General features: G+C 39.3%; 1 protein-coding gene across 1 annotated transcript; it reads right to left on the bottom strand.

Annotated features, from left to right (window-relative positions):
• Nucleotides 1–28007: 28007 nt before the first annotated feature.
• Nucleotides 28008–52582, bottom strand: LOC149156174 (uncharacterized). The gene is made up of 4 exons (XM_089444664.1): nt 52383–52582; nt 35412–35751; nt 35276–35327; nt 28008–28183 (listed from the first exon to the last, which is right to left on the bottom strand). The coding sequence occupies exons 1-4, from the start codon at nt 52580–52582 to the stop codon at nt 28152–28154; spliced, it is 624 nt and encodes a 207-aa protein (XP_089300790.1). The 3' UTR covers nt 28008–28151.
• Nucleotides 52583–72089: the final 19507 nt, after the last annotated feature.

Below are 72089 nucleotides of genomic sequence, written 5' to 3'. Positions count from 1 at the left end.
AACCATCAAAAGACATTGCATGTTGCTTCCAGGAGTACATTTTAGTGATTTTCAAATTATAGTATTACGTGTGTTATTTGGATAGGGTTTCGTTTTTCAGCTACGGAATGTAGCCACTTTCCGCAACTAACTGGCCATTCCGCAACCATCTCCATACTTTTGTAGGTTACAGGTGTCGATAGAAGAAACGAGCCATATGGGTAGCTAGGCAAATGTCATCACATGGATGGATTGCTATCCATTTAATCAAATTAGAAGAGAAAGACCCCGGTCAAAGGGGAGTCGACGAAGAAGTCCTATAGCAGCTAGAACTCTATTTTGGCATGCAAATGAATCCGAGGCATGTTCCTGAAGTTGAGGATGTCGTTTTCCACCTTCTTGCCACCTACATAACCAAATCCAACATCCACTATTCATAGATTTACTGTTCAAGCCAACCAAAGACTAAATTCTTGGATGCACTACCTGTTCACGTGTCTGCTGTAGAAGACTTTTGTCTTTAAAACTGTTATGAATTTTTCCTATAAATTCCAACGTTTGGAACGCAGAACTAGTTAATGTTTTATGGTGATGAAGTAGTGTAATTTCCGTTTGTAAGCATGAGACATTCAGCACTTTGTTTTCAATATAAAAAACTATGTTTTTTCCACATGGATACCTGAGCGTGTGAAGTAATTTTGCATTGATATTCCTAGGCCGTTCAAAGGACCCCTGCGTGGTCGAGGTTATTTTTCATTTCTATACATTTCCATTTGTTATTTTCTTTCATTCAACTATACATTTATTGTGTTTTTCTTTATGTCTATAATCGTTTCTAACACTGCGTTCATTGCAGCTTTTGTCACTTGTTTATACTAACTCAAATAGGTGCATTCTAGTTTAGAAATAGTTCTTTAGTTTCTCTTATGCTTTAGCTTCTTAACTATAGTTTTAAATTGTGTCAAGTAGCATCATTTCTTCTATTGTTCCTTAGTTTTTAAGCTTTTGAATTTAAGTTGTTTCATGCCTTTGCTTACTAGATAGTCACTCATTACATAAATGAATGTTTCTGTAACCTTTCGTTGATGGTTTACCCTCAAACTAATTGGTGAAATATGGAGTTTATGAATGAGATTTTCTTGTTGTTCAGTACCTTTTCCTTCTTAGTGTAGTCACTCATGTTATAAGAAAATATTTCCAGAGCCTTTCGTTGATGATTGATCTTCAAACTAATTGGCGAAGTGTTATGTTTATAAATGAGATTACTTGGTGTTCATTAGTTTAGAGTTAGATAGTTTGATGTCATTTTCTCATGATATAAGCTAATATTTCTAGAGCCTTTCGTTGATGATTGATCTTCAAACTAATTGGCGAAGTGTTATGTTTATAAATGATATTACTTGTTGTTTATTAGTTTAGAGTTAGATAGTTTGATGTCACTTTCTCATGATATAAGCTAATATTTCCAGAGCCTTTCGTTGATAAAAGATCTTCAAACTAATTGGCGAAGCTTTATGTTTATAAAATGAGATTACTTGTTGTTCATTAATAGTATAGTTGCAGTTTCATTTTTGTTTGTTTCCTTTAGTTTAATTGCAGTAGTTCATTAGACTTTAATTTTGCAAGCAGAATAGATAGCAGAAGTAGATTTGCTTCCAGTATTTCATTCCTAGTTTGATATAGATAGCTGCACTTCCATTTTCTCATTCAAGTTTTGATTTTGTAGATAGCAGTTTTAAGAGTCTTTCGAGCTCATATTTTGGAAACCATTACAATAGCAAGAAGATAAGCTTTGTCTTCACTTTCTTGTTTTGAAAACTCCACTTCCAAAATTGGCCTAAAAAAGCACTTTCAAACTCTCACTTCAACAGTAGATTAAGATTTCAATTACATTGTAGAACTCTAGGAGTCAAAAAAACAAAACTCCAAAACAACATAAACTTGAAAATAGTGAGGTAAGAAAGGGTTATTTAGCACATATAGTGCGCTACACTTCATTAGTTTACGACACCCGGATTGATAATTTATGTAGCAATTTAGGACACTAAATTGACTAAACATTGTTATCACTCAAAAAATTTCCTTAGAAGTTTTCGAAGGGAAGGCTTCAAGGTAACCACAAACGAACTTGTACGCATAGACTCTAGCCAACCTATGGCTCAAAGAGGGCTCTCTCTATATAATTTAGCTATGTTTGCTTAGATATTATCCTAGTTCTAGAGTTCAGGGGGGTTTTTTATTTGTATGAAGATTTGGTGGTGGAATCCTTAAAACGGGCTAATAGGTTGATGCCTTTAGGCCATTGGGAAATGGAGTCAAAGAAGGGGCAGCAAAGCTGAAGTTAAATCACTAGAGGGAATGTTCAAGGGGAAAGATAGTAGAGTGAAGTACAAATCCTTGGACTAAATGTTGAAATGAGTCTTAATAGGGGTGAGAGGGCAATCAAGAATCCTCAGACCGAGGCAAAGATGGGAGAACAACAGTGAATCATGAGTAAAGGGCACTTAAGAATCCTTTACTATAGACTAGAGGAGAAACTGCGAAAGTTAAGGAGCAGTTAAGAATTCCGTAGCTAAGATAGTTTAATAGAAGACATTAAGAATGCATAACAGTAAGACAGAGTGCAGTTAAGCAGATTCTGAAATAATATTCAAGTTAAACATTCAGACTTCTGAAACATTTAAGATTATGAAACAACTTTAAGAGAGATAAAACAACACAAGAAAATTACTCATTTGTACTCCACTTTACACATGAATCCCTTGAAATATATGATCTTTATTCATCAATCTAGCACGCTGGCCCAGTCAGTGATACAAAAGCTTTTATAGTCTTTGAACAAAATTCTATTGAAAGTATAAGAATCCACCCCTCATACTTCGAAATATGAAGTATATATACAAAAATATTTACAAAATATCTCAAAACAACTTGAGACTTAATCTAAGGAATAAAAATAGCTTCTTGCATGAAGATAGAGACAGATGTTGAACTACTTCTTTTATTGTGGTGTTGTTGGCTGTTTTAGTTGAGTTAGAGCCCTTTAAGCTGGCTAATATTTGTAGCATTTCTACACTGGAATCTTCTTTACTTTCATCTTTCAACTGATACTCTTTGACCCTGCTACTCTTTGACCCTGCTGCTCTGCTTTTACCTGTTTTAACTAGTTGCCTTCATTTACTATGCAGTAACTTTCTGATGTAAATTTATTACAGTAAATCTATCATGTTTTCCCACCATTCCGCATCAGGTAGTTTTACATTCATCATCCTTCTATAGATTTCATCTACCTCTGTGTACTTTGAAAAATTTGGCTTAGTGAGGAACAAGTGTTTCACCTCATGCTCTAGGAAAAACAAGTTCTCCAATGTGTCATATAACACTTTTCCTGTTGGCAGGGATTTAATGGTTGAAGAACTTGCTTGTTCCTTAGCCAATTTTCTTAGTCTATCTCCATAGTCTAGTTGGGGCATGAGTTTGTCATTGATGACCATAGGATTGGGAAGACCCTTCTCCCTCAAAATCTAAAACTTAGCCATGAACCTATCAATGGCTACCTGCATGTTATGGCACTTCTCTTCTAAGTTAAGCATAAGGTTTCTTTTGGAAAGAACCTTCCTAATCTCCAGAATGGCCTCAGTCCTATCTTCTATGTTAAGCTCATGGAGCTCATATCTGTTCTTGTTGTTTAGGAAGTGGATGAGTCGATTGGCATCCTCTGGTTTATCTCCCAGTTCTTTCTTTAATTTTTGGATAACTTCAGTAGCTATCTTCACTAATTCTGTCTCCTCAAATATAACTTGAATTGATGGCCAGATATCATTGAAAAAGTCAATGATATTGGCCCAAAGCATCTCTTGGGTTTTTCCTAGTGGTTTATGTAGTGTTAAATCCTTCTCTAGGATTTTGATTCTCTCACCCATTGTTAGTGCCTTTTGTGTTTCTTATTTTCGCTGGAGTTGGGCAAGTTTACAATCAATTTACAGACTTGCTACCTTTTCCTTTAGTCTCTTCATCTCTGTAGCTTGGATAGACATCTCTTCCATGGCTTTGACTAATTCTGCTGCTTTCTCTCCCTGTGTACCTATTGTTGTTGTAGATTCTGCTGTTACTGGCAATGTTGTGGCAGGTGGAGCTGTGGGTGCCAACGATGCTACCAGTGTGGAAGGAACTGTTGTAGATACTGTGGGGATGACAGTTCTAGAAGTTGTGGCCAAGTCACTTTGCTTCGACTGAATTAAAGTGTCCAACTCCTTCTCTATCTCCTTGAGTTGATCGTTTAGCTTCAAGACCAAGTCCATGAGCTTTTCATGTCCTTGTTGTGCTTCTATGACTTCCTTTGTCCGTGGGTGATCCAACTAGGGTATCTTTAGCTACTCCTTGAGTGCAGCAATGTCATCATTTTTCTTTTTAATCAGCTGCTCTGTAGCTTTTACATCTTTGGGATCGTGTCCCAATTCAATCACTAAGTCCTCTAAGGACTTGATTCTATTATCCTTGGCTTGTGAGGAGGCCTTCTCCAACTGAAATTATGCTGATATATTGTCTAGGGAGTTCTGTAATTGGTGTGTATCAATGGCCTTCCCTGTTATTGTGGAGCATATCATCTCCCCTTTTTTCTTGTGTAGTTCAATCTGGTCAATGGGATGAATATCCCTTGCCAGCCCTTCAAAATCCACCTTTTTGAAATCTGATGCTACTCTTGGCTGCTAAGTGGTTGGCTTGATGAACGTCATATTCATTTTCCCCTCTTTGATATCAAAGGCTGACATTAGCCTTGTTTGATTAGTGGGGGTCATTTTCAGATATTGGGCATATATTTGGGCCTTAAGCCTCTCATTTATGGCTTTGATCTCTTTGTATCTTTCCTTAATATCTTGGTCCTTATTTGTAGGCATTCTGAAGGAAGAGACCTCAACACTTTTCTGCCTCATCAACATCTGAGTCTGTGATGTGGAAGGCTCCTGCACACTCCCAGATGGAGTGGTGGGCCTGCTTCTTTCAACCTCTGTGTTGGTGAGCACAATTGAGTCGTCAGTGAATTCTTGCTCAGAGGTTGGATTGGGCTTTTGCCTTTTGTTTGATTCTTACTATACATTAGAAGTAGGCATTCCTGAAGTGGAAGCCCCTTCTCTGTTCCTTTTTGGGACCTCCTCCTCATTCTGAGGAGTTTGCATGAATGGATGGGCACTTGAGGTAGTTGTTGGTTCTTCTTACGGTTCTGTGTTGCTTGATTGTTCTGGCCTATCTGACTATGCTGGAACCTGCAGGAAAGAATCCTCATCAATTTGTTTTTCGAGATCTATTAATATGCTTTCCACAACAACTTCAGTATTATCCATGTCTTTTAACGTGTTTTCCACCCATTGCAATTGGTTAGCATACTTTTCTATCTTAAGGATGCGGTGATGGATATAGGGAGCCATCTTATTTTTCTGCCTTCTTTTGCAGATTAAATCCAAGGGATCATATTTCCATATGAAGTTCTATTTTAATTTTAATCTCTGAAGGATCAAGTTTTCCTCCTTTCCAGCGTCTCTACTATTACAAATAAAAGGACCCAATTGGTCTTTGATCTTGAGCTAAGCTTTCTTTTTGGCTTTAACAAAGTTTACTTCATTTGAATTTATTATCTGCTTGTAGTACTCTAGGGCAAATAACCTCATTGGGAGGTATTTAGGTAGTTTGTATGGGGCCATCTCACAGCCATAAATCTTGATTTCAGTGTGGTTTTGGTACAAGTACCAATCTCCCACCTGATGATTGATGTTTAAATGAAGGACTCTCCTAATCTCAGGACTGATTCTTGGTGGAGGGGTTCCACTGAGCATGGTCATCATAGGGTGGACAAAGGAATCTATGAATTCATTCTATGAATAGGGGGAGGAATATTGATGAACAATGGGGCCCAGAAGACGACTGATCTTGGTTGGCCCTTGGTGTCCAACTTTTACAAGGTAAGTGGGAATTTATCTGCTTAGAAGTATAGGAAAATGTGATACAAGACGGAGGAGTATTTCAAGACTCTCTTATTACTCATTCTGGAGGAACTGTTCATGCATCTTGTCAACTATGAACTGAGCATAGTCATATATGACAGTAGGAGGCTACCCTGGAGTGTATATGGACATGAAAGCTAGGATGATTTCATCAATGTATTCACTTGTGGAGTAACCCAAAACACAAGATATCATGGATACAATATTTCTACCCCAATGAGAAAATATAGTTGCTACATATGGAGGGGGGTCTTTGGGGGTATACTTCTCTTCTACGATGAAGGTTTGGATTAATTGGGCAAATCTTGCAGGGCTGAGTTTGGGATATAAGTCCAACAAGTCTCCAATTGAGAAGGGAGTTAAGTTTTGGCCAAGCTGGAGTTGTAGCATCTCATTTATAGATTCAGCGGTGATAGTGAAAAGTATAGCCTGGTTAGGGGACATGACTGCTCTTTGACTGGGGACATAGTTGGCATGGAAATAATGTACAATTTCAGGAAAATGGTGGACTTGGGGGAAATGGTACTTGGGAAAATTTGACTCCCAAAGGTCAATTTCATCAGCATGGTTTAGGAAAATTGTCCCTACTTTGGCAGTGAATTTTGAGCAGGAGCTCCATGACAGAGGTATATTTTATCTGGAAATCTCTATCAGCTAAGGGAAGGTGATCCAAGTCTAAGTGGGGTGTAGAGATGGGTCTCACATCCATGGCAATTGGGGCAGCCATTCTCAGTTCTTGTGGATTTGAGTATGGGGGAGGTGATTTACAGTATTTTAGGGCAACGATGGTTCAACACAGAGTAGGCTTGCATTCTTGAGTTTCTTCAATTAATTTTAAACTTAACTAAGAATACTCAATCACTGGTTTCTTTGAAATTGATAGGGTGTTTGATGAATTGTGGCTTAAATACCTAGAACTGGGTTGAAATGGTTCTGAGCAGGGTGGCTGGCGACTGCAAATGGTTGAAGGGGTTCTGTATAGGCTGCAAGGTTGTCTGGGTGGTCTGCAGCATCTTTGGAGTGAAATTGGATGTGGGTTGATGGCTTCGACATTCGCAAGTGGCATTCATGCATATAGAGGTTTACAGTTAAAATTCCAGTGAAAACAAATGATTTGGGGATTTTTGGCTTTATGTGCAAAAAGTCAGTTTTGGCGGGTACAGGGTGAACAATGGTCATTTTGTCGTGTAGTGGGAGGGCGGTAAACGGTTTCTATCACACCGCTTTTGGGTGCTCGGTGGTATTTGGGAGGGGCCGCCCGATTCCATTCATTGGCTGACACGTAGCATCGGGGGTTGGTGGAAAAACCACTTTTTCGGGTAGGTAAGGGACAAACGTTGGGTTGGCTCGATATGGATGAGGGTCGTCAGATGAGGATGCAAATGATCACACAGTGATCGGGTGGGGAAGCTACATGGAGGCAAGTGGGGGGGCCCGGCAGGTGCTTAAATATGGTGGTATCAGGGTTAATGATGGCTTAAAGAGCGATTAGGCCATCAAGGTGATTAACAAAGGATTTAAATGGGGTTTTTCCTAACATAATCGCAGATCGATTAGTTAGTGGGTTCTTTGTCGGATTGACTATATATTATAGTTTATATTTAAACTAAGGTGTAGGGTTAATTAATATGTAGGATTTACATATATACGGGGAAATGGGTTTTATTATCGGGTTTTAGTATAATAAATTAGTAGTTAATAAAGAATGGGCGGAAAAGGTACACAACACACTAAGCAAATGCTTTTTCGTGATTTGAATGCTTTTCACATATTAACATTAATACTTAGGGTAATGTGTTTTGTTGGGTTTTTGATATGAAAATGATTTATGTGAGGGGGGGAATGCTTTTCCTATGTAAAAGTGTTTTAACCTTATGAATGGAACATTATTTAGGAAAATGAATGAATTGAATGGGGGGATGAATTTTTACGAGGAAAATTTAGTTCTTAATATCCATAAATCATTAAGCCGAGGGTCTGGTCCCTCCAAAAGTCAGAGAAATGCTCTGAGCCTATTTGACTTAAAGGATTTTGAGCACATTGGACTTTATTTATAGGAAATTAGTTAATTAAAAGGTGAAATGAATTGAAGAAGTTAATTAATTGACTTTGAAACCACTTTGCATGCTTCATTTTTTCATTCATATCTAGAACTTTTATGATGAGAATGATAAATATGCTTTTGTCTAATCAATCATCATACTTCTGCAACCTTTCTCCTGCTTACCCATCTACTTTTCCTACCATTTTTACTTCACTTTATTAGGGTGCATTTGAGCTAGCAAACCCTTATCAAATATTTTTATTTTTCTTTACAATAGTAAAATAACTAAATCTAACTTTATTACATCTAAGGGCTTATATTAAACCGTTGAGCTCTTTTTATTTACTCTACCTATCTAATTATCTGCCAAGGTTACACTGTTTGGCCAGATTTTTATTCTCTACCTATAGACATGAAATTTAAAACATGGTATAACCAAGATTAAATAGTTTGATTACCCTAGATTGTGACATGAATCACAAGCTGCACACAATCATTATTTTCCGTAAAGTAAATAGTAGTGGCAATTAGACTTGCACACTTTCATGGTATTTTTTCTTTTCTTGGGGTTCATATTTTTTCATCTTTTTTGACCTTTTTTATTCTTTTTGTCCTTTGATTATTCTTTTAGAACATACCCTCTTTACATTTTTTTATTTTTTGTATATGGAAAACATTTGCAAAAGCAAAGGTATGTACAATATTACAAGGTTTAACCTTAGCCATTCAAAATTATGACTCCTATTGGTATAGGAACCTAACAGTTTCCACCCATTTTGTAACATAATCCATGGCTACCAGTGTGTAGGCCTTATGATTGGATAGCAGACGGAATGGACCTACGAAGTCCAATGCCCAACGCTCGAAGGGTTCTATGAATAATTGGGGTTGCAGAGGCATTTCATCAGATTGGCCAGGTCGGGCCATCCTTTGGGAACCATCGCAGGCCTGGGCATATTTTTTAGCATCCTTAAAAATAGTCAGCCAATAATAGCCCATTTATAATACGTTTTGTCCTTTCCTTAGATCTGCGAAATGTCTCCCACAGGGTTTTTCATGGCAAGCCTTCAGATTTTCATGGATCTCATCCTCGCAGATACATCTGTGTAAACACATGTCGAACCCTATATGAAAATGATATCTACCTATCCAAGAGAACCGGGCACTGTGCTGAACAATTAGTTTTCTTTCTATTGTCGTTAAATGTTTGGGTAGCTTCCATATTTCCAGATAAATCTCCACATCTGCATACAACCAAGTCTTAACTGCCACAGCAAACAAGTGTTCATCCAAAAATTGGTCATCTACCGCCAGTGGATCATTCACCTTCGGGATTTGAGAGATAAAATCAACAACTGGGTTTTCATTCCCCAAACAATCTTTAATGGTAATGTCAAACTCCAGCAAAAGAAATAGCCACTGTGTTACTCGACCATTTGTGATTGGTTTATTAGCTAGATACCGAATGGAAGAGTGATAAGTGTACAAGAAGACTTGGTAGCCATTATATAGTGTCTAAATTTGTTTATTGCATAAATAACAGCTAAGAATTCTTTTTCTGTCACTATATAATTTAGTTCTGCATAAATGAGATTTTTGCTAATATAATATATAGCATAAGGTTTCTTGTCCTCCTTCTGGCCGAGGAAAACACCTATAGATACATTTGATGTGTCCGTGGAGATGTGGAAGGGCAGCTCCCAGTTTGGTCCATGTAATACTGGTGCTGTTGAGACTAGTTTCTTTAAACCTGCAAAAGCTATGTCACACTTGTCAGACCAACTAAAATCAACATTTTCAGTTACAGCATATAAGGGTGCCACAATCTGTGAAAAAATCTTGATAAACCTACAATAATAACCTACATATCCCAGGAAGCTACGTACCTCTATTTGAGGACAGGGGGTAGGCAGTAAAAGAATTACCTGTATTTTTGCTAGATCTACCTGTATTCCTACTGCAGAGATGTAATTTCCTAGGATCACACCCTTGGTCATCATCATGTGACACTTGACATTGCTTAAACATAACCTGGTAGCAATGCATCGTTCTAAGACCTTTTCTAGAATTTGCAATGCTTGATCAAAATCATCCCCATATGGAGTAAATTCATCCATATATACCTCCAGTCCTTGATTTATTAGATCGGCAAAGATGCTGAGTATAGCTCTCTGGAAAGTGGCTGGGGCATTACAAAAGCCAAATGGCAATACCCTGTATGCGAATGTGCCCCAGGGACAAGTGAAGGTTGTTTTATCCCTAAGTCAGTAGAACCAGAGCTTGATTCAGTCAAACCAGGCTTACCGAAGGAAGTGTTACACTTCGTGATAGGTTTAGCATGGGTAAAGCTTCGTGCTAGGGCCAAGTTGAACGACAAGGCATGGCAGGTTTGAAAGAATGCGAAGGGAATCTCTTAATGACATTATACAAGTTGAAGCTGATGAAAGAGGAGAACCCACGGATTTGAGATGAACTTGAAGTCTTGGAAAGGAATGTTCAAGATGAACTTCTTTGACTTGGTTGGGCAATGGAGCATGTTGCATCTGTAGATTGCCATGACAAAGAAGAGGAAGCTGTGATGTTTGAGGATGTTGCAGATATGACAGCGATGGAGGATTAATTTGAAATTGTTCAAGTTGAACCAAGATCGTGCAGTTTTTAGACATTGGTGGATGAGGAAACTCACATGGAGGAGCCTCATGATGAAGTAAGTACTACTTATACCTGTGTTTCATTTGTCAAGCTTTTGGTAGATGGACCATATGCAGGAGAGGGCAAAGTTAGTTTGTCGATGCGATGAAGGATCTTACCATGGATGTCTATGATGAGACATTGTACAGAGAAGCAAGGACCATTGAATGTTGCAGAACTTGTTGGGGCTATTTGTGACCTTATGGCAAAAGGTGCAGATGCTCGAGACAAGGGAGGAACGTGATGATCATTGCAGAAGAATGGGTCATGCTTTAGCCATATGAAGAAATTGGCTAAGTGCCTGGCATGACTCATGGACAGATTAGAGAAGGGAACACACTTGAGTTTGATGGTACTTGGGTGGACTTTTCATGACCGAGACAAAGAGGAATTCTTGGTGTAACCTTCAATGGGGGAGTCATGGTGGAAGAGACTCATGTGATGATGATATGGTTTGGGTGACTGAGTTCACTAGACCAGATTGCAGACTTGGATGAGGATGGCATATTAATGTGATGGGTCTACATAGTTGGACAACATGGGCAACTTGAGTCATGGACATCGAGTTGGATACATGGAGCATGGCAGTCTTATGCAAGGGCATTATGCAAGAGCACTTGTAGAGGTATCACTTATGGGCATCCAATGAGGAGTGCCAAGGCAGAGATGTTCTACAGGTGGATTTGCTGATGTGACATGATGTTTTACTTATGAGTCGATGGAGATGTTGTGCACTCTTGTACAACAAGGACATGGACTTGGTTGGATTTGTGAGCAGACTATGGAGCATTCCTACTACATGGAGATTTGAGGCATCTTGTAGAGACCTCTAGGCCGAGACATGTATCCTTGCTTGGATGTTGGTTGGAGATGACTCATGGAGCTCATGATGACATGAGGTTGTCACTTTTGGGGACTTCATATTATGGTGGACTTGGAGGATCTGAGACACTGAGGAGCTGAGATCAAGGACTTTGATGCAATATGGGGTGCATACCATTGAGTACATGTATGGGTGTACTTGAGAGAGTGACATGATGTGGAAGATCGATATAAGACAATTTGGAGTGATGGAGTTGCAACGATGATGATGCCTTGGTGGCAACACTTCGACATGTGTTGAGCCGAGACTTAACCACTTTTGATACATGAGAGCTGATTGATCCATGATCATGGGCAACACATGGATGATGAGACAGGGGTATACTTGTTTCGTTGGCAGACTTGAGGAATGGCACATTACAAATATGATGAAGGTTGCTTCATGGACCTGGATGTGGCACATCGAAAGTCGATTTGATGAGAGGATCTCTTTATTTTGAGGAGATGGATTTTACAGATATGGATGATGATATTGGGATAGATGTGGCTGATTTCATGCAGCACATTGACACCAAACATCATGGGCAGCATGTTGAGGACGAGATGGAGTTTACTTCATGGACCCGGGCATGGCTTACATTTTGGTGGAGATGGAGATGGATTCTTGACCAAGTTGGTGTTGTGATAGGAGTCTAAGAAATGACTGATGATGACATGAGGATGTGCATTCTCATGGTTTGAGCGTGACAGTTGGATTAGCTACCCGACTAGTTCAGATCATGGAACTCTAGCAGTGTACATAGATGTGTTCGCATTGTGTTGGAGTATCATGGCAACAGTTCACATGATGTCGATACCTGATAGGATCGACACGATATGTTGCAGTGGGAATGTGGCTCGAGATGGAGGGATAAACCTTCCACAGTGGGGCATCATGTGAAATTGCGACGGATGTGGTTGATGGTCATGGATTGAGGAGACATTCCAATTGATGGAGACATGAGCCTGTGGGTTTTTGCAATGGCAGAGCAAAGGAAAGCAACATGGCCATCTTTGGATGTTGGATCTAGTGACACTTTGTGATGTTGTATGATGGTATTGTCGAGGACGACAATGGCTTGAAGTGGGGGAGGATGTAAGGCCCTCAAGTTGCAGTCATTTGGAGCAAAGGTGCATGACTGAAGGCGCGGTGAGTTGGCGACACTAACGAGCTGGGTGCAGCTGCCCGACGACAAGTTAGGCCAAACGACGCAATCATAGAGCAAGAAAACGAAGACATTTTGGCGAAAATGGTTAAGTGTGGAAAGCTGCGGTTATATATGGGTGGGCAGTCCCATGTGCAGGCACCCTGCCCTGGGCCAACGTGTTAGAATGGTGAACTGCAAAAGGTTGCTCGGCTTGGCCATAGGCCAAAGCCCCTCTTTGGTAGCGGCCATATAAACGTGCGATGGTGGTTCATTTTAGAAGCATCTAAGGAAGTGCGAGCAAGGAGCCTTCTCATAAAGCAAAGTGCGAGCTGAAATACTTGGGTTCTAAAATAGGGGCGAGGTGCAGGCGGTGGTCTAGGCCGCAGCACTTAGCCGCAACAAGGTAGCGTTTAGTGTGGTGAACAACATACGGACAGGCTGCATGACGCAGCAACATGGAAAACGAGGACGAGCTGAGTTGAATGGTCAAAGGTGTGGAGCAAAGGTCGGTTGGGTGAAAAAACACGGAGGTGCCAGGTAGACCGCGGGCAGGCCTGAATGAGGGCGCCGATTGGTGAGTCGGGCGGGTGTGTGAACTTGTTCCAAACGGGCGAGTCATGCGAGCGTGCACATGCACAATGAAACGACAGTGAGTTCAAGTGAATGTGTGAGCAATTGATGAGTTGATGAGTTTGAGTGAACGCCAGTTGGTGGATTCGTGTGGACGATGCGACTACTGATGCCAAATGGGCGAGTCAGGTGGAGTGCGCCCATTCACGGCGAAACGACGAAGGGTGAACTCGGGTGGAATGCATCAGCAAGTCGAAACGAATGGGCAAGTTTGGTGGAACGCGCCTGGGCAGGGTGAAATGGTGTGACGGTGAAAGAAGTAGCGTTGCGTGGGCAACACGATTAGCGGGTGAGATGAACCGGAGTTCGGTGAGTAGGCAAACTGAATGGTGGGCATGTGTGGTGAACGACACGAGTTTTGCTGAATGAGGTGCGACGGGCGGAAGTATCCTTGGGCACTCCGGAAGGTGGTTTAGGTGGACCACACTGTGCAGGCTGACTTCCATGACTTGACAGATATTGTACCAAGGAAACTTGGGGTTTCCTACAAAGACTGTAAAACTGAATATTTGTGAAGTATTGATATTATAGGGTAGACTCATATTTCAGGGAGTTACCCCTCTCGGTTTATTATCCATTGTGCATATATGTTAAAAGATAATAACGATGAATGATGTATGATAGTTTTCGCTGTGTTAATGTGAATGCATACTTAGGAAAGTTGGAAAATAATCGAAATATAGAAAGTAGGCGTAGTCCACAATCGCAAGTATTGTTAAAAAAAAAGTGGTCGATGGTGCCACACCTCTTATAGTGTGGTTGGAAGAGTACTGCTAGTGTAGGGGCGTGACATATGCCCCAGTTGGTATCAGAGCTTGATTCAATCGAACCAGAGCTTGATTCAGTCAAACGGGCTTCGGCCTATGGCCAAGCCGACCAACCTTTTGCGGTTCGCCATTCCAACACATCGGCCCGAGGGTAGGGCACCCACACATGGGACCGCCCACCCATATATAACCGCGGCTTGCCACACTTAACCATTTTCACCAAAATTTCTTCATGTGCTTGCACTGCGGTTGCATCGTTCAGCCCAACTCGTAGCCGTGCGGACATGCCCAGCTCATCGGTGTCACCTACTTGTCGCGCCTTCAGTCGTGAGCCTTCGCTCCAAACAACTGCAACTCGGGGGCCTTACATCCTACCCCACTTCAAGCCATTGACGTCCTCAACAATACTGTCATACAACATCACAAAGTGTCACTAGCTCTAACATCCAAAGATGCCCATGCCACCTGCCTTTTCTCTACCATCGCACAAACCATAAAGGCTCATGTCCCCATCAATCGGAAAGTCTCCTCAATCCATGACCATCAACCACATCCGTCGCAATTCCACATGCTACCCCACTGTGGAAGGTTTATCCCTCCATCTTGAGCCACATGCCCACTGCAACATATCGTCTCGATTCTATCATGTATCTTCATCGTGTGAATTGCTGCCATGATACTCCAACACAATGCTAACACAATCTTTGTACACTGCTCGAGCCCCATGATCTGAACTAGTCAGGTAGCTAATCCAACTGTCACAATCAAACCATGAGAATGCACATCCTCATGTCATCATCAGTCATTTCTCAGACTCCTGTCACAACACCAACTCAATCAAGAATCCATCTCCATCTCCATCAAAATGTAAGCCATGCCCAGGTCCATGAAGTAAACTCCATCTCGTCTACAACATGCTGCCCATGACGTTTGGTGTCAATGTGCTAGATGAAATCAACCACATCTATCCCAACATCATCATCCATATGTGTAAAATCCTTCTCAAAATGAAGAGATCCTCTCATCAAATCGACTTTCGATTTGCCACATCTAGGTCCATGAAGCAACCTTCATCATATCTGTAATGTGTCATCCCTCCAATATGCCAAAGAAACAAGTATATACATGTCTCATCATCAATGTGTTGCCCATGATCATGAATCAATCAGCTCTCATGTATCAAAAGTGGTTAAGTCTCAGCTCAACCAATGCCCAAGTGTTGCCACCAAGGCATTATCATCGCTGCAACTCCATCACTCCAAAGTGTCTCATATCGATCCTCCACATCATGTCACTCTCTGAAACACACCCATACATGTACTGAAAAGTATGCACCCCATACTACATCAAAGTCCCTGACCTCAGCTCCTCAATGTCTCAGATCCTCCAAGTCCACCATAATATGAACTCCCCAAAAGTCACAACCTAATGTCATCATGAGGTTCATGAATCATCTCCAACCAACATCCAAGCAAGCATACATGTCTCGGCCCAAAGCTCTCTACAAGATGCCTAAACTCTCCATGTAGTAGGAATGCTCCATAGTCTGCTCACAAATCCAACCAAGTCCATGGACTTGTTGTACAAGAGTGCACAACATCTCCATCAGCTCATAAGTAAAACATCTCCATGTCACATCAGTAAAACCACCTACAGAACATCTTTGCCTTGTCACTCCTTATTGGATGCCCATAAGTGAAACCTCTACAAGTGCCCCTGCATAATGCCACTGCATAACACTGCCATGCTCCATGTGTCCAACTCGATGTCCATGACTCAAGTTGCCCATGTTGTCCAACTAAGTAGACCCATCACAAAAATCAGCCATCCTCATCCAAGTATGCAATCCGGTCTAGTGAACTCTATCACCCAAACCATATCATCATCACATGAGTCTCTTCCACCATGGCTCCCCCACTGAAGGTTCCACCAAGACTTCCTCTTGGTCTCGACCATGAGAATTCCACCCAAGTATCATCAAACTCAAGTGTGTGCCCTTCTCCAATCTGTCCATGAGTCATGCTGGACACTTAGCCAATTTCTTCATATGGCTAAAGCATGACCCATTCTTTCGCAATGATCATCACGTTCCTCCCTTGTCTCGAGCATTTGCACCTTCTGCCATAAGGTCACAAATATCCCCAACAAGTTCTACAACAGTCAATGGTCCTTGCTTCTCCGTACAAGGTCTCATCGTAGACATCCATAGTAAGATCCTCCATCACATCGACAAACTGAATTTGCCCTCTCCTACATATGGTCCATCTACTAAAAGGTCAAATGAAACACAAGCATAAGTAGTACTTACTTCATCATGAGTCTCCTCCATGTGAGTTTCCTCATCCACCAATGTCTGCAAACTACATGATCTTGGTTCAACTTGAACAATTTCAAGTTCATCCTCCATCGTTGTCATATATGCAACATCCTCAAACGTCATAGCTTCCTCTTCTTTGTCATCGCAATTTGCAGCTGCAACCTGCTCCATTGCCCAACCAAGTCAAAGAAGTTCATCTTCAACATTCCTTTCCCAGACTTCAAGTTCATTTCGAATCTGTGGGTACTCCTCTTTCATCAGCTTCAACCTATATAAGGTCAACAAGAGCTTCCCTTCGCATTCTTTCAAACCCGCCATGCCTTGTTGTTTAGCTTGGCCCAAGCACGAAGCTTCACCCCTTATAAACATGTCACGAAGTGTAGCACTTCCTTGGGTAAGCCTGGTTCGGCTGAATCAAGCTATGATATCAACTAGTTGAGACTAGTTTCTTTAAACCTGCAAAAGCTGTGTCACACTTGTCAGACCAACTGAAATCAACATTTCCAGTTAGAGCATATAAGGGTGCCGCAATCTGTGAAAAATTCTTGATAAACCTACGATAATAACTTGCATATCCCAGGAAGCTACGTACCTCTGTTTGAGTGCAGGGGTTAGGTAGTAAAAGAATTACCTGTATTTTTGCTGGATCTACCTGTATTCCTACTACGAAGATGTAATGTCCTAGGATCACGCCCTCAGTCATCATCATGTGACACTTGACATTGCTTAAACCTAACATGGTAGCAATGCATCATTATAAGACCTTTTCTATCATTTGAAATGCTTGATCAAAATCATCCCCATATGGAGTAAATTCATCCATATATACCTCCAGTCCTTCATTTATTAGATCGATAAAGATGTTGAGTATAGCTCTCTGGAACATGGCTAGGGCATTACAAAATCCAAATGGAAATATCTTCTATGTGAATGTGCCCCAGGGACAGTTGAAGGTTTTTTTTATCCTGAAGGTGAAGGGCAATCTGAATTTGATTGTAACCGGCAAAGTCGTCTAAAAAGGAGAAGAATTGCTTCCTTGCCAACGTATCGAGGACCTGATCAATGAATGGGAGGGGGAAGTGATCTTTCTACATTGCCTTGTTCAACTCTCGATAGTCTACACAAATACACCACTTCCCATTTTTCTTAGGGATGACCACCAATGGAGAGACCCATTTACTGTCTGAGATAGGATAAATAAAATTTACATCCAGCATCTTCTGCAATTCCTCTTTCACGATATCCTTGAGGTGTGGGTTCAACCTTTGTTGAGGCTGCCGGATGGGTCGAGCATCCTTCTATGTATAAATGTGGTGTGTACATAGTTGTGGGTATGTCCCTTTCATATCAGGATAATCTTAGGAAAAAGCCCCTTTATTTTCCTATAATACCTAGATAAGCTTTTGTTGTTGTTCGCTATCTAGATTATCATTGATATTTAGAACTTTTCCTGGCTCGATCTCAACTGGTTTGCTGTTATGAACAACAACATTTGAATATGTTGGTCATTTGTATCCTTTAGGGGATCTTCCATGGCTTCCTTATCAAGGATTGCATTCAACATCTCACACTATACATTACTCACTTTAGCTGGCTGATTTATAAAATTGTTGATAACGTTGTTGTTAGTCTAATCTTTAAATTCCAATGCCTCCGCTACTGTGAGTGGTGAACAGATGCTCTCTTCCAGGTACACTGGTGGCTACTTACATATTTTTACAATGGGAAAACTTGGCCTGGCAGGAGGATATAACACCAGATTTTTTACAGCATCCCCCTTGGTAATAGTCATGCTGCCTTCTCGACAACCAATATATGCATAAGTTTTTTCCAGCGAAGGTCACCCAGAATCAAAGTATGCTCATCCAACCTACTCCTTAGGTTTATAACCAGGAAATCTACTAGATATTCCCATGAGTCAACAGAAACTGTGATGTCTTGTAAAGTCCCTTCTGGTCTTACCACTGATCGGTCAGCAAGTTCTAATAAAGTGGTGGTCGGTTCCAAGGTTTTAATACCAAGTTCTTGACAAGTTTCTGTTGTTAATATGTTAATGGTGGCTCCCATATCAACTAGTGTATTTGGAGAAGAGCGGCCATATATCTGAACTGTTACTATGGGGTTTCCAGGATCTTTGTACTTTATTGGAGTTTCCTCTCCCAAGAGTAAATCGGATAAGGTTCCTACAACATGGATAGTGGGTGAGGTTTTTACCTTCCTCACAGGCTTCCTTACACACAATTCTTTGATTTTTTTGGCATAGATGGGAATGTCTTGAATGGCCTAGAGGAGAGGGATCTTAATACATAAATTTTTTAGTTCCCCTACAAGATCGAAATCATGGTAGGCGATTGGTTTAGATGTTGTTAGTGTTTCGAGGAATGAAGGAGAAGTGACTATAAGTTTTCTAGGGTCATCATGCTAATATGCTTCTTCCCCTTGCTTTGGTTCAGTATTATTTACAGGCGGTGGAATATGTACAGGTGATGGAATATGTACAGGTGGAGTTACATTTTCAATTGAAGGTTGGTCCCTGTTTTCCTCAGGGGTGATGACACGTCTTGACCTCAATCTAAGCTCATTACATTCTTTTTGCTCAATCTCATACTCTGGGTTTTCAATAATCTGTACCAACTGGACTGGTCTATTATTAGGATTCGGGTTCAGCTGAGCTGGTAACTGTGGCCGCAGAAGAGGTTGAGAATTTCGATGTAATGTATAAGGAGATGACAATGCGGGTTGAGACTAAGGGCTTGTTTCCATAGGTACATTAGATATCCCCAGAGGTTAATGCAAATTTGTAAACCAATTCGGATTTTGAGACGTGGAAGCAGGCCATTCGGATTGATAGGGATTGCCTTGCCAAACAAGAGTAAAAGGAGAATTCAGCTAGCCATTTCTAGGAGAAGATTATGTTGGCCAGGGTGTCATAGGGAATGGCTAGCTCTGCCAATTTGAGTAGGGTGATTAGCTTTTCCAGGCTACCCCAAGGTTCTGCTGTTGATTAAACTGTGAGGAAGGAAAGAATTGGAGTGCGTCTTATGACATAACTATAGGTTTAGCTTGCCATTATCGAAGTTGGTTCATCAGATATACCAGTTCTATTTCCTCCTCTTCTTCCTTGAACACTTCTTTCAACATGGGTAATGATGGACATTGTTCAGGGCCATGATCTTAAGTACAGATGGTGCACGTATGAACCATGTCTAACGAGCATTCCCGTTGGTTGTGCTTCTTTCGACAACGTGGGCAGAAGATGGCCAAATTTTATTCTGCTAAAGCCTATTTTTGTTTAGCCTCTAGGACGTCCAACTATGTTGTAAGAGTGCCCAGGATGTCCATCTTAAAATCTTCCAGGAGGTTACCGATCTCCATCCGTGTTACACCTCCTCTATGTGGTTTGCTTCCTCTTCTCATGGGATCTCAGCTAACTGCTCCTATGCGTGTGCTTCACCGCGAACACCTGATACACAAATGAATAATTTCATCATAATCTTCGCGATAAATATCTCCTTTTCCCATTAAGTTTAGATTTTCTACCCGTTCCTTTTTCATTTCTTTAATTAAGATAGCTCTTAGGACTTCTTTTAGTAGGGCAGTCCATGGAGACCTCTGCAAATTATAATTAAATCATTCTACATATTCTTCTAGCGTTTCATTATCTTTTGCAGTCATCTTGAAAATCTCATCTTTCAATTCCTTAGATTTACAAAAGTCTTGGTATCTTTTGAGGAAGAAGGTTTTCATTTCGTCCCAAGAATTGATGGTTCGCCCACCTAGACCCATAAACCAACTTAGATCTTCCACTTTTAGAGTGGAAGGGAATAGTTTTAGCTTTTTTGGGTCGGTGGTATAGTCGTACCCTCTACAAAGGACATCAAACTCAAATAGGAAAGCATCAAGATCCTCTGTGATCATCCCATGGAAGGTTTGGATGCTCAACAGAGGAATAGCCTTCATAGGAGCATTGGCCACCTGGTCGACTATTGGGTACTCTAATGTCGAGGTTTGACCTTGGGGTGGCTGATCTGCCATTTGATCAAATATGTGCCAACAATATTCAGGGATTTCAAGGGATGCTTCTGGAGTAAGCAGAGAGTTAGCAACTCGAGCTGGCTTTACAACACTACCTAGGTCTAGGATCTCAGGAGATCCTTCTTCAGACAGTTGTGGTTCTACTTTAGCAGCCCCACTAGTTTCTCCTTTTCCTTCTCTTAAGTTATAAGATTTTCCCTCATGTAGAGGATCATAGAGTAAATTTATTGTAGCTTGAAGACTCTGTTCCGATCCTCCTACTTAGCTTTGAATCTCAGCATAAGCTACAGATGGTGAGCCTACTGCTTGAGGGATAGCAATAGAAATTTTTCCAAGTATAGCCTAGAATCCTACTGATGCTTGAGACTCTGCTCTTCTTATGATTTCGTCTATAAAGGTCGTTCTCCCAAGGTTCACCGATCCTTTGGGTTTTGTGGGTTTTGGTGGAGGATTATGCTCTTTTACTATTTTTCTATTTCTAGTCATTCATAAAAACAAATCCATATTTAATCTCTAGGGTTTTGTTGTAAAGCAGACAGGTAAGCAAGTACTTTACTTGCTAGGTACGCAGGTTCCTACCTTCCATTTTTAAAACCCAATTCTCCCACCACAAAAATAAAAACAATCACTTGAAACACTCTCCCCGGCAATGACGCCAAAATGTTGGCTCACTAAGATGTCTTTTTACAGGTAATCTTAATCCCTACATTAGTTGTCAACCCGAGGTAAGTCTTTTTATCTCAAGAGTGCCAAAACAATATATGTAGTGAATCTAGAGGTTATCTAAGGATGAACCGCTGCAGTCACTAATGGCTAACTCTTCAGTTTAATTCACACAATTCTGGAAAGAAATATCTATGGAAGAAATACTCTTAACAAACTCTACAATTCTATGCAACTTGTTCCGAAATCAATTGAAATTGAATGCAAATAAGAATTACACTTGGAATTGTCGAAATAATCTTAAGGCTAATCGTACTCAATCAAGTAAAAAAACTATAACTATTGAACATCATTGTTAATCTATAACAACCCAAATCTACTTGCAATTCCCAATTGAACATCAATAATAATTGAACAACAATCGGTAATTGAACAACAATCGATACTTGAACAGCAAACAACAATTGAACAACAAATAGCGATAAAGGATTTCTAAATGGAAAATGATCAATATTGCAATCTGTAGAAGATAATCAGTCTTATCTCCAAGATATATGATAACATCTATTCAGATGAACAACAATCTGCTATTAACACTAATTCACTCATTCCAATCAAAGCGCTACTTAAGTATGTCACATGGCTTCACTCTGAACCTAATTGAACAACAGTATGAATCAATATCACAAACCTTTATGATAAATGATGTAACCAATGACTGAACATTAAATCAATAGCAAAGACTAAATATAAGAAACTATAACACAAGGTAGCAATAGAACTTCTTGTGACTGGACCCAGAGTCGCCGGAAGCCTTTGCTTAATAAGAAATCAGAATATGAAGATGTATCAAATGCAACCTCCTTTCATTAATTGCAAGAAACAGCTTAGAGAGTCACTGATATAACAACATATATGTTTTCAAAAAGACTAACTACAGATTATCAAAGTCTGAACTGTATCTAATTGCCTTTCGACCCTATCTATAACATAAAAGAGTAACTAGATAAAAGCAAATCGTTAGGATCAGGGGATCATGTTGGGTCCCTATAATACTAGTGATTACCCCATTACTATTGTAGTTATACCCCTTATTTATATTGTTGTGCCCCTATTACCCCCATATTGTTATTTCTGTGCCCCATAGAATCCCTCTATTGTTATTTTTGTGGCTTTATATTATTATTGTTAGGTCGGCTGGATTATATTGTGACTCCTTAGACTCCTATATAGAAAGGAGGTTTTTTCATTTGTAACATCCAAGAATTGTTCATTTATGTAATGTAAATGAGGTTTCCCCCTCGAAGAGGCTGAATTCTAAGGCGTTGATCTATCTTTTCTATCTTTTCTTGAGCTGGTTTCATAACATTTGGTATCAGAGCTTTGGATTCTAGGGTTTCGCTGCTCCAAACAGGTCATCGTGGAATTTTTTCTATAACTTTTTTTCTGTGATGTTTCAGAAGTCGCCAAAAAAACCCATTTGAGAAGAATTGGCGCTGAACCTTGGGTCCGAATTTCAGAGCTTTTCGCGCGATATTTTCGGAGATATGATCTGAGGAAGTTGGCCTTTTTGCAGACTCCTGAATTACATTCAAAACAGGTGACCTGGGAAAAATCATCATAACTCTCTCTCTGAGGATCGGATTGAAATTTCGTAAAAAGGTACAGAAAGAGGACGGACTGTAGTTTCTTGTATGTTTGTTTCAGATTCAAAGGTTGAAACAGTGACTCGTGGCACGTCATACAAGTTCGCTCTACTGAACCAGTCTAAAAGCAAGTCACTGTGGGAGATTTCACATAACTCTTACTTGGAGAATCCAATTTGGTTCAGACTTGTGGCATTGGAAAGAGGACGCAAAAGGCTACTATAGGTAACAATTTCAGAACTGGATGATCTGAAATTACAGAGATACATCAGATTCAATATCAGGCTTCTATAAAGTGAAAAAAGGTGTGTAGTTTTTTTTTAATTTTTTATCTAAGTTTGGTTTAACGGAATTCAAAGGGCATAGTAAAGCATTATTATCGGTAACTGATGCCCCGAGGAAAGAAAATGCAAACACCTAGTAAGGAACCTGAAAGCTCTAGCATGACTCATGAAGAAGAGGAAGAAATGCTACATGATATATCAAAATTACAAGAACAAGTGCAACAAATGTCACGCTCACAAAAGCTAACAGAAGCTAAGATAAGTGGCGTGGAATCTAAGATAAATGGCGTAGAATCTAAGATAAAGGGCATGGAAGCTAAGATGGAGGATTCGATGGTAAATTTGAAGATAGATTTGAAGACAGACATGGAGGAATTGAAGAACTTGCTACAAGAAAGGGTCACTAATGGTGAAAAGGTAGTAAAGGAAACTCATGATGAGAACAAAAGAAATGTTAATCATGATTCCATAGACTCTAATGTTGGATCGAAGACTCACCATGTTCCAAAAATCGATATGAGGAAGTTTGATGGCAAGGATCCCGCCACATGGATATTACAGATGGAGCAATTCTTCGATCTCAATAATGTGCAAAACACACAAAAGGTACGTATGGCAACTTTATATTTGGAACCAAATCAGTTTGTATGGTATCAATGGCTTTGTTCTCGTAAAAAATTTATCACTTGGGCAATTTTTACGGAAGAATTGATAGCACATTATGAGGATACAAAAAGCAACACTTTTTTTAGCCAATTGATAAGTCTCAAACAAAAGGGTTCAATAATGGAGCACATTGAGGAGTTCCAAAAATTGAACATAAGGGTAAAAGATATTCCAGAGGAGCATAGGATTGATGTGTTCATAGGGTCTTTAAAGGATAATATCCAACATGATGTGCGCCTTTGGGAACCTGATTCATTAGAGAAGGCATTCAGGTTAGCAAGAAAAATGGAAAGCAAAATTATGGCAACTAGGAAGCATACCATTCACAACTATAAAGATGGAAGTGTTGTTGCCCATAGTCTTCCACAACCTACAAGGTTGACACCACAACAATTGGAAGAAAAAAGAGCAAAAGGGCTTTGTTACAATTGTGATAGCAAATACACAAAAGGTCATAAGTGTGCTGAGAAGAAATTATTCTACATAGATTGTGAAGAGGAAGAAGAAAAGGAGCAAGAAAGGTCAAAAGAAGAGGATATATTCCAGGAACAAAGCCTAGATGAAGAACAAATAAATCCGACCATATCTTGTAATGCATTGGCGGGAATTACCACTCCTCAAACCATCAAGATAGAAGGACAAATCAAGAAGAAAAAGGTAATAGTGTTGATTGATTCAGGAAGCACCCACAATTTTATTCATTGTAGGGTAGCAAAAGAATTGAATTGCTTCCTATATCCAGCACCAGAGTGTCAAGTGATGATTGCAAATGGAGGAACAATAAATTGCTCTGGAAAGTGCCATAATATCAAGCTATCCATGGGAGAATATGTATTGACTAGCCCAATGCTTTCCATTCCAATGGGAGGTGCTGATGTTGTACTAGGAGTCCAATGGCTACAATCCTTGGGTACAATAGCTTTTAATTTTCAAGAACTTTTCATCAAATTTTCTTTGGAAGGAAAGGAAGTTGAATTAAGGGGTATTGCAGGGAAACCAGGAAAGATAATCAGCTCTAATGGTATGACAAAGCTTCTAAAAAAGGAGCAAAGAGGTGTAATTGCACAATTATGTTCGCTAGATGTTTCCACATTGGAATCATCTATTTCTCCAGATCTCCAAAAAGTCTTGGACAATCATTCCAAGGTATTTGAGACTCCCAAAGGTCTCCCACCTATGCGTGATCATGATCATGCTATTCATCTGATTCCAGGAAGTGTTCCTCCAAACATCAGGCCGTACAGATATCCCTATGTCCAAAAAAGTGAAATTGAACGTATGGTTGCAGAAATGCTAGAGGCTGGTATAATTCAACCGAGTCAAAGTTCTTTCTCAGCTCCAGTAGTATTGGTGCACAAGAAGGATGGATCATGGCGCATGTGTCCAGATTATAGGGAGCTCAACAAGCTCACTATTAAAGATAAGTTCCCCATTCCTGTTATTGATGAATTACTGGATGAATTGCATGGATCAATTTACTTCACCAAGTTGGATCTTCGTTCGGGATATCATCAAATCAGAATGAAGATTGAAGACATTCCAAAAACGGCATTTAGAACTCATGAGGGTCATTATGAATTTTTGGTCATGCCTTTTGGCCTTACCAATGCACCTTCAACATTTCAAGGTTTGATGAATTCAATTTTCAAACCATTCCTTAGAAAATTTGTGTTAGTATTTTTTGATGATATACTAATCTACAGCAAGTCTTGGAAGGATCATGTTGAACATGTTGACAGGGTGCTACAACTATTGGAGGAGAAACAATTATATGCAAAAAGATCCAAATGTTTCTTTGGAGTCCAGGAGGTGGAATATTTGGGTCATATTGTATCTCATGAAGGAGTTAAGGTAGACCCTAGCAAAATTAAAGCCATTAAGGAATGGAAAATCCCCACATCCATAAAGCATCTGCGAGGATTTCTTGGGTTGACAGGGTATTATCGCAAGTTTGTTAAGAATTATGGGAGAATAGCAGCACCTCTAACAACATTATTGAAGAAAGATTCATTTTCATGGACTTCGGAAGCAACAAAGGCCTTTGAACATCTTAAAGAGGCAATGTGCCAAGCACCGGTCTTAGCTACACCGGACTTCACAAAAACCTTTATTGTGGAATGTGATGCTTCAGGAAATGGAATTGGTGCTGTTCTAATGCAAGATGAAAGACCCATTGCTTTTGAAAGTCGTCCAATCAAGGGAAAGTTTTTAAGCAAAGCTATTTATGAGAAGGAAATGTTGGCAATACTCCATGCACTTAAGAAATGGCGACCCTACCTAATGGGAAGACACTTCAAGGTAAAAACGGATCATGATAGCCTTAAATACTTTTTAGAACAAAGATTATCCTCTGAAGAGCAACAAAAGTGGGTCACAAAGATGTTGGGTTATGACTTTGAAATCATCTACAAAAAAGGGAAGCAAAATGTGGTGGCAGATGCACTCTCAAGAAAGGATGAGGATGTGGAAGCATTGTTGTGTGCCATTTCTATTATCCAACCAGATTGGATAAACGAAGCAAGGGAGGAATGGAAGAATGACGAAGAAGTGTGGGCACTTATTCGAAAGCTACAACAAGATTCCAGTACTTCTGATACATTTAGCTGGCAAAATGATTCGTTATGGTACAAAGATCGCTTATACCTCTGTAAGAATTCCCAGCTAAAACAAAAGATTCTTATGGAATTGCACACTTCTCCCTTAGGAGGGCACTCAGGATTTTTAAAAACTTACCACAGGGTTAAGAAGGAATTTTTTTGGGATGGCCTTAAATCAGATATTCAAAAGTTTGTGGCGGAATGTTTGGTTTGCCAGCAAAATAAAGTTGAAACAATTAAGACACCGGGTCTATTACAACCTTTATCCATTCCAAGCCAACGTTGGGAGGAGGTTTCAATGGATTTTATCACAGGTTTACCCAAGTCTGAGGGAAAGAGTGTCATCATGGTGGTAGTTGACAGACTTACCAAGTATGCACACTTTTGTGCATTATCACATCCATTTAAAGCCAGTACAGTTTCTACTGCATTTATGGAAACAGTTCAAAAGCTACATGGAAACCCAAAGATTATTGTAAGTGACAGAGATCCCATTTTCACTGGAAATTTTTGGACAGAATTATTTTCTTGTCTTGGTACTCAGTTAGCTCATAGCTCATCTTATCATCCTCAATCTGATGGGCAAACTGAGATAGTAAACAAATGTTTGGAAGGATATCTTCGTTGCTTTGTATCTGATAAACAGACACAATGGGTCAAATGGTTGCCTCTGGCTGAATGGTGGTATAACACTTCCTTCCATACAGCAACAAAAATGACCCCATTTATGGCACTTTATGGGTATCAACCACCATCCATCACATCATATTTAAGAGAAAATTCTAAGGTTCAGGCAGTGGAACATCACATCGAACATCAACAACAAGTCCTCCAACTCTTAAAGGATAACCTCGTGTTGGCACAAAATAGAATGAAACAACAGGCAGATCAACATCGCAGTGAAAGAAGTTTTGATGTAGGTGATTGGGTATTCCTACGGCTACAACCATATAAGCAAATGTCCCTAAAGCAAGCTAAGAAGGATAATAAATTATCACCAAAGTATTATGGTCCGTACAAGGTGTTGCAAAAGATTGGTACTATGGCATACAAATTGGAGCTTCCTGCAGCTTCTCGATTGCACCCAGTTTTCCATGTTTCATGTTTAAAGAAGGTTATAGGTGACAAGCTCCCAATTCAAACAATATTGCCAGAACTTGATGAGGAAGGAAAAATTATATTGGAACCGGAAGCAGTCACAAAACAAGAACTCGACAGCTACGAAATCGATCAATTTCAGAGTATCTTATCAAGTGGAAGAACTTATCCGCTGAAGATTCCACATGGGAGGATGAGAATTTTATGCAGAAGTATCCAGAACTACTCAAGCGTTGAGGACAACACTTTTTTGAAGGAGAGGGGCATGTTGGGTCCCTATAATACTAGTGATTACCCCATTACTATTGTAGTTATACCCCTTATTTATATTGTTGTGCCCCTATTACCCCCATATTGTTATTTTTGTGCCCCATAGAATCCCTCTATTGTTATTTTTGTGGCTTTATATTATTATTGTTAGGTCGGCTGGATTATATTGTGACTCCTTAGACTCCTATATATAGAAAGGAGGTTTTGTCATTTGTAACATCCAAGAATTGTTCATTTATGTAATGTAAAGGAGGTTGCCCCCTCGAAGAGGCTGAATTCTAAGGCGTTGATCTATCTTTTCTATCTTTTCTTGAGCTGGTTTCATAACAGATCCTGAGGATTTCGTAATACATAATCTGATCATGTGATAAAATATCATTGTTTGAGCTAATCTCCCACTTCCCTGTCTGCCTAAGACGTTGTAGCTTTTCCCTTTTATGGCCTCATGATGTTTTGTCAACTGAATGGCTTTTGCCCAGTCCACATCTCTGCACACAAAGATAGAAAAAAATCAGTTTCTTATACTAGATTTCCTATTCTATCACTAAATGCTTTCATCCAACTTTAACCGATAATTTCCTCATTTTAATATATAAATGGAGATAACTGTATAAGGATGAATGGTAAATGAAGCATTTTACGAAGAGAAATCATACATTTTTCTTGTCCCAACACAGATTAAAGCATCAAGAAAACCATAATACGGACACGCTTCGAAACCCCCTTTACAATGTTAGGGTTGTGGGGAACACACTATTACAAAAAATTTCCCCATCCTACCAGAACAGAACCGACTGCCAAATTGAAAGAAGCTTCTACAGTCAGTCAATTAGCAAGGATTCTACCCAAAATTAATGCTGCCCTAGAAGATCACCAGGCGGATTACTAGCCGGCCATGATAGAACTGGAAGGTAAGTTATTTAACCAAACATAGTCTATTTTAGTATATCCTAGGGAAATTTTAAGTTATGTCATCCCCAAGATAGTAAAAAAATACCATTTAAAAACCCATAAATTTAAGAACCCCTGGATGGTAAAACTGGCTACTGGGGCCAAAAGAAGTGTAACAACAAAAATGCCAGATTGCTCAGTTGAGATAGGAAAGCGTAAAATTAAATTAATCTAAATATATTTCCACTAGGATCTAATGATTTTTTGATTGGAACGGATTGGTTGGAAGGACACCAGTCTTTGGTAAATTGTAAAGAAAAATCTATTAGTTACCTTACTGAAGATGGCTCTAGGCAAGAAATTCAAGGAATTAAAAAGCCAGTAAAATTATGCCCCATTACAACCTCCCAGTTAGGAAAATGTGTGAGGAAAGGTTGTTTGATATATGTTGTATAAGTTGGATATTCTAATACCAAGGAAAAGATTGCTATCTTGGAAAAAATGCCTGCAATCCAGGATTTTGCAGATGTCTTTCCTGAGAATATACTAGGACTACCCCCAAACGGGATACTGACTTCACCATAGAGCTAATCCCTAGAGCAATTCAAGTTTCTAAGGCTCCATACCGCATGAGTATACCCAAGCTAACAAAGCTCAAAATGTAGTTACAAGAACTGCTAGACAAAGGGTTTATCCATCCACGTGTATCACCTTATGGTGTCGTGATGTTGTTTGTAAGGAAAAAGTATGGCACCCTAAGGCTCTGCATCGACTATAGGAAGCCAAATAAATTAACTATCAAGAGAAAATATCGGCTTCCTTGAATTGATGATATGTTCGATGAAGTTAAAGGTGCCACAATTTTTTCTAAGATTGACATACGATTATGTTTTCATCAAATTAGAGTAAAGAAAGAAGACGATTATAAGACAACATTTAGAACTGATACAAACATTACGAGTTTTTTGTGCTACCTTATGGACTAACCAACGCACTAACAATGTTCATGATATTAATGCATGGTGTCTTCTACCCATATTTGGACAATTCTTTCTTAATATTTAGAGATGATATTTTGGTCTATTCCAGAAATTTAGAGGAAGACAAAGAACATTTTTAGATAGTGTTTCAAGTTATGCAGGAACATCAGTTGTATGCTAAATTTAGTAAGTTCAATTTTTATAAGAATCAAATCCAGTATCTAGGACATGTAATTTCAGCCAAAGGTATAGCGGTTGACCCTAAGGAAATTAGAACTACTATGTAGTGGCCTATACCTAAGAATGTCACATACATACGACCCTTCATGGGTCTTGCAGGATATCAATGTCATTTTATCGAAGGGTTTTCTTGGGTTTCTTACCCTATTACCTCCATGCAAAAGAAAGGGAAGATATTTAAATGGACAGCTGATTTCAAAAAATGTTTTGAACAACTAAAGCAATTATTAACCAATGCCCTAGTATTGAAGAGAGCTGACCCAAACAAAGAATTTTTGGTCTACATTGATGCCTACCTGTTGTGGGGAAAAGTATCCAACACGGAATGACCCTATCCCACTCTAAGGGTGATAGTTCCTTAGCAACAACTGAAGCAAAGCTATCTAAAGTTACTTCTTTATGACATGCAAGAGATGAAAGGAAGGGATCCACTTACCGATGTCTTGCGCAAATGGTCGATCCAATCTCCTCTATTTGCCGCTCGCTCCCAGCTCCAAGTCTTCTCACGGGCCCAGCTACACGAGATCCTGCGAACAAGACAAGAAAAGGAAACTACAAGAAGCATGCATTCATAATTGATTCAAGGATTAGCATAAATCAAATACGCAAGTAAGACAATACACCGTTGAAACACATGCGAATAGAAGAACCTCAAATGCTTTATTAATATAAGGAAGTAAGGTTCAGGCGGTGATACAACCGTGAGAGGTCCAATCCAGCATCACCTTCCCGACGGAAAGAAATCTCCTCTTCACCTCCCTCAAGCAATCACCCAATCCTCTCCACTGTAAACCAACAGCAATTCTTTGCACAAAATTCCGCCCTCCAGATCCCATGGGATGAGATCCTTATATAGAGTTTTGGAGTGAAGATAAGTCAGCTTGATGTGTGACTTGTTGTCCTCTTCAACTCCAGTTGTTCTTCAGTACTTGAGTCCACTCGGAGTTTCTACCTCCCACTTGGAGTTTTAGAACCTCTTTACTCATCATTAGGCGAATCTTCTGATCCAAGTGTCATTTTGGAAGCTTCCTGGGCACTAGCACATTGAGAAAAGATTCCTCCACATGTCAAAGTACGCCCAGCGCAGGTAGCCTTTGTTGCACTTGCTATGCAGCGCAGGTACACCATGGAGCTTTTGTCTTTCAGCGCAGATGCTTAGTGGAGCAGCTGCTTTGATCCAAAATTGACCTGTTTTTGAGTGTTTTTCAGTGGAGAACTGATTTGTAGTGCTGTGGTTTGCTGACCTTGTTCCTCTAGGGGTAGGAACAACATGTTTAGAGACTTTGGATCCCTCAGATTATTGACATTTCATGCTCTATGCTGTAAGGCACAAAAATGTCTATAACACTACCAGGAAGGGGTAGGCGGATTGCTGATGTAGGAGGGGAAAGTGATAACATATGAATGTCGAGCGCTGAAGGAACATGAGAAAAGATATTTCTCTTATGATCTGGAATTAGATGTCATGGTACAGGAATTGAATGTTTGGAGGCATTATTTTTTGGGCAAGAAGTTTTTACTAATGATGGACCATCACAGCTTAACAAATTATTTCATACAAATTAATGTGAATTCCCTCGAAGAAAGGTGGAATGCATTCCTTAGTGAGTTCGAATTTGACACTAAGCATTTAAAAGGAAAATAGAACCGAGTAGTAGATGAATTAAGTAGGAGAGTGCATTTAGTGTATGAATTCCAGTTCAATCAAATAGAATTTAATTTTACAAAATAGATCAAAGAGGTTTCCCAAAAGAACCTAGAATATCAGTTCTTATGGAAACAAACCAAACATACTAGCAACTCTGGAAAGCATTCTGAATATAATATTAATGGTGATCATCTATTAACTTTTAGGGGAAGAATATATATCCCCAACAAGATCTTAGTTAGACAATTGATTTTGGATGAATTCCATAGAAGCCCTTATGCTGCTCACCCTGGTTATCAAAAAAAAAAACATCAATTAAAAGAATTATTTTTTTCTTAGTATGAGAAGGGATATTATTGAATACTTAACAAAAATGTTTAAAGTGTCAGCAAGTTAAAGCTAAACACCGTCATCCTGCTAGTTTTCTCCACCCACTACCCATTTCAGAGTGGAAATGGGAAGTCATAACACTTGAATTCATAATAGGGCTACCCATATCTAGAAGACACAATGATTCATTCATGGTGATAGTAAAAAAAATGAGTAAAACAACTCACATCATTCCTATACAATCTATCTACAAGACTATCCAAATTCTTGATATTTTTATGATGGAGCTATTTAGACTGCATGACCTACCCAGTATAGTTAACTTAGATAGAGATGTAAAATTTACTTATGCATTCTTGAAGGCTCTCTTTATTGGATTGGGAATATAAGTACATTTTATTGTTGCATATCATCCACAAACAGATGGGCAAATGGAGCGATTCAATCAAGTATTGGAAGATATGTTAAGAATGTATGGTATGTAGCAACCTACCAAGTGGGAAGAGTGTCAATACTTGGTAGAATTCACCTATAATAATAACTATCATGAGTCTTTAAAGATGAGCATGTTTGAGGTATTATATGGCAAAAGGTGTAACACACCCTCTAACTAGAATATCTCAAAAGACAAAATAATGTTGGGGCCAAATATGTTAGCGGAAATGGAGAACATTGTGAATAAAAGCTGAAAATGCTTGAAAGGTGCCCAAGATAGGAAAAAGGCTTATGCAGACAATAAAAGAACTTAACAATAATTTAATATTGGGGATCATGTTTATGTATGAGTTAAATTGAAAAAAGATCACTTTAAGATGGGGTGGTTACGCAAAACTTTCGCCCATATTTTGTGGTCGTTTCCAGATATTAGAAATAACCGGATCGGTGGCATATCGGTTATCTCTACCTAGTCATATAAGAGTACATAATATGTTTCATGTCTCATTATTGATTAGATATGTATATAACCCTAGACATGTTATTTATTGGTAGAACATACAAGTCAAAAAAAATGCCATGTTTTGTTTTTTCTAAAAGAATGATTTGTTTTTTAATGGCATAACTAATTGTAAGTATGGTCTAGTGATAGGTCGAACCAGATGGAGAATTCATGGAAGAGCCTCAACAAATTCTCAACTAGAGAGAAATAATGTTACGGAGGTGAGCCATCACCCAGGCTAAAGTGTAATGGCGACACTTTAGCCTAGATGAGGCCACCTAGGAAGATGAAATCTTTATGTAGGAAGCTTATCCTGGCCTATTTGAGGGACCAAGTAACAACGAGGATGGTGTTACACTCCACAGGGGAAGATGTAACACCCTCGGTTAATGTAATTATTAGGTCAATCATTTACATTTACTTTTATGTTTAATGACTGACTCTCTCTCTCTCTCTATCTATCTATCTATCTATCTATCTATCTATCTATATATATATATATATATACATATACATATACATATACATATACATATACATATACATATACATATACATATATATATAGGTTGTATGGGAAATCTGACGAGAATTTTGGTTGGTTAAAGTTATTGTCGGAATACATGAAGAAAAAGGGAAATCTTGGAATTCACTGAGGGAAACCTAAAAATAGAACTTTTACGAGACAGTTAAGAATCAATTACTTTCTGTTCCCTCAAGATAAAAGAAGATCTCAAAATAGGCCAAGGATAGCAATGGAGGTCATAAAGTTGGAGGCATCGGGAAGAAGAAGTTAGTAGTGCCCACAGAGTTCTGTGAGGGAAGGAGAGACGCTGGCTGAGGTCTTATTGAGTTGGGAAAAAACCCATGGAAGCCTCAAGACTACTGTAAATTCCAGGTTGAGAATAAGGGGTCTATTGCAGGAGGATTAACCCTTTTGGGTTTATTGATCAAGATTGTTCTAGTATTAAGTGCTTAGGGGAGAGAAAAAGACGTAATTTCCTTTCTCAAGGTTAGGTGGTGTGGTTACCCTATGGATTCCCAAATAAATAAACATATCGGATACGTATTATAGTGCAAGATGATGATGGAACTTACAATGTGATTATAGGCTATGAATATTTCTTTGATGAAAAAGAAACTTCTAAAGTATAACTGTATTATATTCCTTAGCATTGAGAGAAGAAATCTAAGTTGTGAACATTATCTTTTAGAACAATAATCATGCACGTGTGAGCTATGTTATTTTCTTTATTAAAGTTCTCGTTCGTGTCTTTCAGTGAAAGGAAATAACTAATAAGTATATTGTTGTGTTTATTTTCTTAAGTGAACCATTTTTTTTATATATTATGTGTTTTAATACTGTGGAAAGAATGGGAACCAAAGTCCCATGTTTTAGTGCATTTCTTCAGGCAAGAACGAAATGTTGAGGAAACTAAAGGGCGGTGAATGTAGTAACTATGGGAACAGAGAAAAAAATGTTCGTGATTCCAAGGAGTAATTAACTGCTAAAGAAGTACACGGAAGTGTACACAAGAATGAAATTAGTTAACATAACTGGTTATTGGTGGTGTGAGAGGAGTTGGAAAACCACACCAGTCGCATCGTATAGGGTAGTGCCCTAGCAAGGTTGATGTTAGTCAGCCACCGGGCACAATATCAGATCTGGTGGATTGGAGTTGAACCTTAAACACCATTGGACTTAACTAATTAGAATATTGTCAATCACAAATAAGGCAAGAATATCAATTATCACGATTTCAGTACAACGAAATTTTAGGTGGCATTCTGGAAAATAAGACATGAACATATATACATAAGCAGATAAACCCATGTTTGGTATGCTAAAAATAAGTGACAAAGATTCATCATACATATAAATAAAATAGAACAGTGTAAGCACGCATCGATGAAACAGGTAACTGTCCAAAGAAGAACTCTTTTTGAAAAAGTAAGTAAATCATAACTTAAAAGCCTAACGCATAATATCAGTGCAAAAACCATCAACAAAAACCTCATGAAATTTGTAAAATATCTTACATAACATTTCAATGGAAAGCATGGAAAGAACCTTGTATAACCCTTTCAGCGCCAGACTAACCTGTTTACAACTTTTTCAAAAAAATGAATACCTGAGTCAAGAATAGTACAAGATTTTCCTCATAATTCACATCTAACAGAATTCAGGACGAAAACCCTCGTTCCTAGGACTAGGACATCCAAAAATTTTGTAGGATGGTTCCTTTCTTTTAAGGGTGGTCATTGTTGAATGCAACCTCTCTGAGAGGAAGGTTAATAACTTAAAAAAAAAAAATCTGCATAGTTACTATGCAAAGAGGGTAGTAAGTAATGCACCTGGGAAATAGCAATAACCCTAGTTAGAGTCAAGAACCCAAACACGTTGGCAATGGCTTGGGGAATTTCAAGCTTCCTCGAATGGTAAGAAGGATTAGCTTAACAAACCTTGCACACGGTAAGAAAGATTGAATTAGGATAAACTCAATAAAGGACGAGAGGAGATTTTTTAAGAAAAAGTTAGGGTTAGGGTCTTAACCTGTTGGCTGGAAATGGAGCCGCCACACGCCCGAAGTCGAGTTTGATTGAACCTAGAAGGGCATACTAGTAAATTATAATAACATACACCAAACGATACTGAAGGAGCGTGAGAAATCAAGATTTTAGCTCATTACCTGATGAATTCGAGCTGGAACCCGCGACCTGGAAAACCTCTCACCAGTGCCGTGCTGGTTGGCATGAGTATGTGTGGCAGAAGTCTGTAAGAATGGATACTGACAGTAGAAGAGGAGTCGTGAACCCTTGCAAGAGGAGTCAGGTTGCAAAGCTTTCCCCAACCGCACAACATTGTGAATGTTTGGCAAACCTTCGTGAAAAACCGGATGGTTACTCAATAAAACCCTAGAAGCTGGAGGAGTTGTTAGATTGATAGCCCAACAAATCGATGGTGTAATTTTGACCACCGATATAATCAATCGGTCTACAGAAGTGTTAGTCTCGTGTGGACAACTTGGCCTAGTGTAGAGTGAAGCAGATGTTAATTATTAATCATTCATAGATTGTTACCATGGAGAGACATATGTGTAAAAAAGTCCCATCACCAATTTCGGCCTCTAGAGTTTCAGTGTTTGGAATCGATTTGCAAAGAGTGCCACTGGTGTTCAAATCTCTAGAAGCGTCACCCATACGCTCGTAGTGTAAGAAGATACAAGCAATAAAAATACAAGTCCCATCACCAACTCCGATCTATGGAGTTTTGGTGTTTAGAATTGATTTACAAAAACTCCCACCAATATTTATAGAACATAAATACCAACATCAATATTAACTCTTTGGTACTGAGTTTTGAATATATAATGAGAATTATATGTGATGCTAAGGCTGGTTGTTCGATGCAAATGTTAATCAAATGCTTATGTGAGTTTTGAATACCTCATGAAAATTTTATGTGATGCTAAGGCTGGTTGTTTGATGCAAATGTTAATCGAATGCTTGTGGATATATGTGTTAGAAGCCAAGCCCCATTATCTTAAATAAACTTAGTACTTTGCACACTCTAGCAAATGATTCGTTAACAAAAATATCCGAGCCTCTAACGTATAGTTGAGTAAAGTTAAAAGTAAATTTTTATTTTATGATGGTGTGAAACATGTTACACATGGGAAGGGAATATGAAAATGGCAAGCAACTGGACCCGTAAGACGTTAGCGTTTGCTCTTATAAATTGTTTTTAAAATTTTATGCCCATACGGATTTTTAAAATAATATTTCTCGTTAATTTCTTTAATATAAATTTATTACCTTTTATCAGGACATTTGACATTGACGAATATATGCCAGAACGACGAACGCTATCTCTAACTACATGTCGTGTCCTTTATATGATTTTGGCAATATTTTAAATAATATTTGATAATATTTATCAATATCTATACCGTTCATCAAAATATTGAGTATTTTATAAGCGTTTCCTGTCATCTACTTTATCACAGATGTCTACCACTCAAAAACATCTTTTCAGGAAACTTTTTCGCGAAAAACATGATGACCACTCACATGATTAACAGAAAATGTTATCCAACTACAACATGACCAATCACATCATTAAAAGAAAATGTTATCCAACTACAACCATGATGACCAATCACATCATTAAAAGAAAATATTATCCCATTACTGACATGATGACCAATCACATCATTAAAAGAAAATATTATCCCATTACTGACACGATGACCATAGTCGTATTTGGCAAAAAAAAATTAAATCTGTTATCCATTTTTTTCTTGATATAGCATTTCAAGCACGCGCAGATGATGGCGGCGCACATTTTTGGTCTTGAACTGAAAAAATCCAATTATCACTTTCGCTATATTTTAATTTTGGGTCGGGGAACCCTGTAGCTGCAGTGGTCCTTAAATAGAGCTTAGAAGTCGTGGAAAAAGCACATAAATGAAAATTAGTTTTTTTCAGCACCAAAAAAAAGCTGTATATTTCTATTATTCTAATTTTCTTCATCACCAAAAAAAAGCTGTATATTTCTATTATTTTCTGGTATAGATAATACATAAAGCGGATAATAATTCCATGAAGAGATGCCCCATCTAGATAGCAGAAAAGAACATTTGATAGCAGTCCAATGTATACCACCCATAGATACGAGGAGATTTAAATATTATGTTCTACACATAAATGAAAATTAGTTATTGTCTACTTACTATGGATTTACAAGAATGGTTTCTGCCTGTGCAAAGCCGCTCAACTAAATAAATAATAGTCACAATATATATATATATATATATATAAAGTGATTGCATCTACAGTAGGTTCAGATTTTTAAAATTACATTTAGACTATTTAGTTTATTTACAGTATAGTTTATGGAACTTAATATTTAATAAAAAATTGAAAATAAATAAAATAAAAATAAACAATTTTATATAAAAATATTATAATAAGTTTTTTGTTGTGAAGTTGATTATAATCTTTGTGTTCTGTGGTTTAAGGAACTGCGATTTAGGGGTATTTAAGTAGTCAAACGTACTTGGTCACACCCGGTCTAGGTTATACCAGCACTTAACTGACTGGACGTTTTAGCATATCTCCTCCCAGCACACCACACAACCACCCTGTAAGGTTTGATCCTCAGTAGCCTTGCTAACTAGGCTCATCCTCAATTGGTTATACTAATAAGACTTAACAAAATATAATAATATTTTAAATAGTAAAACTAATTTATATTTATTTTAAATACATATTTATTAAATATCAATAAAATTTAACATTTTAATATATAAATTTCTTAATACATAATATGTAATTAAAAAATTTAATCCATTATTTAATAGATAACGGTTGAAAATAAATATACAAAATTTAATAAACATTTATAATGACATTATAGTACGAATGTCCTTTTAAAAAATTATAAATTTAGAATAATCTTTAATTAAATTAATGTTACACACACTCACTTTATAAACAAATTTATAACATTCTTTAGTTAAATTAATGTCTCACACACACTTTATAAACAAAACTTCTTCATTGTGCGCGTCTATATATGATAAAAAACTCAATAACATTTAATCTATAATTTTTATATATGTCAAAATCTTATATTTTTTATTTAAAATGTTTAAATTTTTAAACTTATGACAATAATAATAAAACTTGTAGGTTAAGCTTTTTTATTAAATATTTATAATTACAATTTACAAGTATGATATTTGTTTTTATTTGTTTATTAATATAAATTATTTATATTAAATGAAATATCATATAAAATTTGGAATATATCAATATTTATAAAAAAAAATTAACTAAATGAAAATTATCTTTATTTATTTGTTTATTATTTATAAAATATTAATTCTTATTTATTTATTTATTATTTATAAAGTATTTTGTTAATATTTAATAGTGTATATTATTAGCATAGATTTATTTTAACTTTGGATCTATCGAGTGTTAACAATAATCAAATATTACAAGATGTAAGTTTTATTTTAACTAGAAAAAAATTACAAATTTAGTGATTTGATTCATATCAATGCTTGACTTTTTACTTTGACACATTTTATTATTTCTCAAATTTATTTCTTTAATGTGGTGTGCATAGTAATGGTATATAGAATGTGTGTATTAAGTTGTTTTTTTCTTTTTTCATATATATATATATATATATATATATATATATATATATATATATATAAACTGATACCAAATTGTATAATATCATAATCCTTTTGTTGTGGTCTACTAACGAAAACTACATTATACCAGAATACTCATAAATTCCATGTCAAGTGTAGAAACCATAAGTTAACTCAAAACATCAAGAGCATGTGAAAATATCAATATTGTCGGGAATGCTTGGATTCACTAGAGGTATGGAATTTGGTCTGTTGTAGAGTTGCTCCTCAATGATGGCCAACTCCTCATGTTCTTCCACCACTAATGGGATTTATTAATCTTTGTTTTTCAAATTGATAAGTCCCAATCTCCAATCCTCCCAACACTCACTATTCCAACTTACTAAAAGATGAAGGTGAATGTCATTACATCCCAAGTTCGCCAAATTTCCTATTCTCCTAAAGTAAGTTGGAATAATAAATAGAATTATTGGGTCATATGGTCAATATGGATGATATATTTTTTCAACCTCTAGTTATGGAATTTTATTTTTGGAGAATCTCAATTATCATTTTCTTTACTCTTGAGATGACCAATTGAGAAACACCCTCCACAATAATCCTACAAAATTCTTGCAATTATGTGATAACAAGGCTTGTCTCTAGAGCTACAAATTCAGTTCCATTATTACTTAATGTCCCATATTATCTGCGAATAGAAACATTGGTTTCCCATAATTGTCACATAATATTACTCCAAGACTAGTAGAACCTGGATTATCTTTACATTTCCCATCAAAAGTAAGTTTAAGGAATCTCGGGGGAGGAGGGTTCCAGGAGGTCGAAGTTCAATAAAATGTGCTTCTTGGAGCAAAAGGACTAGTATAAGGAGAAGGAAAAAATTGGAGATTATGTAAAATTATGGAATCCAATCCTTCATATTCCCAATATGATAATAAGAAAGGGTGGAGTAGTACTATTTCACAGATAGACTATAAAATTATTTTTCCCAGATTACATGCCCTTCTAATGATTGGTTATTAAAGATGTGATTTTTCCACCATTCCCCTATGTTTCATTGTAGAAACCCTTGAATGAGGGCCCAAGCTTGATTTACAATAGAATCATTTTTCATAGAGGATCTCTAGCCTTCAATCATTTCTATGATGTCATCCTTATTCTTGTCTGATTGTCCAAGTAAGTTTAAGACCATAGAATTCCATAAAAACACATGTACTCAGTAAGTGCTTGATGTCCTTTACATATGATCTACATAGAGAACAGAGCAAAGATCCTTCGAATCCTTTGTGATAATGTTATCTAATCAAATCACCCTTTTATGTACTAACATCTAAAGAAAATGGGAAATTTTGGGCCCTATATTTTGAGCCAAAACCTATTTCGATATTGGTTGATGATAAAGATTGTTGTGATCTATAGCTAGTTTATATTCCTCTTTGATTATGAAAATAACTTTCAAATGTAGCCCCATCGAAGGTTGTCATGTCCTTCTAAGACTAGGCTCTTTCCTTTGTGCATTTCTTCCATTAATGTGTCTAGATTGTGTTGATTAGGCGTTTAAGGCCGACTTTGCTTATTTTTCCATTCTCTTCATGAGATGCATTCCATTGTTTGTTTTGAATAATTTGATACTATCAACAGGCCTCTATATTTCATAATCTCTTCTGTAGAAATAATTTGCTCCATACCTCAAAGATTTGGATATTTTTTCCATGATTCTGTCTAAAACAAGGCATCCTTTTCCTCTTGGACATCTCAAAAACAATGTTGTTGTAAAATAAATTTGTCAGTGGTGGCCAAGTTCCATATTCAAGATCCTTGAATAGGGTTTTGGGATCTCAATTGTTGTTTTCATGATTCAGAGGGGTTGTTTTTCTTGCTCCAAAGTTTCCTCCATAACTCCTGGCCACCTTGGATCCACCACCACTATAATATTTCACATAGAAAATTATTTAGAATTTATAGATCACAAAGACTAAGACCTTCTTCCATTTGGGTGAGACGTAATTTATCATAGGCTAAAAGGGCCCATTTTATTTACCACATATCCCCTATCCAAAGAAAGGATCTACTAATGAATATAAGGATTCCTTTAAGTTCCTCTAATGCAAAGAGAAGATACACTCCAAGGGTTTGCCAGATTGGTTTTGAAAAGAATAAATTTCCAGCAACATATAGAGATCTGAAGGTCCAACAATTCAATTTTTTGGATATTCTCTTGACTTTTTCCTTCCAATGAACATTTCTAACATAGTTTTCTACCAGAGTTTCTCCTAGATATTTAGAAGGAAGAGAACTATGTTGAAAACTCGATGACATTTCTAGGTTATCCTGCACTTCTAAGTTTATATTAAAGAAATAAATTTGATATATACCCACATTAACGGATGTACCTAAGGCATCCATGAAGTGATCCAGGATTTTTTTTAGAGCTCTAGCTTCTATTATTGTACGAACTCCCATTATCATCGTATCATAAAAACTTATTGATGGGAGATGGTAAGATAATTAGGATAAATTATTAATCATTTTATCTTTCGTTTTTCTATTGTATCCTTTATGGTGTATCCCAATCGTTTTATAGCAATAATAAATCATAATCACAAGAGAGGGCTTCCTTGTTGAGTTCCACATGATGACTTGAATGTTGAGTAAGGAGATCCATTAGGCATCACTAAGAAGAGATGGCTTGCAACCAAATCTCCTACACAATTAATCCAAACACTCAAAAATATGAAGGATCTAAGAACATTGAAGAGATAAGATCAAGTTTGTGAAAGGACATAGATAGCTCAAGATTTGATGTGGTAAGGTGACATAGATTAGAGTGCATAACAATGTTTCATTGGAAACCAGATGGTAGCTAAGGTGGTAAAAATAGTGGATTTTTAATGTTGTGAGGTGAGCTATAGAGTGTCAAGCTACCGATGGGTTTAGGTCTATTTTTTAGGCTTCACGCAATCCCAAAATACAGATTAATTGATAGTAATTAAACCCATTAAGTGCATTACATGATAAAATTTATGTTCAGGTCAAGATTTGTTAAATTATGACCCACTATTGAGTCAAGAAGAAACCAAGTAAATAACTATAGACAAAGAAGTGTTGCCTTGGAGGGAAATAGCTAATGGAATAAGTAGCAACCTGGGTAAGCCATTGAGACAAATTCCACAGCAATGAACAATAGTGACAAATAGGAAAAGGGAGGCCATATGCCTACCAAGTGGCTTTGTACAAATGTTCATGTGGCACATAGTTTGTACAAATTTTGAAATGGGCATAACTTTGTGCCAAAATATCAAAGTAAGAAGAAATTTATGTTGATAGAAAGATATCGACAACTAGAACATGATGGAATTATCATAAATGTGGGTTGAAGTGATGGAATAGAGAGGATATTTGATAACACCATCTTCACAATTAACCTATAAGGTTGGAACAAGATAAATCCCACAATGCTAATAACGCATTAATGAGTTGCATACTTTACAATGTTATGATATTATGATGGTACCTCACATTTGATGATATGAATGAGTATATTAGGTTTTAATTGATAATTCTTTTTCTGCTATTTTGATATATTAACAAGCTAAGCATTAGTTAGATCAAATGAGTTTTCCTAAGGTCATGATAAATTAAATTTTGTTTCAACATATTTAGTTATAGTTATTACTAATAGTTTGGTTGAGTGAGACAAGAATATTCATGAAAAACTCGTGAAAAATATGCACTCTTGTTTGAATTAACAATATCAATATACCTTATTATTATTATTATTATTATTATTATTATTATTATGAAAAATAATGATTAGTTGAACTAGTGTATGCTGGAACATGGATTATTCATTTCAATTAACCCACAGATGGCTAATGGGATTGTGCATAGCTTTACTAAATAGCCAAGGATGCTTGTCGTTATCCCTAACTTCATTCACTCTGACCATAGTCTAGGTTGGAAAGTTGCAATTATTTTACCTCCACTTTGCACATTGTCATGAGGGTGGACCATATATTCAATCACTCATGAGAACAAGCTAAGGGACATACAATAAATTGAAAAACTTATTTATCAGTAACCATTAGTTCTTCATTAAGGGAAACATTAAGAGCTAATTATTGCCTCTATTGTTGCATGATTTGTACCCTAAAATAGTTAGGGTAGTTGAAGGGGAAAAACTCATGGCACTCTCAGATTTATGCAATGTAATTCATTAAAGTGATGATATTTTTGGAATAGTTAGTATCATCCTTAAAAATATAATGAATTTAAATAGTAAATACTATATTTTTTCCACAGTGATAAAATCTATATAAAAAAAAATTAGACTAACAATCTAATAAATTCACTTTAAAAAATTAAATTATGAAAACCATAATAAAAATATGATGCAAAATGCCTTCCTAAATTAAAAAATAATTTATTTAAAAATGAAATACATAATAAAAATAATTGTATATGAAAATAATTGAATAAAATGTAACTAAACTTTATAATTAGTTAAATATACAAATATTCTAAAAACTAAAAGTAACAACAACTAGGGGATAGATGTCTAATGTTTTGTAGGGACTAGTAATTGATAGAGTACTGGTCTCACCAAACCACCAGATGTTGAGAGTTGTGAAACCAATATTTAAACAAAAATAAATAACATTAAGTGCAAATATATTTTAATTTATATCCAAAATTTCGAAAAACATTGACCCGACCCATAACTATCCATAAATTGTATCTTAATACATAAGAGTACAGATCATACTGACCCAAATAGATTAAAAGATAAAACCATAAATCCTTTCAAAATGGTATATTCCAGAAGTACAAAGTAGCAATCACTTCAACTCGTACTCATCAGAACTGAAGCTATGTATCCCAAATAAATATCCATACCTACACATAATAAAAGTAAATGTATGTCAGCCATAACTATTATGTTGTTCAACATTTAAACCCAATGTGTTCAATAAATGACACCCAACCGAATAACTTAAATAAATGACACCAAGCCCATTCTATTTCAAATTAAAATAGATAAAAGCACATGATTCAACAAAAAACAAATTCCTGGCCATTAGATCACATCCAAATAAATCTAGATCACACATTCAAAATGAAGCCATTTCAATCCGTGCCCATCCTTGCCACCTATTGAATTCAAGTGCAAAAAACTAAAAGAAGTTTAACCACTACTGAAGTTGCATGTTTAACATTCAAACTATTCACCAGCCCTGGAGACAAGCCTTCAAAGAATATTTGATAGTATATTCAGGTTATTTATTTCAATTAAAACACATTTTTCTTACAATTTTATTTTCATTTCTCACAATTTTTATTTTAGTTCTTATAGTTTCATTTTCATGAAAATATATATTTTTTCTATTTTTCTATATTCTGAATCATTTTAAAGTTTATTTGAAAATATGGCATAACCATAATGAAGAGTATTGGCTAGTATGGCTAGTTAGAGATGAGAAACAACAGAACTCTTGGAGGTAAAATTTAAATTTAACTAATAATTACAATTACATATTCTAATTCAAATAAAAGTTTATAAAAAAGAACTTGTTGTAGCAGCTACAACCACCCTCCAAAATTTTGCCTTAGCTTAGTTTTGGAACCTCCCTACCAACCATCCTTAGCAACATATATTGCACTATCAAGCACACAAGGTTCATCTGAGTTTGAGTGGCCTGCCAGCCTGTTCATGTCATCATGTTTGTCTTCCTTCCACAGGCCAACATTTCGGACTTAGGCTATTTGTTGGCTGAGAGAATCCCCCAAAAAATTGCATAATTCTGGAGGGGAACTAGCCTTCCCTCCAAAAATCGTGTAAATCAACTAGGTAGCATGTTGAGCTCCACAAGTGCGTAGAACAATCAGGCAGTCCTCCCTCAGAAAACGACATAATCTAACCCAACACTAGGCCTCACCCCAGAAATTGCGCAATTCTAGGAGGCAGTGACCTGCTCAGCCTAGAAATTACGCGATGCCTGATAGACATCCAGCACTGCTCAACCCAGAAATTGCGCAAATTTTCATCCTAGGCTCACAGACCAATGGATGTCCCTTCAAGTTGACCTGTTCCCTCCGAGACCAAGAAAATTTGATTTGCATGCATGGGCTACTCTTCCTGAAATAGCAAAAGGAAACATGCAGAAGGCATCCCTAGATTTGAGGGATATATTTTTAGCATCTGGAGATTACATGCAAAGATCATTTTAGAAACCTCTCGCCAAGTGTCGTTTTTTCCTAGATTTGTGGCATGCGCGTCATAACCTTGATCTTATAAAAAAATTATGAAACGAACGTTGCAGAGCTCATTCCTCACATCAAACTTGCAACTCTGACATCCCACATCACATCCAGGAGTCTTCAGCACTTTCAGCTTTGCTGTTTTAGGGTAGGTTTGCTTTTCATGTTTTGCACTGCATTTTTGTCGGTTTTTGTGTTTCAATTTCTGTGAGTATTGTATACCTGATTTCAATGAGTGCTTGTTGTCATTTTAATGTATGTTAGATTATAGAAGCATCTCTTCAATATTTGTTTGCATCTCACTGCTTTCGCATGTATGACACTATTGTTGCACAAACGGTTGTCGTTGTGGTGACATGCTTCACACACATGCATGCTTTCTTGTTTTCTGAATCCTGCACTTACTGTTTGCATGCATGATCATTCACTCTTGTTTACACTCAGTTTCACCATGCATTCAGACTTCTCATGTTTTCGGTCGCCCGTCAGCGCATCTCGGTTGCCTTAGCATGAACCTTGCCTTACCCGTCTAGCATTGTGCATTTCTCAAAGTGAAGGCTCTACCTTCCCTCCAGAAACTACACACGTTTGGACCAAGAGTAACCTCTAGGCTGTCATTACAAAATTCTGGGATTTAGTGCCTTGCTGGCCCCAAAAACTATGCAATACAATTTGTTGGTTTGCATGTCACTGCTAGTTGAAATTGCACATTTCACAGATTTAGTCCTTAGCAGGCTAGGCTCGATTGTGCATTGCACAGTTCCAGTACTCAGTCAACCTGGCCCAAACTGTGCCTTGCGCAGTTTTGGCAGTCAGTCTCCTAGCCTCCCCATGAAATTTGCACAATCTTCACAGGTAGTCACACAGGTATGTTGCATGTCAGTCCTTTAGTTTGTTTTGGTTTTCAACTGATAGATTGCTTTCCATGAGTGTTTCTATGTCTCCAGGTATCACAGGTGTTCGTTTACCTCTCAGTAGCATAGGTACAATGGCTTCCAGGAGAGCATAGTCAAAGGCATCATTGAGAGCACAACTGGGGATGTAGTCGATCAATTGTCTATGAACTTTCCTATCTGTGAAGAGATCAAGTTGTTCATGGAAAAGGATATCAAGATGAAATGGAAGTGACATCATAGCAAGCAGCACCATCAACAACAGCAAAAGGTGGCACACCTGCGTGAGACAAATGAAAGAGGAAGGTTGTTGATAGTGCAGAGGTGGAGCAAAGTTGCAAGTTCAAGCAGATCCACTTGTGATGAAATAAACTTTGGAGATTGAGGCTATGAGGTGACAAGGAAACAAGAGGATCATGGAAAGGAAGAGAGGGAAACAGAGAACGAGTTGCAGGTGCTGAAGTGGCAACTCAAGGAAGAATAGGAGTTGCAAAGATGCAAGAAGGAGTTGCAACAGGAACAACTACACCAGGAGGTGCAACATGCAAAGACTGATGAAACTACGCCCATACAGGTTATAGACCAGTCCAGCAACTGGCACGGAGCAGACAGGGTGAGCAGTGTCATCAATCACATGCAAGGTTGTTCAGGAGCATGGATGTAATTATGCACACACATGTGATCCCACCCATTGGCACACTCACCAAGGCGAAGACAAGAACCAAGTTTGACTCAAGCTGAACATGTATTTCAACAAGTTGATGCACATAGTCACTAGCACACACTTGAAGATCAACGCAGAAACTATGCATCAATATGTTGCTGGTACAACTATAATCAAGACGATTATGCACATATTATCAGATGAGTTGGACAGAGGAGCCATATCAATGTACTCACATGCAACATAGGTAAGAGTTCGTTTTCAATAGGATGTCACCATTCAGCGCACAGACACCATCATAGACGGCCAAGCTTAGCATCAGTTCACCACCGTCGATCATCGCGAGGATGACAAATAGTTGGTCTTCCCACAATTGTCTGAGTCTTAGTGATAGCTTGCATGGGTTTCTCAAGCCTATTTTGTTTCATATGGGTACATGTGCAGACTGTATGTAACATCTTGTAAAGTGAAATTCCAAGTGTTGATAGTTGAATGTAACAGTCATGTAGTAGGTGAAGAGTCATGAGGGTAGGTGAAGAGTCACAAAGGGGAACGTCAATGGTCACCCCACCCTTTGCTATTTATAGAACCTCATAACTCATTGTAAGGGGTTTTGGACAACCAATCTTCTAATAGGAGTATCTTAGAGAAAGCTTGGAGAGTATTGTAATAAGCCTTGACTTCTCCACAGTTCAAAGCTAATACATCTCTTTGGAGGAGCAGGTAGTAGTGAATGTAACATTCCGTTATTGGGACTAGTGGTTCGTCATGGTTGTACTGTATGTTTGAAACTTTCACTTATTAATATAATACAGCCAACACGTTTCATGCATATGTTTTTATTGTATTTATGTAAACTTGGTTACTCTAATGATATATGTATTTGTTTTCTTACGCATGTATATATAAATTCTTTCTGTATATGTATATATGAATCTTACTGAGATGTGATGCCGGTTTAACCATCACTTTGGATTTTTGGTTTTCCTTCCTTCCAGTTCGTGACGCATATTTTCTCGTGTGCTCCCTTCCAAACTAAGTGTTTATACAGGTTTCTAAGGGGCGCACTCATTCCACCTTCTGTGTGATAGAACCATTCATGCACCTTCATTGGCTTGCTGCATATGTCACACCCTTGATACCAACAAGGACATCCTACTTACCTCTGCACGCAACCCTGGTCAAGGCAATACCGTATGACCCACTGTTGGGACTCCTGCACCAAACGGTGTGAGGTCGAGTTCAGACATCTTACCGAGGAGATCCCTTGACAAGTTGGCGGCTCCAACACTGTCAACAAAACTAAACCAGATCAACATTTTAACCAAAAATTTAACTTTGTTTAGTTGAAATTCCTAGGATGTCTGTGAGTGTCTCCAAAAGTGTAAGACTTTATAATTTTCAACATTTAAGGATTAAATATGGTTGAAACAATAGTAAGCCAATGCACTTTATAACTAGGTCCAACAACACAGCTAAGGCTACCCTCAACATCAAAACTAAAGAGAGAATTTGTCAAATTGGAGTTGCGTGGATTGTGATTGCACATTTTCATTTCACCATCCCTTGGTAGCCTCTCATTATTACACACTCTGGATCTTTCTCAGAATAATTTGACAAGAAGAATTTTAATAGAGATTAGGTAGTTAAATGTGCTGGGAGTTCTCAACCTCAGCATTATTTTTTGTATGGCTATATTCCAAAAGTGTTATGTAATTGTACAAAGATGCAATTGATCTGATTCTCATTAAACAACTTTCTAGGGAGTATACCAACAAAAATTGGTCATCTAGTCTAGTTGGAACAACTTCGCCTGAGCAATAATAATCTTAGTGGAAGTATTCCATCTTCTCTGAGAAACCACACTTCTCTCAAGGCGTTGTCCATTGGATATAACGATCTCACTGGTCTAATCCCATCTCTACCCTAAATTTGGCTCAAAATAGCATGATGGGTAGCATACGTAAAGCTGTTGGCAATTTGACTGGGCTCATATACCTAAATCTTTCTCAAAATAAATTTAGTAATAGCATACCTCAAGCCATAAAAAAAATGAGACAGTTGACCACCTTAAATTTAGGGGAAAAAAATCTAACTGACAAAATACTGGAGGGCATTGCCACTTTGAACCATCTTCAACAACTTTTTCTAAACGACAATCACTTTACATCTAGAATTCCAAAAGGGATAGGAAAACTTCATTCTCTTACGAAATTATTTTTTGAATCGAAACAATATTTCTGGGAGCATTCCTGAAAGTATTGGCAATTTGGTTTCACTTCAACAATTAGATATATCTGAAAACAATCTAGAGGGACCAATCCCAGATCATATTGGCCAATGTGTGGGATTAGAAATGTTAGATTTGTCCAAAAACAAGTTGAATGGAAATATTCCTTCATCTTTAGGCAATTGTAAATCTATGAGGAATTTATTACTACACCAAAACAACTTTTTTGGAATATTACCACCAACTATAACTAAATGTACTATTTTACAAAGGTTAAAGGTGTCAGAAAACAAACTGAGTGGAAATCTAGAAATAAGATTTCCAATTTCTATGGAAGTTCTCTTCGCTTATTCTAATAACTTATTTTTCCTAGTGTACCCAACTTCAACTGCTAGATGTAAGCAAAAATAGATTAACAGGTCAACTACCTAGCTACCTTGTAACTCTGTATGAATTAAGAGTTTTAAGTGTTGGTTATTTATATGTTTCATCTAATGAAATATGTGGAAGAATACCACTAGGAATACAATTTGACGCTTTCAATGCTACTTCATTTCAAAGAAACAAATTTTTATGTGGTTTAAGTTTACAAATATGAAAGGAAAAAGAAAAACAATTTATAAAAAGGAACTAAACTAGATCAAACAATGTAAACTTTGAAACGGGAACTGATACTGTTACCCTTTTCGTAGAGATAGTAAAAAAGTGACCTGATTTTGAAAAGGGGTGATGCAGAATGAACATCTTTTTTTTAGAACATAGTTTTGGCACTTTAATTTTTTTATGTACATTACGTTTTAGAATCATTTTAAAATGGTAGTGATTTTCATGCTGATTTAAAAAAGTGAGTATTCTGCATCACCCCCTTTTTTTAAAAGACCTGTTTTTTGGCTTTAAATTTTCTAATGTATAAAATGTAAATAATTATTTTGTAAATTTGATCATTTTTGGAGTGGTCGTTTTCTTCACATTTTCTTGTTTTTTATTTTAATTTTAACTTTTTTTTAGTGAGGTTTTTATTGTTTTGCATTTATAAATTAGGAGGTCGATATTTAGAATTTTCGATATTCTACATATTTATACATCCTTAATTAATTTTTCAATCCACATGAAATAATTGTTTCTAAAAAACAATATTTTTTAACAATGGACATAAAAATAACCATTTTTAACATAAATATAACTAAAACACTACACGTTTTGATAATTTTTGCTAGAATTGACATGTCAAAATCACAATTTTATATGATAATTTTAACTAAAAATGGTTAAATAATAGCTTTTTTTATGAATTTAATGTCAAAAAAATAATAATAATCACTTTTTTTTTCAAAAAATAATGATTAACCTAAAAATCAATGCGAAAATCACATATTACAGATATTGAACATATAACAAGCCTAATTGAGTGTTTATTCTTCTCATAAAATGTCAAAGTCAAAACATTGCAAAGCTTGATTTACAAGCATAACTTAAATTTAATCAACAATGTCACGTAATCCAAACTCTTCGTCCTCTAGAGTTTCATCATTGTCTTCTTCCACAATATTTTCTATTTCCTTTTACTCACTTTCCTCTTCTAATGGGTCTTTGATGTCTGCGAATCTCACACACAACCCCCGGTGCCCCAACCCTCTCAACCCCCACCTCCCTCGGCCCGGCCGACCTCACCCGCCCCAACTGACCCCCCACCCGGCCCCAACTGACCCCCCACCCGGCCCCAGCGCCCTCACCCGCCCCCTGGCATGGGTGCCCTTACCCACCCTCACCTGCCCCCCACCCCGGCCCGGGCGCCCTGCCAACTCCCCCCGCCCGGGAGCCCACACAACCCCCCGCGCCCCAACCCTCTCAACCCCCCTGGCTCGGGTGCCCTCACCCGGCCCCCCACCCGGCCCCCGGCCCGGGCGCCCTCACCCACCCTCACCCGCTTCCCCACCCGGCCCGAGCGCCCTCACCCGCCCACTCGCCCGTCCTGGGCGCCCTCACTCACCCTGTAATGTCCTGCGGTTCCTACCCAAGGTGCGACCGCGTTTGGGCGATGGGCGAGTCGGGCGCGCGTACGGTTGAGGGCGAGCTGCAGTTGTGCGATGGGCATGCGGCAAAATTGCGACGATAACATATGCGAAATAATGGAAATGAGATGGAGTTATATGCACCTTGGAGTGTTGAACATGTGCGTGCGGCCGACCTACGATGGGAAGGGAAGCCGACGGTGTTCTGGGCATTTGGAGGGTGTGCACATAGCGTTGGGTGGTTGGCTGGGCGAGCCACCACCCCCACTTACGATGAGTATATATTGTAGTGCGTTGGAGCACTTGGAAACATTCGATCATCACTTGTCATCTTCGCACAAGGAAGGAAGTGCGCAAATTCTAGTGCGTAGTACAAGAAGTGAAGGCGCACATCTCATGTGTCGTTCTTGAGTGTGCGCACGGTGGAAGAATTCGCACTTGGTATTGGGCAAAGGGCGGGTGAAGGTGCGCCCGGTGGTTGGGTGAGGCGTGCACGGTGAACGTGTGGCACCCGTTTGTGTGAAGGCTTGGCGTGGGTGTCTTGGCGACTCGGGTGAGCACCCACCCACAATGCAAGTGTGCATGAAGACTTGTTGGTGTGTTGGGTTGTGAATGGAAGTGTGTCTCGGTTGGAGGCACCCGTGTGTGGTGACTTGGAGGCGCACCCAAGTTGGGCAAACAACACGATCATGCGACGAGGTGAACAAAGGGTTGGTGAGTCGTGCGGCGACCGTGCGAAGGTGCCGACGAGCTGGGCAACCGAGTTTGCCAAAGTTGTGAAAATTGACTAAGTGTAAATTTGGGGTTTCCCAAGATTTAACTTGTACATTGTAAAAGTGAAGATTGTATAATATATTGATTCGGGCAGACTCATATTGCAGGGAGTTGCCCCTCCCTTTATACTGTGCAATTGTGTTCTCGTTTATAATTGATGTTGATAATGAATCTGTATGGTTGTTCATTGGTATAAAGGATAACATAATACTACTTGGTTGCGACACACAAACTAAGTAGGGAAAAGTGAATTAGGCCTAGTCCACGAACATAAGTATTGGTGGAAAGTAAGTGTTCGGTGGTGCCACACCTCGCTATAAGCGGTCGAAATACTACCGTAGGTGTAGGGGCGTGACACGGCACCCTGCCCGGCGCCCTCACCCACCCCCCGCGCCCGGGCGGCCTCACCTGCCCACCCTCACCTGATCCCCTGCCGGGCGCCCTCACCCGCTCCCCCGCCCGGTGCCCTCATCCGCTTGCCCGCCCTACGCCCTCACCCACCCCAACCGGCCACCCGCCAGGCCCGGTCCCCCTCATCCACCCGACGCCTTCACCCATCCGCCCGCCCAGTGCCCTCACCCGCCTCACCCGCCCTGGCGCACTCGCCCGCCCGCCCGCCTGGCGCCCTCACCCGTCCGCCCGCCCGCCTGGCGCCCTCACCCGTCCGCCTGCCCGACACTCTCACTCGCCTCACCCCCCCACCCACCTGGCGCCCTCGCCTGCCCGGCACCCTCACCTGCCTCACCCGCCAGGGCGGGCAGGCCCTCGTCGGCCCGCCCTACCGGCGCCCTTGCCCGCCTGGCGTCCTCATCCACCTCACCCGCCCGGGTGTCGTTGCCCGCCCGCCCACCTGGCGCCATCGCCCGCCTGCCTGGCGCCCTCCCCCGCCTCACCTGCCCAGGCGCCCTCGCCCGCCCGCCCGCTCGGCGCCCTCGCCCGCCCGCCCGGGCGCCCTCACCTGCCCCGACCGCCCGGCACCCTCGCTCGCCCACTTGCCCGGCGCCCTCAACCACCTCACCTGCCAGGGAGCCCTCGCCCACCCGCCCGGCGCCCTCACCGGCATCACCTACCCGGGTGCCGTCGCCTGCCCACCCGGCCGCCCCAGTGCCCTCGCCCGCTGCCCGACCGCCCCAACGCCCTCACCCACCCGGGCGTCCTCTCCCGCCCCGGCGCCCTCACCTGCCCGCCCGCTTGCCCGACGCCCTCACCCGCTCGATGCCCTCACCTGCCCGCGCCCCCACCGGGGCGCCCTCACCCGCCCGCCCCCCCGGCGCCCTCACCCACCATGCCTCGGCTACGCCACCCGGGCGGCCTGCGCCCCCACTCGGCAGGCGGCAGGGCGATTCCGGGAATTGCCCTGTCGCTTGCAGGGCGGGGGCGCGGCCGAGGCAGGGTGGGTGGGGGCGCCCTGGGGGTGGGCGGGTGAGGGTGCCAGGGTGGACGGGCGGGTGAGGGCGCTGGTCGGGTGAGGCAGGTCAGGGAGCCGGGCGAGCGGGCAGGCGGGTGAGGGCACCGGGGCGGGCGGGCGACTACGCCCAGGCGAGTGAGGTGGGTGAGGGGGGTGGGCGGGCAAGCGAGGGCACCCGGGCGGGTGAGACGGGTGAGGGCGCCGGGTGGGCATGTGAGGGCACAGGGTGGGCGAGCGGGCGAGGGCATTGGGTGGGCGGGCGAGGGCAGGCGGGTAGGTGAGGCTGGTGAGGCCGTCGGGTGGGCGGGCGAGGGTGTTGGGCGGGCGGGCGAGCGAGGGCGGGCAGGCGGGTGAGGCGCGTGAGGGTGCCGGGTGGGCGAGGGCGCAGGGCGGGCAGGCGGGTGAGGCAGGGGGGGCGAGCGTCGGGTGGGTGAGGGCGCACGGGCGGGAGGGTGGGTGAGGGCGCCCATGCCGGACTCGCGAGCGAGGGTGCCTTGGCGGGGCCGCGCTTGAGGGCGCTGGGCGGGCGGGCGGGTGAGGGCGCCGGGCGGGCTTGCAGGTGAGGGCACCCGGTAGGGGGGGAGGGTGAGGGTGCCCGGGCGGGGGTGCGGGTAAGGGCACCCGGGCGAGGGGGGCGGGTGAGGGTTCCGCGGGACGGGGCGAGTGAGGGCGCCCGGCAGGGGGGAGGGTGAGGGCGCCTAGGTCGGGCGGGTGAGTGAGGGCGCCGGGCGGGGGGGCGGGTGAGGGCGCTCGGGGCAAGTCGGGGGTGGGGGCGCCAGGGCCGGGTGGCAGGTGAGTGCGTCGGGGCCTAGTGGGGGGGCAGTTGGGGGGGCGGTTGAGGGCACCTGGGCCGGGGGGAGGGGGGCTTGAGAGGGTTGGGGCGCGGGGGGTTGTGTGGGCGTCCAGGCGGGGGGAGGTTGGCAGGGCGCCCAAGACGGTTGGAGGGGCGGGTGAGGGTCGGTGAGGGCGCTGGGGCCGGGGGGCGGGTGAGGGCGCCAGGGCCGGTTGGGGGGTTAGTTGGGGGGCGGGTGAGGGCGCCCAAGCCGGGGGAGGGGGGCGTTGAGAGGGTTTGGGCTAGGGGGGTTGTGTAGGCGCCTGGGCGGGGGGGTTTGGTAGGGCGCCCCCGCCGGCGGGGGGGTTGGGAGGGTTGGGGGGGGCGGTGGTTGGGAGGGCACCCGGGCCGGGCAGGGGGAAGGGTGAGGGCGCTCAGGCGGGCGTTGGGTTGGGTTGGTAGGGATTAAGGGGGGCAGGGGAGTGGGGTGTGGGTGAAGGTAGTGAGGGTGTCGAGAGGGGGGTTAGAGGTAGGGGACGAGTCGGGCCGTGGCACCCACCCTAACATGTTATGGTTGAAAACATGTTAAATTTATAATTAGGAAAGAAAAATGATATTCGACCAAAAGTATTAATGTGTTTTTTTCCTCATAAACAACTTTGTTTGACACATAAAAATTTGGTTTTATTAGCATTTTTTTAAAATTTTGAAAATTTACCCTAAAAAAAAATCATTATTCCAGTATCATCACTTTCATTTTGAAGCTATATTTTGCACGAAAATTTCATAGTAAAGTTCGTAGTCACTGCCATTTTTAAAACATGTTCAAAATTAATGCCTAAAAAATAAAAACATCATTCCAGTATACACACTTTTCTTTTTTAGCACTGTTTTTTATGTTTTTTGTGGTTTTTTGGCCAGAGTTCCCGTTTTGAGTTTATAGTTCCCGTTTCAAAGTTTACATTGTTATCAACATCTTAACCAGAAAGATCACTTTGTTTAGTTGAAATTCCTAGGATGTCTGTGAGTGTCTCCAAAGGTGTCAAACTTGACAATTTTCAACATTTAAGGATTAAATTGAATTGAAAAAACAATAAACCAATGTACTTTATAACTAGGTCCAAGAACACAACTAAGGCTACCCTCAGCAACCAAACAACTTGCAAAAATTACCATCTCTTCTGAATCCAAGCCTAGGATATTTGTGGTTACAATGAATAACAATAATGACAAACATGAGTCTAAACAAATTAATTCAAACAATAGTAACTACCAGATCAACATCTTAACTATAAAAGGAACCGGGTGACACTTTTTATAGTTTAAACTCCTCGTAAAGCTTCCTTCATGTTTGAAGAGTGTTAGTTATAGGAATAACAACAGTATTGACATTAGTTCTTGAAGTTTTCAAAGAACACAAATGATAATTGAAGGATAGCCCTAAAGAAAACAAGCAATGCAAAAGTACCTGAAGCATTACAATCAACAATAAGTATAGGGGCCTTCTCATAATACCAAAAGAAGGAGGAAACCTAGGGAAAACAAGCAATGGAGAATCTTATGAAGCATTATAGTCAACAATAAATAGGTGGGTCTGCTCAGATGACAATAATGTAGAAACCCAAACAATCTTTTGGGAAAATTCAATACTAAAAGCATGCGAATATGTGAGTAGAGGTAGACATGGTGGTTAGAGACCTAATGAAACTAAACAATATTGAAAAACATGAGGCTAAACAACCTCATTCAAATAACAGTTTATAAAAAAGAACTAAACTAATTGTTTATAAAATAACAACTGAAATTCCTAGGATGTCTATGAATGTCTCCAAAAGTTTCAGACTCTACAGTTTTCAACATTTAAGGATTAAATTTAATTGAAAAAATATTAAGAAAATGCACTTTATAACCAGGTCCAAGAACAAATCTAAGGCTACCCTCAACAGCCAAACAACTTGCAGAATTACCATGTCTTCCCAATCCAAACCTAGGATGTTTGTGGTCAGTATGAATAACAATAAACACAACATAAGGCTAGACAAATTAATTCAAACAACTGTAATTACTAGATCAACATCTTAATCTAAAAGGAACCATGATAGCATCAATAGAAAACAAGCCTCACTCAGAAGTTTATGAAGCATTAGAGTCAACAATAAGTAGAGGGCTCTTCTCATAGTACTAGAATAAGGTGGAAACTAGTAGTAGTTTTCCAAGTACAAATACAATCATGGTATTTTAAGTGTAAAAACAAGTTATCAAAACAACAATCACTGGTAATTTTGAAGACATACAACAAATTCATTTTGTAGATTTGATTTTTCAAGGATACTAACATACATGTTGATAATTGGCTGTAATAAAGAAGAAGTATATTTTCCTTGTATGAAAGCATAATTTTCAATTATTCTTAACTAAATGCATGCAATAATTCTGCAGGTTGTCGCGTCTATGGCAAGAGTTAGTTATGTTTCTCGTACAAGGAGAAGTGGTAGGAGAGTGACAATGGGTGCCTGTTACACATTAATTTTTCACTCTATTGTCTGTCCTCATTCCTGATCCCGAAGAACCCTAGTAGTGACTATTGTGTTATACTCTCACCATGAAACCTATGCTCTTGCATCCCTTGAAGTTTGAAGAAAGTAGTCCCCATGCCCTTCAAAACATTTCTAGATAATCCTTCTTAATCCCAGTTTTTAAGATCAACGTTCTTTCCCAGTTTCTCACCGGCGTCGATGGCAGAGTTTTACACTCTGACCCATGACAATTGGCACTACTGCTAGCCCAATACTCGCATCGATCTACTTCTGAACTATTTTTATAAAAGGAAATGGAGTTTCACATCTGGAAACTCCTAGTGGTGATGTGCTAGATGTTCATTTGGTTGGATAAGGGTCGAGAACTCCATATAAGGTTCTTTCCCCCTTAAAAGTGGACCTTCCCAAGGATATAAGACCTTCTTCCCCCTTGAGTGGATGTCATTATTATCCTCCTCTCCCTATATAAACCATTTCCTCTTACCATTTTTTGTTACAATACAAGACATAGTTAAGGTGGTGGAGAGATAGAACCAACTGCAAAATTCCGAAATCTTTAGCTTTTGATAGAAGAAGATTAGTCTTAGATGATAAAAGACTAGTCTTTGGTAGCTAAAGCATGAGGAGAGGGAGTTAGAGCTTGGAATCCATTTCATGTCAAGCTAGAAGATGAAAAGAGTGTTGAAAAGGGGGTAGTGGGACTGGGATACCGCAAAGGAGATCTCCAACGTCTAGGCTTCGGTTGTATTTCCCTTTGAAGTTTATTTTAGTACAACTAATGGTTTGTTTCCTATATCGGGTGTAATATTACATTTGATATCTTATAACTCCTTGACCATTTAAGTATATTGGATTAAATTTTATGCTATCATGTTTCCTCTTGTTTCTTGCATATTTGTTTTAGGTACTTGAACGAAAGGAACAAAAGGAAGCTAGAGCAAGGAAGCAAGATCACCATCAAGTGGATTAGCGTTATAATAGGTAGGCTCTCTTATTCGATTATAAAATAAGGAAATTTACATTAGATTGTCTTGTTTGTGGCTAGACGCACTCTCTTGGGCTAGAGGGATTGTCTATGTCCATAGAGACCATCTTCCTACTCCACAAATTGGCGATTGCACCGGGAAATACATCTCCTTTTCATCACTCTGTTTTTTCTACTTGTGTTCCTAGTTTGTTTATTTATGGTCTTATAGATATGTATTGACCTATTTGAAGGCATACAGACACTATCCCACTCTCTCATGTGTTAAGTCTGGCCCTGTGTGAAGTTTTTTTTTTATTTTTTCTTTGAATCCCTTAATTAGCACTAGTTTCAGCCAAACAGTCATGTCAATCCCCGATCAGCTCTAGTGTCAGCCAAACGGTCATGCCAATCAACGCTAGTTTTAACCTAACAGTCATGCTGGACCCCTTTTAAGCGCTAGTTTTAGCCAAAAAGTTGTGCCAGTTTCTGAGTTAAGAACAATCAGAGTTTCTCCCATTCCAGTGCTAGTCTGTCTTGACCCTCAGACTCTCTTCTTCTACCCAGAAGTGTCTAGGATGCTTTGTTTGATGGGTTTTATTGATTGATTGGATTGAAGTTTCATTGCTTGATTTTTTTAGTTTTTTGGATGGTTTCTATGACCCTAGGGCATCTAGGTCAATTACTATTCATTTGTTTGTTTACTCATTATGTCAAGCTGCTAATTTGTTACTTCATTTAATCCATCTTTCAGTCGCAACATCTTCATTGCTTCATTTTTAATTGAATGAGTGAAAGAGTCTCGTTTGTTCTCTTATTTCGAGTGTCTCTTTTCTCTTTCCAAGCACAGATTACATTTCTTGCTTTGTTGATCGAAGCATTTATGTGTTTGGTTTGTTCGATTCAGGGAAGAAGATGCCTTCAATTTCATTTATCATGCTTTGGATTTGGCTGTTGCTTGTTTGTTCGAAATTGTGAAAATTTTCATTAAAGTGCTTTATGTGAAAGATTCATTTTGCATTTTATGAAAAGAAGAACATCATTCTAGTTTACTTAAGCGAAAATATTGCAATAGTAGCATTATTGAGAAGCTAGAATTGCATCATCATAGGCATGAGAAATGAAATAATTTTTTTTTTTTGTTAAAGGAAGATTAAGTGCATTTAGGACATGTATTAGTAAAAGAATTCATTCTTTGGCTGTTACGTTGATTGTGTGTTCTCTATCCCTCAATTAATGTAAACTTTCATCGAAGACAAAGATTTATTTTCTCATATAGTTCCATATAGAATTTTTCAGATGATAGCAGTAGGGCCTTGAAATTGAAACCTAATTCAAGATAAACTATTAAAATTGATTGAACTAACGTAAGGAAGCATTGAAACTTAATGCTCACATTTAGTGTTCTAGGCTAGAGACATGTTACGACGTCTTTAAACCTAGTTGTTGTTGTTCACAACGATCTTGCATTAGATAGCAATAGCACAGACTTGTGCTCCCCATATCATCGTGTATATAAAGGGATACCCCTATAGGTTGCAACCCTTTATCCATAGGAACCTGAGTCTGCCGCCTTGTAAATGTGATACACCGAACACAACATTCAGGGATATTGTCTACTCGTACTTTTCGGTTTGCCGGGAGGTATTCTATAGTTCACATTACCTGGTAATCCTTTATGCCTAGAGTACCCTCAGTAGCCATTTTTGATCTTTACAGACTCTTTAAATTTGAAAAGATCATCGAGAGCTTGTCCTTTCGAGCTCGTTAAATCTAAAAGCGACTAGAGTCACCTTTTGTCCTTTTCTCGACTCTTAAAACATGAAAAGCAAAAGTTTTGTTTCAGTGTCTTAAAATTAACTTCCCACAAAATATTCCCGATTAAATTTATCTTCCTTAATGATTCTTTAGGGTTGATTCCAATGGAAACATTTTTGGGGTTTACCAATCAAGGATTCCCCTCTGATGGGAGTCCCGGTCCTTTTCCTTCTTTTTGAAACATTGGCTCTCCTTATATGGCAACATTGTCCCTTCCTGGGTTAACTATTGGTTTACCTATCTGGTTATTTTTGACCATGGTGGTCCCGGGTGTCCCAACTTTTGTCCAGCCATCTCTTTCACCTGAACAGCACCACGTTGATTCTAAGGTTGACCTCCCACCTTCTTCACCTATTTCTTCACCCTCCTCTTCTACTTCTCCTAGTGAAAGTTTGAAATCCAGTAACTAGGAGGCTAAGAAGAAGAAGAAGAAGACGAAGAAGAAGAAGTCAAATAAGTGAGAGGCAAACCATGCAACTATTGCTCCAAATGCACTTCCCGTCGACAAACCTTCTGATCCTTTGCGGTAGGTAAACTTCCCTTGCAGGCTATGTAACTGTGACCATCTCCTTTGACACTGTTTGGGTATTCCCAGAGTCTTAGAGGTATGGTCTCAAAATCTAGATCGACCATCCCCATCGACCTCTGGAGATCATGTCAATGCTACACCTTCGGCTAGTGATGGTAAGAAGAAGGGAAAAATTAACTTCCCCTATATGTTATGTGAAGGAGATCATCTTCTTCACCTTTGTCCTCTTATCGATAAAGCTTCCAAAGTTTTGGAAAACCTTACAGCTCCTCAACCCCAACTTCCTATTGGTTATCAGAGGTTTTCTTCTAACCCTCTCCTAGTTGGTAAATAGATTGACTTGGATTCATCTCTTTCCCATCCTATTCTTCCTTGGCATGAATGTCTTGTGTTTGTTCCCGACCAATCGTTGGTCGAAAAGAGTGTTGACTTGGCTCTTCTTTCAACTGTCCACTCTATTCCTAAAAAGGGTAGTGATCATACTACTCATGTTCTTCTCATCTCCTTAGATTCTCATGAATCGAAGAGTGGCCCTCCCATCCCAGTTTTTAAGGAGAGTCCTTGTCCTATTCCTATTTGTTTGGATTTGAGTCAATTGACTTCATTCTGCCTCCCATCATATGTGCCTTTCCAAATTATGGTACAAGCCCATAATATGATAGTACATGCCACTCTATTAGATGAAGGCCCATATGTTAACATCATGTCTTCTACTACTTGTCAAGCTTTGGGATCCCCACAACTTGCACCTATCACCCAAAATCTGTTGGCTTTCAACGGAGGAGCGAGTCAACCTTTTAGGGATCCTTCCAAAGTTCCCTATTACTTTGGGAGGAAAGACCATCTATATAGACATGATGGTAGTACAAGGTCCCTTAGACTTCGATCTTCTCCTTGGGCGCGACTATTTTTATGTCATGGGAGCTCTTGTTTCTGCGCTCTTCCATGTGGTTTGTTTTCCACACGAAGAGAGAATAGTTACCATTGATCAATTATCATTCTTCGGTCACCAAATGGCTCCAATCCTACCATCATCCCCTATTTGTTCTCATTTGCAAGCAGTACCCTCCCTGCCACAGGTTAATTATGTGGCTACCTGTTTCATCTCCACATCTGCTAATCATGTCGCAGATGGCATGGCACATTATGTATTGGGGGCATTGGAACGTGATCTTTCATTTGTACCAATTGACATGTGTTCCTCGCAGAGCGTAGTTCTCTCATCTAGTGAGGACCTCTTGGGGGCCATGTTCTCATATGGTCCATGATCAGCTATTACGAGGATAGTTCCCTTTTTGTGTCAAACTCATTAAAAAATGAAACAACGTGCAAGGATAGTTTGTTCTTGTGTCAACCTCATTAAAAAAATGAAATAGATTTCGAGGATAGTTCCTAGTATTGTGTCAACCTCGTTAAAAAATGAAACAAGGTGTCGGAGCATGGTTCCTAGTCTTGTGTCAATCTCCTTAAAAATGAAACAAAGAGTCCTAAGGATAGTTCCTAGTCTTGTGTCAACCTCGTTAAAAAATGAAACAAATTGTCAGAGCATGGTTCCTGGTCTTGTGTCAAGCTCCTTAAAAAATGAAACGAGGAGCCTTGAGGATATTTCTGTTACTATGTCAACCTCATTAAAAAATCAAACAACTCCCTTTTCCAAATCGAGTATTTGATTAAGATCTTGTCAAATTCTAGTTGATTCTTTCCTTGATCTCAAAAGTGAAACTTCATTCCATCCACATTTTAGCAACCCAATGTCTACTATGGTGAATGAAATGAAGTTTGGGGGGCATGTGCATCGGCTCTCATCATGATGGGGGCATGCCATTTTCTTCAGACAAGCATAGTTTTTTATCTTAAGATTGAGTAAACATGAAACTGAATCCAAGCATAGTTTTTAGTTTCAAGCTTGTGTAAACATGAAACCAAATCGAAGCATAGTTCCCCGTGGTTCAGGCTTGTATAAAGATGAACCCATCTCAATTTTAACCCTCGTGATTTCAATTTTTATCAGTCTCTCCTATCAGATAAGCCTTGGTTTTTTCTCCATTCCATCGCCACCATATCTTTGGCCAATCATTCGCTTTCACTTGGTTGTTTTACCCTTTCTTGAGGAACCACAATGATGAGTGGTTTTAATAACTAACCTCTTGACCTCTTAGTTTTTGAGTAGTTCCAGCATAGTTGGAACTAGTTGCTACCTTTTATACCACTCGTTCCTCAAGGATGAGTCACCTTTAAGCTCTTTTATGACTCGTAAAAAATGAAAAGATTGTCGAGTATTTTTACCTTTTAGACTCGTTAAAGCAAATAAAAACAAGGAGTCATATTTGAACTCTTTTCTAACTCTCAAAATATGAAAATATTGTCGAGCTCTTGTTGTTTTGAACTCGTTAAATGCTGTGAGATGTCATTTAACTAGTATATGTTTGCCCCTTTTTTCGGGTTGGGATAAAACTATTTATGAATAAGGTATACCTTAGTCAAACATGAGTAGGAGGTTCTCTTGAATATTGTTTTCTACCTTTTTGGGTTTGAGATACAACTTTATGAAAAGGAATCCTTGGATTTTTCTTTTCCATGTCTTTTTCAAACTCTCTAAACATGAAAAAGATTGTGGGTTTAACCTTTGTCGGACTCGTTAAAAGATTAAATGACATAGGACTGGTCATTATGATGAGACCAAGCTTATCCTTCCAAGGGCTCATTAAAATTTACTAGGTAGGATCCATCTGAAGGATGGCATTATATTACAAACATATGTTATCCCCTTCAAGCTTTTGTTTCAAAAATAACTGGGGTACTCACCAGAAATGGTGGGGGGAAATTGGAAGTATTCATCAGTTGTATCCTTCACTTGAGGCAGCATGTCACTCTTGAACATTGACACTCATTTGTTGTTCATCTCGGGTTTTGGGACATCCTCACTCTTTCACTTTTCTTCGTGGGCTTGGGTTATCCATTTTAACCTATCATATGATCTCTACCACGTCACCATCACCTTTGGTCCCATGATGTAAAATGCTGCCAAAATCTGGAGTCATGTCATCCACATGTTCAAGAGAAGTCTTCTTGCCTGTATATTGTCTAATCATCTCTCACATTCTTGGATTACTCTCATTCATTGTGTTTCCCATTTCATGTCGATGATGAAGGATCCATTATGACCTTCCTTTGATAGATTGCTTCCTGACGACTTCATCTCATTATGCAAGAAGTTGATCTAGAAACTCCTTTCCAATACCTTAGAGATTGCATGCCTAAATGGAAAGTTATTCACACTCGACAACAGGTTCTCATCATTGGCCCTCGATCGAGTGATTTCACAGGTGTTTGACTTCAGTTCCTTATTAACACTTCGTGAATTGTACTAACAGTAGCTTGAGAGCCATTGACATTATGGATGGTTTCTCTCGCACTTGTTAACGAATCACATCATTGACCGGTAATTAAGTGATTTTCTAGCATGTTCGACTTTAGAACATCTATTCACATGTTAGAATTTGTACTTTGATTGTGTTGTGTTGGAGGGAAAGAACGTGGGCTTAGATCACAAAAGTCCAAGTTGCGAGGAGTGATGAATCATTCATGATTATATACATGATTCTTTAGACGAATGGGTACGACAATACCATGGGTATAATTTTGATCCTGGTCAGTCGAATGGGTGCAACCATACCGTCAATCTATTTCATGTGATCCCTTCAGTTAGATGGCTGCGTTTATGCCGAAGATCCATGCACATGATCCTTTTCTTGATGGAGAGCTGCGCCTATAGCATGGATTCATGTATTTTTATATGCCTCTCATGTTTATTAGGCATGAATATCATATTTCAGATATGTACATGTATGTTTGAGTTACAGGTCTTCCGATGCTGGTATTCCAAGTCCTCACTTTATCTTAAAGCATTTCAGCCATCGCTCTCAACTCTGACTTCATGCTTTAGGGGGCATCTATTACACAGTAATTTGTTACTATCATGTCACTCCCCATTACTGATCCTGAAGAACCATAGTAGTGACTACTATGTTATAATTTCACCATCAAACCTATGCCTTTCATCCCTTGAAGTTTGAAGAAAGTAGTCCCCATGCCCTTCAGAACATTTCCAGAGAATCCTTTTTAAAACATAGTTTTTAAGATCAATGCTCTTTCCCAGTGTCTCACCCACACTGATGGCAGAGTTTTACACTGTGACCCGCGCCGATTGGCACTACTGTTAGCCCAATACCCAAGTCAGTCTAATTCTAGACTATTTTTATAAAAGGAAACAAAGTTTCACGTCTAGAAACTCCTAGTGGTGATGTGTTGGACATTCGTTTGGTTGGATGAGGACCCAGAAATCCATATAAGGTTGTTTCCCCCTTAAAATTGGACCTTCCCAAGGAGATAAGAACTTCTTCCCCCTTGAGTGGATCTCATTCTTATCCTCCTCTCCCTATATAAACCATTTCCTCTTACCCTTTTTGGTTACAATATAACACATAGTGAAAGTGGTGGATAGATAGAACCAGTTGCAAAATTCTGAAATCTTTAGCTATTGATAGAAAATGATTAGTCTTAGATGAAAAAAGACTAGTCTTTGGTAGCTAAAGCGTGAGGAGAGAGGGTTAGAGCTTGGAAGCCATTTCATGTCAAGCTAGAAGAGGAAAATAGTGTTGAAAAGGCGTGTAGTAGGACTTGGATACCACAAAGGAGATCTCCAACGTCAAGGCTTTGGTTGTATTTCTCTTTGAAGTTTATTTTAATACAACTAATGGTTTATTTCCTATATCTAGTGTAATATTACATTTGATATCTTAGAACTCCTTGACCTTTTAAGTAGATTGGATTCAATTTTATGCTATCATGTTTGATGTTTTTTATTCCATGTTTGTTTCAGCTACTTGAACAAAAGGAACGAAAGGAAGCTGGAGCAAGGAAGAAAGATCACCATCAAGTGGATTAGCGTTATAAGAGGTAGGCCCTCTTATTTGTTTCTAACCTAAGTAAATTTACATTAGATTGTCTTTTTTGTGGCTAGACCCACTCTCTTTGGCTAGAGGGATTGTCTTTGTTTGCATAGAGAATCTTTCTACTGCACAGTGCCCAACTGCGATGCTCATCGTCAGATGATGACAAGATAGGTTATGTGAATCTCAACAATGCCCTAGGAAGCATTATTGAGGATGACCATGCGACTGAAGTTGATGTTGTCACACCATCACCCATAGAGCCACCATCAACAATAGTCCAAGGTGCAAGTTCAACTAAAAATATCAACGCTATAAGAGGTCGGAAAAAAAGAAGAAATGGTAGTTGAATTTGATGACATAGAGTTTAATGGATACTTAGTTTGGGCAACTGAAAAAAAACATGGTTTTCCTCCCTCATCAATAAATTGTTTGATAAATGGACTGACTCATACAAAACGTAGAGGGCCAGTTATAGTTATGATTGAAGAGGAGGATGCCGAGGTGGTTGAGTGGTGCAAAGAGATGGCCCAATTGGGACATGGGCTAGAGTTGATACAACTCAAATCCCCAGTTACTCAAATTTTTCAAGGGAGGCCAAACCCATTCAAATATGGGTTTCCTGGTAAATCATGGTGGTTTGGGTTTTGAAAAAGGTATCCAGAACTTGTATTGGATACAAGTGAGGGCTTTGATAGAGATAGATCATTAAATTTACACCCTGTAGTTGTATGTAAGTTCTAGGACACTCTTTCTAGTGCTTATGATAAACATTTTTATGGTGCAGATGATAATTGGAACTGTGATGAAACAAGTTTATAGGCAAGGAGGAATTGTGGCATGCGGCTAATTGTTAAGAGAGGGAGCTGAAATGTGCTAAATATTTTTCCTAAGAGCAGGGAGTGGATAACCATTTTATGTTGTGTCAATGCAATTGGTATTTCAATCTGGGGATTTTATCTATTCAAAGGTAAAAATGAACTGAAAAACTCTATACAAAACTGTGAAGCAAGTTCATGCATGGTTGCACATCCCATGCATGGATGAGTAAAGAATTGTTTTTAAATTAGCTTTATCACTTTGTTTCATCTATACCAGGCGGTGTCTCACCTAATATTATACACCTATTGATATTAGATGGCCATGGAAGCCACATTGTTGTAAAACAAATTGAGGAAGCAAACAATTTGGCTATCGACCTATTGGAATTTCCCGCCCTTACCAATCACATATTGTAACCCCTTGATGTTAGTGTGTTTGGCCCTTTCAAGAACTATTTCAGGTTAGAGTGTGCTACATGGATGGCAAAGAATCCAAGGGTTGAGGTGAAAAGGTTCGCGCTAGAAGAGCTTGCAAGTAAAGCGTTTAAAAGGGCTTTGACACCATCAAATATCCAGGTTGGATTTAGGAGGATAGAAATCTGGCCATTGAATTATCATGCTCGTATGCATGATATTGGTTGTAGCCAGGCATTTCATGTGGATGGTCAAGAAGAAGAGCATGTCCAAACAGGTGTTGAAGTACATGAAGTAGATGAACAGGATGATGTGGTTGCAGTTGGTAATATGATTTCCCTCTCTCAAGGACACTTATGAATATGAACCCATCTCCATTTTAACCCTCGTGATTGCAATTTTATCAGCCTCTCCCATCAGATAAACCTTCGTTTTTTCTCCATTCCATCACCACCATATCTTTGGCCGATCATTCACTTGCATTTGGTTGTTTACCCTTTCTTGAGGAACCACAACAATGAGTGGTTTTACTAGCCAGCCCCTTGACCTCTTAGTTTTTGAGAAGTTCCACCACAACCAGAACCAGTTGCTACCCTTTATACCACTCGTTCCTCTAGGACGAGGGACCTTTAAGCTCTTTTCTGACTCGTACAAATTAAAATATTGCCGAGTATTTTTCCCTTTCAGACTCGTTAAAGCAAATAAAATCAGGGAGTCATCTTTGAGCTCTTTTTTGACTATCAAAATATGAAAATATTATCGAGATCTTGTCATTTTGAACTTGTTAAAGGCTGCGAAATGTCGTATACCCAGTATACGTTTATGCCATTTTTCGGGTTGGGATAAAACTATTTACAAATAAGGTATACCTTAGTCAAGAATGAGTAGGAGGTTCTCTTGAATATTGTTTTCTACCTTTTCAGGTTCAAGAGACAACTTTACGAAAAGGAATCCTTGAAGTTTCATTTTCCATGCCTTTTTCACACTCTCTAAACATGAAAAGCATTATGAGATTCACCTTTGTCAAACTCGTTAAAAGATTAAATGGCATAGGACTTGTCATTATGATGAGACTGAGATTATCCTTCTTAGGGCTTGTTAAAATTTACTAGGTAGGATCCATCTGAAGGATGGGCTTATATTACAAGAATATGCTATCCCCTTCAAGCTTGCATTTCAAAAATAACTGGGGTACTACCCAAAAATGGTGGGGGGAAATTGGAAGTATTCATCAGTTGTATTCTTCACTTGAGGCAGCATTTCACTCTTGAACATTGACACTCATTTGTTTTTTGTGTTAGGCTTTGGGACATCCTCACTCTGTCACATTCCTTCCTAGATTTTGGTTATCCATTTTGACCTGTCATCTCATCTCTACCACGTCACCATCACCTTTGATCCCATGATGTAAAATGCTGCCAAACTCTGGAGTCATGTCATCCACATGTTCAAGAGAAGTCTTCTTGCGTGTACATTGTCTCATCATCTGTCACATTCTTAGATTACTCTCATTCATTGTGTTTCCCATTTCTTGCCGATGACAAAGCATCCATTATGACCTTCCTTCGATGGATTGCTTCCTGTCGACTTCAGCTCATTATCCAGGAAGTTGATCTAGAAACTCCTTTCCAGTACCTTAGAGATTGCATGCCTCAGTGGCAAGTTCTTCGCATTCAACAATAGGTTCTCATCATTAGCCCTCGATCGAGTGATTTCACAGGTGTTCGACTTCAGTTCCTTGTTCACACTTCGTGAATTGTACTAATAGTACCTTGAGATACATTGACATTACGAGTGGTTTCTCTCATGCTTGTTAACGGTTCACATCTTTGATTGGTAAGCAATTGATTTTATAGCATGTTTTACTTCAGCACATCTATTCACATGTTAGAATTTGTACTTTGAGTAGGTCGTGTTTGAGGGCAAGAACTCGGGCTTAGATCATAAAAATCCAGGTTGCGAGGAGTGATGACTCATTTATGATTATATACATGATTCTTTAAATGGATGGTTGTGAAAATGTCGTGGGTATCATTTTGATCTCGCTCAATTGAATGGATGCGACCATACCGTGGATCTATTTCATATGATCCCTTCAGTCGAATGGCTACGTCCATGCCGAGGATCCATGCACATGATCCTTTTCTTAATGGATAACTATGCCTATACCATGGATTCATGTATTGTTATATGCCTCTCATGTTTTTCAGGTATGACTATCAGATTTCAAATATGTACATGTAAGTTTGAGTTATAGGTCTTCTGATGTTGGTATTCCAAGTCCTCGCTCTGCCTTAAAGACTTTCAGCCGTCGCTCTCAGCTCCGACTTCATGCTTTAGGGGGCATCTGTTACACAGTAATTTTTCACTCTCTTGTCACTCCCCATTCTTGATCCCGAAGAACCCTAGTGGTGACTACTGTGTTATACATTCACCATGAAACCTATGCTCTTGCATCCGTTGAAGTTTGAAGAAAGTAGTCCCCACGCCCTTCAAAACATTTATAGAGAATCCTTCTTAAAACCCATTTTTTAAGATCAACGCCCTTTGCTAGAGTCTCACCTGTGCCAATGGCAAAGTTTTACACTGTGACCCACGCTGATTGGTGCTACTATTATCCCAATACCTGCACTGGTCCACTTCTGAACTATTTTTAGAAGAGGAAACAAAGTTTCACGTCTAGGAACTCCTAGTGGCGATGTGCTTGATGTTCGTTTGGTTGGATAAGGGCCGAGAACTCCATATAAGGTTCTTTTACCCTTAAAAGTGGACCTTCCCAAGGATATAAGACCTTCTTCCCCCTTGAGTGGATCACATTCTTATCCTCCTCTCCCTATATAAACCATTTCCTCTTACCCTTTTTGGTTACAATACAGCACATAGTGAAAGTGGTGGAGAGATAGAACTAGCTGCAAAATTTTGAAATCTTCAGCTTTTGGTCGAAGAAGATTAGTCTTAAATGACAAAATACTAGTCTTTAGTAGCTAAAGCATGAGGAGAGAGGGTTAGAGCTTGGAAGCCATTTCATGTCAAGCTAGAAGAGTAAAAGAGTGCTGAAAAGGCATGTAGTGGGACTTGGATACCGCAAAGGAGATCTCCAATGTCAAGGCTTCAATTGTACTTCACTTTGAAGTTCATTTTAATACAAATAATGGTTTATTTCCTATATCAAGTGTACTATTACATTTTATATCTTAGAACTCCTTGACCTTTTAAGTAGATTGGGTTCAATTTTATGTTATCACGTTTGTTTTTGTTTCTTGCATGTTTGTTTTAGGTTCTTGAATGAAAGGAACGAATGGAAGCTAGAACAAGGAAGCAAGATCACCATCAAGTGGGTTATTGTTATATGAAGTAGGCCCTCTTATTTGATTCTAATCTAAGGAAATTTACATTCGATTGTCTTGTTTGTGGCTAGACCCACTCTCTTGGGCTAGAGGGATTGTCTCCATCCACAGAGAAAATCTTCCTACTCCACAGTTCCCAACTGCGATGCCCATCACCAGATGATGTCAGGATAGGTGATGTGAATCTCAAAAATGCCCCAAGCAACATTGTTGAGGATGACCATGCAAATGAAGCTGATGTTCTCACACCATCACCCATAGAGCCACCATTAACAATAGTCCAAGGTGCAAGTTCAACTAAAAATATCAGCGCTATAATAGGTTGGAAAAAAGAAGAAATGTTAGTTGAAATTAACGACATAGAGTTTAATGGATACACAGTTCGAGAATCTGCAAGAAAACATGGTTTGCCTCCCTCATCAATGGATAAATGGACTGACTCATACAAAATGTAGAGGGGCACTTATAGTTATGACTAAAGAGGAGGAGGTCGAGGTGGTTCAGTGGCGTAAAGAGATGACCCAATTGGGACATGGGCTAGAGTTGATACAACTCAAATCCAAAGTTTCTCAAATTTGTCAATGGAGGCCAAACCCATTCAAATATGGGTTTCTTGGTAAATCATGGTAGTTTGGGTTTTAGAAAAGGCATCCATACCTTGTATTGCATATAGCTGAGGGGTTTCACAAAGACAGAGCCTTAAATTTGTGCCCTCTAGTTGTATGTAAGTTCTATGACACTCTTTCTAATGCTTATGATAAACATTCTTATGGTGCAAACAATATATGGAACTGTGATGAAACAAGTTTACAGGCAGGGAGGAATTGTGGCATGTGGGTAATTGCCAAGAGAGGGAGCCGAAATGTGCTAAATATTTTTCCTAAGAGCAGGGAGTGGGTAAGTATTTTATATTATGTCAATGCAATCGGTACTTCAATCCCAGGATTTTATCTATTCAAAGGTAAAAATGAGTTGAAAATATTTATAAAAACCTGTGAAGTAGGTGCATGCATGGTTGCACATCTTCATGCATGGATGACTAAAGAATTGTTTTTAAATTGGATATTTCACTTTCTTGCATCTATACCAGGTCATGTCTTACCTTATAACATACACCTATTGATATTAGATGGACATGGAAGCCACATTGTTGTACAAACAATTTGGGCATAAACCTATTGACATTTCCTGTCCATACCACTCACACATTGTAACGCCTTGATGTTAGTATGTTTGGCCATTTCAATAACTATTTCAGGTTAGAGCATGCTACATGGATGGAAAAGAATCCAAGGGTTGAGGTGAAAACGTTTGACCTAGCAGAGCTTACAAGTAAAGCATTTAAAAGGGCTTTGACACCATCAAATATCAAGGTTGGCTTTAGGAGGTGTTGTCATGTCGAATGTTCATTGTGCCAACAAAGGGAACCAAACCGATCGCAGACCCCAATTAGATTCACTTTCATTTGGAGTGGCTAGTTCCAACAGGTTTTAAAGGATCCTGTAAGCTATTATAGGTGTTGAAAAATCGCTTCTTGGAGGAAGACTTCAATTAAATCAATAAAAGAAACAACTAACCTATATGTATCAAGTCCTATCTATACTAATTCTACCTACTTATGCTAGTCCTAACTATTCTAATCTATCCTGAAGGAGCATAATAAAAGAGATTAAACATCATATATAGATTCCAATTCCAAATGAATCAATTACTGAATTCACCGATGAACAAGACTATATTTAAGCCTGATTGCAATCTAATTATTCATACAAGAATACACATTCCTGTTCCTATAAATAAATATTCCAACTGATGTTTAATATAGCTTCGAATCGGAGGCCGCTCATGAGTTAACCATGATAATGAATTATATTCGAATAACTAAGACTAGTCATAAGCTGTCTGTTATCACTTTGCACAAAAATAAAACATATATATCCCCATGCCAGTCCCAACACCCTGATTCCAAACATAAGAGAAAAAGGAAAATGAATCTGAAAAAAGGCTTCTTCTTGACCGAAAGAGTCTTCTTTTTTAGCATAATAAAATCGACCCCTCTTTTGCCAAAAAAAAGGTCCATTACCCATATCCAAAGGTAATACTTATGCAGCAAGACAACTGACCCTTAGTCTTCCATGACTTTCCACCTTCCTATTCTTTTCAATATACAAACATAGAAAGGTCAATGAAACCGTTGACACGTCGAGGCCACATTTTCTGGAGCGTTTTATTTCCTGGAGAAAATGAATTGATGTCGACGGAAAGAAGAATGACTACAAGCCATCTCTTTGCACCTGTGTCGAGTGAATGTTATTCCTATTATTTCCTAAAGGAAAATGAAGACACCACGCTCATCATCGAACATCTGGCATGATTTAAGGTGTATCTGGTGTTAACAACATCTTGATGGATCTGCGCTGTCAGGAGTATCTCCAATTAACATCGAGTGTGGATCCATTATGCACAGTGGCGGTTCCATATCCCTTTCTTGCGGAGTATGTCTTTGCAATATCGACATCGGTGGTGTAGATGTGTCATCTAGAGTCCTCAGAACAACAGAAGAACCCTTATACCAACATCTATTCTGCTTCCTATCTTCTTAGAATTTTAGGATGTCCTACCCCATTCTGTCCCAAAACCACGATACATGGCAACAAAATCCAGTTGGTGGAGGTATCATGTGGACTAGGTGTACTGTTCATGCTATGATCATTTAAAGGCTGCGTTGCTTTCTCGAATTTCATTACCACCTTCCAGTCCCTTTGCATCTCGAGGAATTATTTATAGTTTAGCCATATGTTTTCC

Source organism: Pinus tabuliformis, chromosome 9 (genome assembly GCF_031772625.1).
Source record: "Pinus tabuliformis cultivar Carrire ecotype Pingquan chromosome 9, CPIR1, whole genome shotgun sequence".
Classification (NCBI taxonomy): domain Eukaryota; kingdom Viridiplantae; phylum Streptophyta; class Pinopsida; order Pinales; family Pinaceae; genus Pinus; species Pinus tabuliformis.
The sequence above is the reverse complement of the archived record's forward strand: the minus strand, read 5'-3'. Positions and strand labels throughout refer to the sequence as shown.

What these genes read in the sequence shown, in the direction of transcription:
- LOC149156174 (XM_089444664.1), bottom strand. Translation starts at nt 52,582, where the DNA reads ATGGCGCCAGGTGGGCGGGCGGGCAACGACACCCGGGCGGGTGAGGTG. An exon ending in TTCCAGCTCGAATTCATCAG is followed by an intron (nt 35,328 to 35,411) that starts GTAATGAGCTAA and finishes ATGCCCTTCTAG; the next exon opens with GTTCAATCAAACTCGACTTC. An exon ending in GCTCCATTTCCAGCCAACAG is followed by an intron (nt 28,184 to 35,275) that starts GTTAAGACCCTA and finishes CTTTGTGTGCAG; the next exon opens with AGATGTGGACTGGGCAAAAG.